The sequence below is a fragment of the Numenius arquata genome, chromosome 6 (genome assembly GCF_964106895.1).
Source record: "Numenius arquata chromosome 6, bNumArq3.hap1.1, whole genome shotgun sequence".
Taxonomy (NCBI): domain Eukaryota; kingdom Metazoa; phylum Chordata; class Aves; order Charadriiformes; family Scolopacidae; genus Numenius; species Numenius arquata.
Genome location: NC_133581.1, coordinates 42,376,686 through 42,448,547, shown reverse-complemented (window position 1 = coordinate 42,448,547; position 71,862 = coordinate 42,376,686). Strand labels below are relative to the sequence as shown.

General features: G+C 43.8%; 2 protein-coding genes across 2 annotated transcripts in view; one reads left to right on the top strand and one right to left on the bottom strand.

Annotated features, from left to right (window-relative positions):
* LTK (leukocyte receptor tyrosine kinase) overlaps positions 1-19,179 on the top strand; it is a 61,779-nt gene extending 42,600 nt beyond the window's left edge. Inside the window, 13 exon segments of the mRNA XM_074148833.1 lie at positions 396-494; positions 988-1,140; positions 1,887-1,997; positions 2,659-2,845; positions 3,721-3,811; positions 6,294-6,358; positions 8,722-8,851; positions 12,088-12,185; positions 14,860-14,952; positions 15,568-15,669; positions 17,073-17,207; positions 17,563-17,653; positions 18,403-19,179. Coding sequence (XP_074004934.1) covers positions 396-494; positions 988-1,140; positions 1,887-1,997; positions 2,659-2,845; positions 3,721-3,811; positions 6,294-6,358; positions 8,722-8,851; positions 12,088-12,185; positions 14,860-14,952; positions 15,568-15,669; positions 17,073-17,207; positions 17,563-17,653; positions 18,403-19,179 — 2,132 coding nt within the window.
* A 6,839-nt stretch (positions 19,180-26,018) lies between these two features.
* ITPKA (inositol-trisphosphate 3-kinase A) lies at positions 26,019-65,528 on the bottom strand. Its single transcript, XM_074149547.1, has 8 exons — positions 64,857-65,528; positions 38,671-38,767; positions 36,339-36,552; positions 34,450-34,654; positions 30,244-30,345; positions 29,287-29,358; positions 27,867-28,393; positions 26,019-26,084 (listed from the first exon to the last, which is right to left on the bottom strand). Exons 1-7 carry the CDS (start codon positions 65,358-65,360, stop codon positions 28,190-28,192), a joined length of 1,398 nt encoding a protein of 465 aa, XP_074005648.1. The 5' UTR covers positions 65,361-65,528; the 3' UTR covers positions 26,019-26,084; positions 27,867-28,189.
* Between the last annotated feature and the right edge of the window lie 6,334 nt (positions 65,529-71,862).

The window sequence follows — 71,862 nt, the reverse complement described above, 5'->3', positions numbered from 1 at the left end:
CCTGCCCCACTCTCCACCATCTCTCTTTACTTGGGAAATCAAGGTTTTAGAAGTGTTCCTACATGATTTAATATTTGGAAGGTGTGCTGAATCACCCCTTCATTTGCCCCCAGGTTCCATTTCTTTTTCCTGTTTAAAGCAAATACGTTTTTAGCTTGCTGAACTGAGAACCTACATTGGAGTAAGAAGTCACTTCACTAGCCTTGTTACTGGCTTGGCTTGGCTGGGTGAAGTGAGTGCTTATCCATCAAGGAGACTATACATATTAATGTATCCCTGGAAGATTGCAGAGTGACCCCAAGTGATAAGAGCCAGGAACGAATGCAGCCTTTCAAAGGCGTCACATTTTTGCAGCACGCAGCACTGATTGGCTAGCCATACTCTTCCTTCCCCAGGGGGACATGCCTCTGATAATGATGATATCACAGCTGGTGGGCAGGATGGCATCTCTTTTGTGAACCCCATTGGAGAGATCTTCTTGCATCCCCTGGCAGGTACAATATACTACTTCTTATTCCACTTTCTTTTCTTCCTCCTTTTTCCTTCTTCCTCTCTATTTCCTCTTTTCTGCTCTCTCTCCTCCTGTCTTTGCTTTTTGTGGATTTCGTTCAGGCACATTTTAGTCTGCAGGCCAGATCTTTAGCTGTGGTCATTTCTTTAAATACATCCATAGTGCTCTGGGACCCTTTTCCTCTCAATCTCTAAGCCAGGAGAGACACCAGTCATCAAGTTCAACTGCACAACCTTAGTCCCACACATTTCCAGGTCAATTCGCTTCAAGACCTCTCTGTTTGCTTGAGGGACCCAGTCTCTTCTTCCCTCCTGGCCCCTCTAACATATTTCTGACATGTGTCCGCACTGTGTTGGACTATCTGCTCTGTTGGAGAGAAGAGAGAAGTTGTAGGTACCTGCTCTATTTTTTCCTTAGTGGAACAAGATGGAAAAAGCTAAACTAAACCCACCTGTTGTGTCTGGTTCCTTATTCAGCCATGGAGAGTCATGGTGAGGTGGAGGTTCAGATCTATCTTAACTGCAGCCACTGCCACTCAGACAACTGTAAGCGGGACCCTGACACCAACATGCCGGTCTGCCAATGTGAGATGGGGGCTGTGCTAGCCAACGACAATGTCACCTGCACTGGTAAGATGTGGAGTTTTATCCTCACTGGATAACGTGAGGATTCTTTGTATCGTCTCTCCTCCTGGCCTTTTTGAGGGTCAAATCCCCAAGTTACAGCTGGTGGCTCTGGTGTACATAGCGTTATGAGAAATGTCAGTCAAACATATGACTGAAAATTACTGATGTCCTTTCCTTACACACTGAGCTGCATCTCTATCAACATCTCAAAAATTCAGATTTAGATTAGGTAGAAGGTAAAATATCTGTAAAGAGACACAGTGTAAATTTCCTGAATGGGCACAGTGTGTCAGGTATTTAAGCGTAAACACCTCTCCAGTATAACATACCACCTACTGCTGAGTTATTTAAGCCACAAATTACTTCCTTCCACAGCAGTTTCCCACTGTGCCTGTTCAGCCGATGCCTGGTATTCACCGTTATTTCCTGACACAGTCTCTTGCAACTCCAGAGCCTCAAGACTGTAGAGTTTCAACTTGGGAGCAGTGGTGTTACCCATTAATAAAAAGCTGAAGAATGGATAAGCAGTCTGTGTTTTATCAGTTACTTTTCTATCTTCACAATGTTTTAAAAATTATTTCGGTATCTTTTCAACCTCCAGGGCTGTAGAGGGACTTTATATTATTTATAAGATGGTCTGATCACGATCTCTGTATTGTTTTCTGAAATAGGAGCAACCTTGAGAGGGATGCTGTACAGCAGCTTTGATTGTTTTCTGATTAATGCACCTCTATTTTATCTTTTTCCAGTACCCCAGAGTCCTATCCCAGAGGGACACCTTCCTCTCCCACTCCTCCTTGCTGTGGTGGCTGTGATTGTGGTCCTTGGAATGATCCTCACTTGTGGCAGCCTATCTATCAGTAAGAAACACTTACCCTTATCAGCCTTTGGCTTGGCTTTTCCCAGTTAGATTAGACAAAATCCAACCACATGCTTCAACTTTTCATACTTGGAGCCAGAGTGTTGTGGTCTCCCAAATGGATGAGAGGGACAGGGAGAAAGAAGTCATAGGAAGCATCACCACCCCAAACATAATCCCACAAGCATATGTAGAAGCAAAATCCCAAAGGCCAAGAACTGTTCTGTTCTGGTGTTTGCTACTGAGAAGAGAGCTTGGAAAGCTCTCTTAGCAGGCATTTCTTTAGCAGCCACTGCTATATAGGCTGAAGTCACAGTCTGTTAATAGACATATAGTTAATTCAGGGAGATGGTGTCCTTTTCGGGACTCGGTGCAGCAAGGTGTCTTGTGGAGCAGCATTCCCTCAGCCAATGTACAAAGAGCCAGATGAAACCCAAGTTGCTCTCAGGTGATTAGGGCTCTGCAGGAATAAGACTGTTTGTATATCCAGTATTAAATCACTACAGAGCATGGAGAAGAGTGGGATACTGGTAAGCTAAAGATACTTCTACAGCATTTATAATTATGGAGTTGGTTTCTTTCTGTTCTGTGTGGCCAGCATTATGTTTTCTCTGCAAGCATTGATCTTATTTGCGCATTTTTATTTGTCTCCCCACCTCCAGTTTATCACCTTAAGAAGCAGCAGCTGGAAGGAGCCAGAGCGCGACTGCAGAGCCCAGAATATAAACTGAGCAAAATCCGCACATCAGCCATCATGACAGATTACAACCCCAACTACTGCTTTGCAGGGAAGGCCGCCACTCTGAGCGAGCTGAAGGAGATCCCACGGAAGAACATCTCTCTGCTTCGGTAAGGCTTGCAGCAGGGGTTGCTCTCTAGCACAGGACAGGAAAGGCAGCCTGAAGCAAAGGCAGAGGTAGGGTTCACATGCTTGTTTTACTCATCATCAGGTATCCAGGACAAGAAAACGAGGGCCACCTGTCTGACTAACTGGAAAACACCAAGTCCAAGCCACACAGATACATCAGATGTGACAGTTACTATGGTCTCAAAGATATTTTGATTCCATAAAGCTCTCAAGCGGAAGTACAATTTTATGAGTGTCCTGTTCCATGTTCCCACACAAAGCATAGGGTATTTCACCTCGTTGTTTTCATATTACGCTTGCCACCTGGCAGTAACTCCCTTCCAAATCTGTAGCAGTATTTCTTTTTCAGCATTTCTTTTCACAAGGAAATTTCCTGTCATGAGGAAATACAAGCCACGTTGCTCTTTGGCTCCACACCATCCCCAGATGATATTGATCAAAGTTATGTAAACTTTAAAAGGAAAAACTTGCTCATTCTTATGTGCTGTCTTACACCACTTCATGAAGACATTGCTTGCAGCTACCTTACTCTGTTGTTCTCCAGTTCTTTCTTGCCTTGCTATTGCCATTCTTGGTGATAGGGCCCTAGGATTGAGCAGGCTGCTTTATTTGTTCAGAACCATTAAAAATCCAACCTCCTTGTTTTAGTCACAGTGACAGAAAATACTGAGAAGTTATTTTCAGGGGCTCTGAGATGAAAACAAAAATCTGTTGTTGATTCTATCTCTTAGAGCAGGTTCTATTCCTATTCTTGTCCTATTCTAGTCCTATTCTTGGACTGGATGAAGAGAAGAGCTTGACCAGTGCTGGATCCAGGGGTGTAGTAACATCTGTTCTCTCTCTTTTTGCCTTCCAGGGCATTAGGACATGGTGCATTTGGTGAGGTTTACGAGGGAACCGTGGTAGGCATTGCAGGGGATCCCAACCCTCTTCAAGTGGCTATCAAGGTCAGAACCTACAAATTATACAACAATAATTACCCGTCAGAGCCATATTATCTTATTTCTATTCTAGTTGGACATTCACGTTCACCACATGCATAATGACATATGCATGTGTGTGATGCAGGTTTCCACACATTGCTGCATCTGGGAATTATAAAATTTTATTTTTAAGCTGTATGGCACTAGCAGCAGGTTGAATGTAAAGCATCTGTCTTGTTTGCTGCATGCTTAATGGCTGTGAGTTGTGATCTGACTAGGAGGAGAATCTAAAAAGGCTAATCTCATTTGTAAGCCCCGTTCCCGTTGCTCAGGAGAGATAGAATCAGTGCCCTCAGATGGGAAGTTGTGTGAATTAGTCATCTGGAGACTGCATAATATGATTAGCTAAAATAAAAGAACAAATTGTCTTTCAACTTAAATAAATATAGCTCCCTTGAAATCAATACAGAACCATCAGTTCACCCCAGCAGAGAATCTGCCTCAATGGCCTTTCTGCCACAATGATTTTACTAGATGATACTAGATGATCATTAAGGCCCCTTCCAACTCTAACCATTCTATGATTCTATGATTTTTATATATCTGAGTAGCCAAGAAAAAAAGAAACTTAAGGGGAAAAAAAAAAAGCAACAAACAGACATTTTGGGAGCACTGTGGACTAGAAGGGGATTTCTAAATCTTGTATAAAGAAAAGAAAGCCCTGGCAAATATTAGTATGAAGCATTTATGTTGCAGTGAATAGTAAACATTTATAGTAATGCTTCTGTATCGTTACTTCGGCGTTTCAGTGGTTTTGAGTGCTTTCTCCTAAGTTTTTCATATGACATTACCATATTTAAAAAATTGTATTGTTTCTAATTACATTTCCTTTATACTGAGCGTAGTGCTTGTCTACCGTATGTGAAACTTTCAGGTAGTCTCTTTGTATTGCAGCATTAAATATGCTGCTGTGAATATGTATTGTGTTATCATGCTAATTTCCATGTCATCAATGGCAAGAGATAACAGGCTGGTTTTCTATGAAATTACTGCTGTTGTCTCAGGATTTGTCAGTTACTCAGCCCTGAAGTTAGGGGTGCTCATAGCCTGCTTTTGTTCTTTTATAAGCTTGTGACTAAGAGAACCAAATCTACCTCTATGACTTCACCCCAAAACGTAGATTTCATTAATAGAAAGAAGTTCTATTGTTACTCATCCTGTATTTCAAAACCCTTATGAGGAAAAAAAGTGAAAGGATCATGCATTTCGTTATGAACTTCCCTGTGCCACTGAACGAATGTGCACGAAGACCCAGAGCAGACAGCTGCAAGCAGTTGTTATGGCCCAGCCCAGTTTCACAGTCCAAACTGGAGGAAGCACCACAGCACAGAGGCAAACAGAAGTAGATCAGCAACTTGTTCAGTTGTGGTAATCCAGTGAGGATGTCACCAGTTTTGCAAGTCTCAGCAGTGATGGCTACTTGTCAGGCTCCTGTCTGCCCACTGGTTCACCCAGTTGCCTGTAAAGTGGACACCCTGAACATCATCAAAAGGCTGCTTTTCTCACTGGCTAAAAACTGGTAGAGTGTCCACGGGGCCCCAGCTGTGGCCGTGCTCACATTGCTCTATGGTGGAGCATACTGGTCCTGATCTGACTTTGCAGAAGAAGCGGGTGCGGACTGGGGATGAATTAAAAAATATATTTGCAACATACTCCGCAAATTGCTTGTGGGTATTCCACCAATTTAATAGATCATCCGCACTGCCCAGTGTGAAGCAATCACTTATTTGAGATGGCAAAATGCAACCCTGTCTTCTGTAGCCCACACTGCTGATGACAGGAACTGTTTCTGTGCCAGCCTCACCACGCTGAGCAGTGAATGTCCCACCTCTCTGTGTGCAGTTTGGCAGCAGGTACTGCACACAGCTGTGGCCAAACCATCCCGGAATGTTAAAACAGTGGGCACAGTAGCTCCTTCTACTGCTGCCGGCGCTCTCAGTTCATGTTTATCAGTGGCAGATGCTGTCCAAGTCTGCTGCAGGAGAGAAAGCTATACAGCTAGGTGACACATTTAAATCACGTGACTGTATGTGTTACGTGACATGGAAGCATGTGTTGCAATGTGGACACATAGAAAACAGAGAATAAATTAACCCCTGTTGTTTTAAAGTGCTTACCAGATCTGTAATTTCCCAACTAATGCCTTTTTTGATGTGTACCTGAAGCTATTTTGCTCCAGAATGCTGCATATAGTTAAATGCACATAAAAAATTTCCAAGTAGGTCACCAGTTTCGTGTTCTAACTTTAACTACCAAATAGGTCACGTACAGTCCAATAAATTGACCACTGAGAAGATGAGCCCCTCCTCATAGGTTCCTGAAGTGATTGAACGTTACATGCTTGTTCTTTTTTTTTTTTTTTTTCTCCCCCTTTTTCCTTTGGTGGTCACCTAAATGTTCTCAGTTCTTTGGTAGGATGGTCCTCTCTGTCTTTATCTCTCAACAGACCCTGCCAGAAGTCTGCTCTGAGCAGGATGAGATGGATTTCCTGATGGAAGCATTGATTATCAGGTATAGTTTAAGGTTTTTACACTGATGGTGGGCAGGGGGAAAAGGAGTAACGCAGGTAATAAGAATTGTTAATTCACTTGCTTGGGTTCAGAAAAGAAATCCAGCCTTATTTTTCACCAGCTGGTGTTTTAGTAGCATATGAGTTACTGGCTTCAGGTACTTATTCATCTCAAACAAAGTAACTGAGGATCTTCTGTTGCACATCTGTTGTGGTTTAATGCCAGTAGGCAGCTGAGCCCCGCACAGCAGTGGGATGGGGAAGAGAACTGGAAGGGCAAGATTAAGAGAACTCGTGGGTTAAAACAAAGACAGTGTAATCAGCTCAAGCAAAGCACTGTAAAGAATTCGTTCACTGCTTCCCATCAGCAGGAAGGTGCTTAGCCGTTTCCAGGAAAGCAGGGTTCCATCATATGTAATAGTTACTTAGGAAGACAAATACCAAACTCCAATTACTTCCCCCTTCCTCCTCCTTCCCTCAGATTTTATTGCTGAGCACGATGTCATAGTAAGGGACATCCCAGCCGTGTCCCCTCCTAATTTCTTGTGCACCCCCAGCCTACTCCCTGGCAAGGTGCTAAAATATCAATGTGTTATCAACACTGTTTTGATCGCACATCCAAAACGTAGCACCATATGAACTACTGTGAAGAAAATTAACTCTGTCCCACCCAAAACCAGTACAACATCTCAACAAAAAATTCTGCTGGTTGGTGCTGCTGGTCACGTTCAGAGGACTAAAAAGGTGCAACATTTTTGTATCTGCATTTGAAATGTTTTCCTTTTCAAAGAATCCCATTGGCCTTTTACTAAGTATAAATCATGTTCCGAAGCCCTTGCTAAAACAAATTTTCAGTGATGAAATGGAAAGCAATAGGAAAGCTGAAGATTAGAGCCACCTCTAGAGGCAGAAGGTCAGCCTCTTCAAGACCAGCACCAAGGTGGTACAACACAAGCTTTGTGCCAGGGAGGTAAGTTTTTAGGCTTGGATGCAAGGGCTTAAATGTATTATCTCTTGCAAATAAAAGTAAGAGTTTTTATAAGAGCGGGTTTGGTAGCTGAAGAAGGAGAAAGTGTGAAAAGCTTTTCCCGTGGCAGTTTCGGGCAGTAGCTACACGCACATGCAGCGTTTTTGCTTTTACCCTCTGCAGAACTGTTTGCCATAAGTAAGTGCTTTTTGCAGTGAAGGTCCTGGGCTTTTACCCTTTCTTTGCACAAAAACAGCTATGAGACACTCTGAAAGCTCTGCAGGGATAAGAGAGTGAATATGACTCTGCATGTGTAGCTTGCACAGGTGGAACACAGCCCTTCTCCCAGTGTGGACTCTTCTCTTAGATGTGTTCTGGCTTTTGATGTCTTTGCAAACTTGACAGAACCTTTATAAGGTCTCATCGGCATGACCTTCTGACATTGAACTACAAGCTATATAAAACCTGCCTGGAAAAGATAAGAGAGTCATTCTTCTTACCACCTGTACTTTAAGTATTCCAGTCTTGGAATTTACTTCCTTAACCCAAATCCTTAAGCTTAAAACAACAGTATAGTCAAGGGGGACTTTAAAATAATAGTATAGTCAGGATTGATTGTAAGTGATCAGAATTTGTGCATTTTTAATTTTGTGCAACATAAAGTTCCTCTTCTAATTGTCTGGCCCAGCTCATACCTAGAGGCTGGTTTTCTCTTAAAGCATGAATCTTGTGACATAGTGCCACTTCCTAAAGCCTGCAAGAACTTTGGCAGCTGAACAGGAGGTAACGCTGATGTATGTTTTTTTAAAGAGCAGTTTCAATTGATTACAGAGTGATTTGATTCATTTAGTAGCACATGACTCCTCCTCTTCCCCAAATTCCTCTCCATTTTTAGTTTCTGTGTTATCCCAGTAATCACTATCCAAGGGAACATGCTGCTTTCTAATGACTGGGTCCTACTGAGCTTCTTGACAGTCTCGGCTTTCTTTTCTAAGAGGCATCGCATAAGCAGCTGCTGCAGTAGGTATTAGCCGAGCCTCTCTTTGGCAGACTAGATGTTGAATGGAGTCCACCAGACCACAGTATATTTAAAATAACCAATGCTGGCTTAAAATCCCCACCGGTCAGGATTTTTTTTTCACAACTGCCAATAATATTTGCATATTTGAAGTGCTTATCTTTTCACGGTAATGCAAGGCATAACCCTGATCTCGGGGCTGTCGTAATCAGAAAGGCATTTTGATATGGCTGAAGTAGCAATTCGTTTGGTACCTTGCACTGCACCAGGATTTGCTTCAATCCAGGTTGTCAAAGCTCGAGGCACAGTGAGTGTGATGGACGTTGGCCAGGTACTAATGCTGCCTTTCTCTTCCATGTTGCTGTGATCTTGGCTTTCAGCAAGTTCAATCACCAAAACATCGTGCAGTGCGTCGGTGTCAGCCTACAGACGCTGCCTCGCTTCATTCTGCTTGAGCTCATGGCTGGAGGAGATATGAAGAGCTTTCTTCGGCAGAATCGACCCAGGGTGGTGAGAAAACTTCCTGATTGATTTTAGTGTGACTGGTTTTACTATTTTTTGTGAACTGGGTAAAGGCACTGAAGCCAAGCAGGGCTGGGTAGGTGTCCCAGCTCCTACAAACTTCTGGATACATACGTCTGTTTGCCTGACATACGCAGATGTCAGTGAGAGGAAATGAAAGCAATGACAGAACTCCCACCTATTGGTAACTGAGGAGAAAGGAGTAAAATTCTGTCCTACTATTCCAGAGTTCACTGTCAACTGGACTACAAATTAAGGGGCTTGCTTTCCTCAATGTCTGGCTTGTTTTCGTGCACTGCGATGGTGTGTGAGGAAGTTATAACACTGATACGCAGTAATGGGAATTTGTAGCACTAGTTCCTCGGCAGGTGCATCAGCCTCATATGGAGATATTTTTCACAATTATTATTGTGATATTTTTTATCACAATTTGCATGAAGTTCAACCAAGCCAAGTGCAGGGTCCTGCACCTGGGACGTGGCAACCCCAGGCACAAATACAAGTTGGGTGGAGAATGGCTGGAGAGCAGCCCCGAGGAGAAGGACTTGGGAGTGCTTATGGATGAGAAGCTCAACATGAGCAGGCAGTGTGCACTGGCAGCCCAGAGAGCCAACCGTGTCCTGGGCTGCATCAGTGTGGCCAGCAGGTCTCGCGAGGTGATTCTGCCCCTCTACTCTGCGCTCGTGAGACCCCTCCTGGAGTACTGTGTCCAGCTTTGGAGTCCTCAACACAGGAAGGACATGGACCTGTTGGAACGGGTCCAGCGGAGGGCCACGAGGATGATCAGAGGGATGGAGCACCTCTCCTATGAAGACAGACTGAGAGAGCTGGGGTTGTTCAGCCTGGAGAAGAGAAGGCTCCGGGGAGACCTTATAACAGCCTATCAATACCTGAAGGGAGCCTACAGAAGAGCTGAAGAGGGACTCTTTGTCAGGAAGAGTGGTGACAGGACAAGGGGCAATGGTTTTAAAGTGGAAGAGAAGAGATTTAGATTAGATATAAGGAAGAAATTCTTTACAGTGAGGGTGGTGAGGCACTGGAACAGGTTGCCCAGGGAAGTTGTGGATGCCCCATCCCTGGAAGTGTTCAAGGCCAGGCTGGATGGGGCTTTAAGCAACCTGCTCTAGTGAGAGGTGTCCCTGCCCATGGCAGGGGGGTTGGAACTAGATGATCTTTAAGGTCCTTTCCAACTCTAGCCATTCTATGATTCTATGATTCTATATACAGATTTATCCTAGTTGAAGAGCTGATCCTGCATGTAGCACTGTGACAGGGTTTTAAACCAATGCAAATGAAATTATCAAGTCAAATTCTGTTGGTTTACAACAACCCACCTTTATAAAAAGCTGTCATCAGGGGTTTTTGCAAATTGTCTCCGATTCTGATTGATGCCAACCAAGTACAGGGAATATTTGGAATTAATTAGTTTCAGTGTTCTTATAATGAATAGCCCATTCCAGATACTTGTTCTTGCTTCTTAACAGTGTCATCCTTGGCACCTCTGTTAAAAAAAGTGTATATATATATCTGCTTGAGTGGAGAGTTAAAAAAAAAAAAAAAAGAAAAGAAGAGTTAGGCCTGATTCTACATTATTGGTTGTTGTATTGAGGTGCTGCTGGCTGCTTACAGGGGCAGGAAGAGGCTGACTGGTGCCTCATGTACTCCTACACCACATGGTGTGGTTGCACAGCTTCTCCTCCACACAGACATATACCCCAAATAGTTATGATAATATAGCTTTGTGTGTGTATACTCCTATGGTATTAACATGTTGCTAAAAGATCCAACTTTAATCTCTTCCTTGTACAGTAGTAAATATACTAATTAAATGCACTTAAAGTGGTATAACAGCACCCAGATGGAGGAGTTGGTATATTTTTGGCATTTATAGTGAAAGTGGTACAATTTCTGTGAGTAGATAAAGTCTGTGGGCAGCAGAGAATAATAAGTACTCCTATTTGAATATTATGTATAGCTGTAATGAACAATTATTTTTCAAATCTCATGTGAAAACAAACCTGCTGCTATGTTAGCTGGATGCTAGCAGATAGCAAATACAATAGTTGAAGTCCCCTTAGTACTCAAAAAAATGTCCCCATCCAGCTTTTCTGAACACAGAACTAGCCCCATCATTAATGTATTTCATGACAAGGAACATGCGTGCCCATCACAGTCTTCTGACAGGGGGACCCCAGAGCAAGGGTAAGGTCTGGAAATCTGTGGTTCTGTTTCTCCTCCTTGCTCTTCGTTTCCTCTCCAGAAATGCCTATTTTATAACTGTAATAATTCTCCCTGTCAGATGTCCAAGAGCTCTGTACAACAATTTGCCTAGCCAATAAAAATAGTGCTCAATGGCTTGTAGTGTATGTTATGTGGTTTGAGCATGAGAAATTACAGTGATAACAGCATCCAGAAATAAAAGCAGCCTTAAAAAGAACAATTTATTTGATATCTCTTGGGCTTTTGATCAGCTGTGGTGTAGTAATTTCTCCCCACCCTTTCTGAGAGCACTACAGAAGCTCCTGGAGAAACACCAAGGAAATTTTCCTATGGGGAAATAAATTATGGGATGAGTATAAGCAGGGCTCCTGGAGAAAGATTTCTTTATTGTTCTTAGTTAGGGAAGTGCAGATGGTGAAGGGCTAGTACCAGTCCCGGAGTCCTGTGGTAAAGCCATCCCTTTTTTGCATACTGCTCCTGAGGGTAATCTCTGTCCTTCCACAAGAACGGATAAATTGATGAATGCTGACTGCTGGTGCAGAAATGTGCACTCGTGCATCTTTGCTCTCTCTCTGAGTTCATATGCTAATTTCTGTTGATAATTTATTAACTCACTCTTTAAAAAGTGGGTGGGTTTTTTTCTCTCCCATCTCACCTTTTAGACCTGCTTGCATTTTGATTTCACAAAGACCAACACCAGCAGGGAACAGTTCTCTCCCACCCCCTTTACTAGGCTTTCCAGGCCAGGCCATAAATCTCTCGCCAACTTACACTCGTGCACCGTGCTCAGAACTGAAATCTTCTGAAAGTTTTTTGGCTTAAATAAGAGTTTACTAATTTTTTAACTCTTTACTTTGATCTGCTTATGTTCCTCTCTGCTCCTGACTGAATTAACCCTTCCCCCAACCTGTATGTATGTCTCTCTCTTTCCCAATCCCCTGCCTGAACTCTACTCTTCTGCTCCGCTACTCCCCCCTTACCATTTTCTTTGTCTCCTTTGCCAGAATCAGCCATCCACGCTAACAATGCAGGACCTGCTGAACATAGCTAGGGATATTGCCTGCGGCTGTAAATATCTGGAAGAGAATCATTTCATCCACAGGTGAGGAGAAACTGTCCCTTCTGATGTATCTCAAGGTGCGTGAAGCTCACACAGTTTCTAATTGCAGAGCATTAGACAGAACTAATCTCCAAGAAAGAGATAGAGATTTCCTCTAGCAATACAGGCCTGTGCTTAGATGGCTGGGCTGGTCTCACTGGTTTTTAGTAGGAGTTAGGCTCCGGACCGCTCTTTGCACTGCTGGGGAGAAAGGACTTTTCTGTTCCCAGTGAATACTTTCAAGTGTTAATTTCCAGGTGCCTAGAATGTAGGCAGATTTGAAATTAGCCCTGTAGTCCACTAGATGGTAGTGTCACTCTGTATCAGCTTGTAAGACAATAAGGTCTCTTGTCTCTCTTTTCTGATCTCCTTATCTTGACTTAATGTTTTCCCTGTCCCGCCAGCACAGGACAGCCCATCATTTTTGAGTCATTGACTGCAGAAGCGTAGAACAGGGATAACAGGAGGTAAAAACAGGATACTAGGAGATAAAAACACAGCTCTAAGGCTTCCTTCCCAGCTCAGCGGCTGACCTGCTGTGCGGTCTTGGGGAGCCCGTATTTGTCTGTTCAAACCTCTGTTTCCTCTTTTGTAGAGCGAAAAAAATGTTGATATGGCAGCCTTCAAATAAGAATAAAATATTATAGAAGAGGTAAAGGTTATTATAGGTAGCCTTTTAAAATTCCCAGTTGGATATTGGACTCCTTTGCTTCTGATTAAGAGTTGTTCCAGCTCATAATGTTCTCAGGCATAGTGTGCAACTGAATTCCTTCCCAAGTATGAACTCCATGCTGGGTTCAGCCCTTTTGCGTAAAGCAAAGGAGAGGCCTGCACACAAGGAGGGTCACACAGGCTCTGACTACACTGATGAGCAGCCTGGAGTTAGGCAAGCAGACAACTGAGTCACCCACATGCAGAAGCATGTGTGTGTTCACATGATATTGCACAGAGCAAAGAGGCAGAGCTAGGCAAGAGTGGGTAGAGACTGGAAAAACTGAGGGAAAGAGGTGGCAAGCAGCAAATGGGGCAAAAAGCCACGAGACTGAGATATGGGATGTGTTACAGCTTTATGATTAGAGCATCTGAGATAGTTTTCAGTCTCCTTTAAACTGAAACAATAAATAAGTTCCTTTGAAAAAAGGATTAGAGATTTCTGTCATTAAAAAAGAGCACTAAGGGCATGCAACAAGTTTTGGCTCTTGTATCTCTTAATAAGAACATGAAAGGATCAGTATTCTAATTGGAAAGTTCAGAGTTAATTGCTACAGCATTATTTTTTAAAAAATCCTTACTGAAATAGTAATATCCTTCATCAACCTCCACCTACCCTGATCTATTGAATTTACAGTAAGAGACAATTTTTGCTTGTGCTGCAAGAAGTCCGATAGGAACTCAAGAGAAACACACAAGTGTTTTATAAAACCAATTTTCATTTCTCCTGTCAGGTAGATGTTCCCTGGTTTTCTTATCACGTGTCACTGAGCCCAGCACTCATCACATAAAACTTCTAGCAGTTATGCCAACAAAAGCACAGGTCAGCTGGTATTGCTTAAGACCAATCTCCATTTCAGGAGAGAAATGGAAGAAACTAGTGCTCGAGTCTTGACAGCAGCACATCAGTTTTAAAAAAAACCTCTCACGGTCAGTTTTTGCACCGTTGTATCTCTAACATAAGCAACCTGGGAAGGGACTCGTTTTGTTTTAGCCAACAATTCAGGAAATCAGAAGGAATTTTGTTCAGGTTCTGTATTAGTATTTGTTAGTGATGTCAGCATTACTTAGAGCGGGTCAGGAAGGGAAGAAGGTTATCACTACAGATAACAGGTATGCTAAGGGGGAAAGGTAGTGTAGCGGGGTTGTGGGGGTGTCACTAAGGGCAGATCTTGTCGTCTAGGAGTCACAGCTGATGATGGAAGAGAAAGCTGAGCTTGACTTCCAAATCCTGAAGGTTTTTTTGAAGGCTGGCAGTGGGAAGAAACATATGAGTTGTTCAAGGAGCTCATTTTTCTTGGCAGTCAACAGGACCCCCACAGTGCTATGATTTTTAATGAGTTCCTTTTCAGAATGCGTATTTAAAACGAACACAAATGCTTCAGTCTCGGCCACGCAGTCGTCACTGCCATTTGTCACAAGCTAAACCTGCACCCAGCAAATGGCTGCTCCCATATGTAGCTTTGCTTAGTTCCACGGGAGATACCCAGAAGCAACAGAGCAACAGTTTACCAAATCTGGTCCAACATTGACTTTGCATGCAGTTCACTAAGACTACCCGATAGCATCACATCTCTAACTGCTGGAGACACTGCTGAGATGCTACTCTTTAAAAAAAAAAATGAGCAAGAAAGAAATCTGTCATAACGTGGCTGAAGAAAAAAGAGGTTGGTTCTGTCCCTGGTCTGATACTGACCCTGTTTCCTGCCTTAGTGAAAGGAGATGGGAGTGGGGAATGCTTGGAAAGCACTGGGTGGAAAATGTAATGTACAAGCAATTTAAGAATAGTGGTTAATAAAAAATGATAATGTAGCTGGTATTATTTCTTATTTATAATAACGCTTTCCTCATTTGTGTAAAGATGACTCAACTAAGACTTGCAGGTCTGATTCTAATATTCTTTCTCTATTCCTTTAGCTACTTAAGAGTTTAGAACTAGATCAAATAATTTATTTATATTTTAAAGAGATATAGCTGCAAGGAATTGCCTTTTGACCTGCACCGGAGCAGGACGAATAGCCAAGATCGGTGACTTTGGGATGGCCAGGGATATTTACAGGTAAGTGAAAGGCCACTTCAGTCCTGTGAATAACTCGGTAATCTGTATCATTTTGACCGGTTTGAACCGTCTCATGGAATCTGAAGCAGCGTCTGAATTTGATTACCAGTTAACTAACTGGAGTTAACAGACTGTAAATTAACACATCAATGGCTACTAGCCAGTACACTTCAACTGTGTTTATTCCAGACTGGGCTCCAGGGAACACTGCAAACACATGTGGACACTAAACCAAGCATTGGCAAATTTATTAGCTAGTTAATCATAAATAATCTTAAATTTAAAAAGACAAAACACCGCACGACCAAAAAATAACCATAATTCTTAGTTTATGATGCCAAGAAGACTTGCTGCATCAGCACCCTGTGCAAAGCATTGGCAAACTTGATGTCTTCGGCTGTGACCTACAACACCCTCAGTTTCCATCCCAGTTGCAAAAAAGGTATAAAATACTGCTTCAGTGCACTATTTGAGTTGATGACTTTTCTTTTTTTCTCACTTGTCCCCCATTGCCGCACGCAATCCCCAGCTGCTGTTGCTGTGGTGATAAGATCTTTTATATATCTGAGTCCTTTCAGACTGTGTGACATTTTCCATGCATTTTATCTTTCCCAGAGCAAGTTACTACCGCAAGGGAGGAAGAGCCATGCTTCCTGTCAAGTGGATGCCACCAGAAGCTTTTCTAGAGGGCATTTTCACCTCCAAGACTGATACCTGGTAACAAATGTATTATAATCACTTCTGCTACTCAGTGATAAGGGTCAAGAAATGTACTGCTCAAGAAAAAAAGTCTGCTCAGCAGGAACCATATAAAACGTCAGAATTTCCCACAAAAGTATTAGAAGTCTTCCCTCTGCATTCAATAGAAGCACGACTAAGGAATTCTGAATAAGACTTTAAAAATCTAATGTAAATGGAGGTACTAAAAATTTGCTATACATAGAGTATCGTATAAAGGCAAGTGAAAAGAGAAAGCGGTCTGGATTCCTAAGAAGTTTCAGTTAAAAATCCAGACAAATACCATCAGGCACTTCCCGCACCCCTCAGTACCTGCCACTTAGTTTGTGTCAGTGACAAGGCCTGCTTATATATCTTGTAAATTACTCTCTCTGTACCACCCAGGATTATTCTTTTGTACAATTTTTTTTTTCTGTTGTATATAAAATGACAGCAAATTTAATCAGATGTCCTTGCTGGTTGCTGAGGAAAACATATTTATATATTGATTCCTCATGCAACTTGATCTTTGTTTAAAATAAGCACCCCCTCAACAGTAGCACATTCATGCACAGGTGCTGGGCAACGGAAGTTTTCCAGTCGCTTAAGAACGCCGCTCTCCCTGTGCAGTAGATGCTTCACTATATTGTACCGAGACATTCCCTTAAATGCCACACTGACCCAGTTTCCTGAAGTTGTTAGTGATGCCGGAAGACAAGGGATTGCTTATCAGCGCCTAACTGTGAGCAGCCGGTTCCTGTAATGGGCTATTATAAGTAACATGCATGTGCTGGAAATTTCTTCCACCTTTGCAGCAAATAGTGGCTCTTAAAGTTCTGACCCTGCTGAAGTCCTGGTAGAACCCTCTTGACTCCCCTGGGTCTAAGCCATACATTATTTTCAGTGGCACCGCCTGACTGGCCCATGGATGTAAAAAAGGGGAACAACCATAACATGACAAAAAATACATGCTGCTGCCTTTCAGTCTGACTGGATGTCTCTTGATTTTATTCTTGAGCATTCTGTTCCCAAACATCTTGAGCGTTCCCAAGTAAGGTAGGAATCTCCATGCCAGGTCTAACAGTTCTTTTCAGTTAAACCAGTTAGCAACGGGTGCTCTGGCGTTTCCTGCTCTAGAAGTAACGAATGCAGCAGGAAGAACAACTTCAGAGTTAGTCAAATATTTTGAACCTCTGCAAAGCTACTTTCAGAGCTTGAGCAAAGGTCTTAATAGATTGGGGTTTTATATCAAAGTTGACTCATAATCACACTAATCGCCCATTAGTGTGGTTGGCCTACAGCTTCGAAAGGGTGCTGCTGTGGTGTTACCTGCACAGCTTTGTGCCAGGTTTGTGGAGAACAAATGAAACCTAATTGGTATTGTTGGCTGGTTTCTGACACAGGTCCTTTGGTGTGCTGCTTTGGGAGATTTTCTCTCTAGGCTACATGCCCTACCCTTGCAAAACCAATCAAGAAGTGCTGGAATTCGTCACCAGTGGAGGAAGAATGGATCCACCAAAAAACTGTCCAGGGCCAGTGTAAGTATTTCCTTACTCCCACAAGCCAGGAGATAGTGGCTATCAAACAAGTTAGACGTAGTCAGGGAATGGTGATTGCCTTCAGTGTCAGGCGGGTGTTAGTGGATGTCTCTTGAGCCACTGCCTCTTGAATGCAGCTTCGACCACTATGGGCTTTGCTTTAAGTAGTGATTCCCTAATGGCTCAGGATCCAAGGACACAGAAATGACATATCCACTTTTGTTCTCCTCCTTTGGTCCAGCTACTGAGTCTAGTTCCTATGGACCCATGATCACTTAGTACTGGAACACATTTTACATCATTGTCTTTCTTGATCGATACTTTTTTTTGTATTTTTTTTTTTACTTATTTTAAGGTACCGGATCATGACACAGTGCTGGCAGCACAGCCCAGAGTATCGGCCAAACTTCTCTACCATCCTGGAAAGAATCAAATATTGCACACAGGTATTGGTTGTTGGTATCCAGGTGGATGATAATCCATGGAATGCCATCTGCCAAAAGGCACTAAGCCTTAGTGCCCAAAACAAGTGAAGAGTCCTGACAGACCGATCTAATTACTTTCCCGATGGCAGTAGTGCTGTTGGCTCAACCGCTCTTTTCATTTGGGTTTTCTGCTATCTGTCCTCGCTCTCCCATCTTCAGCACAACCAAAATGAGACTATGCTGTTCCTGTGCAGGTGGATGCTTTCAGCTCTCATCCGGTTCAGTAGCAAAATGTCTCTCACACCTTCATTTTGTGATGGAAAGGTATTTAGAAGCTCTTTCTAAGTCCATCTTCTGACCTTGCCTAATGTTGCTCGCAAGCCACAGCTGAGTAAGAATGGAGTGGGGAGGGTATGAGATGGCACAGTGAGTTCACCATCTGGTCACATTTTACAGCTACAGGCCTGGATCCAGCCTCCCGAGGGAGATATTTCTTACTAGTGACCCCCAGCTTAGCCACTGCTTTCAATAAAGCACAGCCTCTGCTCAAAGGAAGCACATAAATGAGAGAGCGTTTTTGCAAGTCCTAACAGTATGCGACATCCAGGTGGCACATAGCACCTTGCACAACGTGCAGGAATGTTTCCAAAACCTGATGTCAGACTCTGCCAAAAGCTTTTTCACTTTCACAGCTATTTCTTTTAAAATGCAGGTGTGACAGTAACCCTGGAAGTGCTCAGGGTGTGACAGATTCTTGTCTCCCTTTTCAGGACCCTGATGTGATCAACACGGAGCTGCCCATGGAGTGTGGCCCCACACCAGAGGATGAAGGGAGTACCGTCATGCGCCCAAACCTTTCCAGTGGGGTAGTGCCCCTGTTGGTAAGCCCTTCTCTCACACCTCAGACGACACCTAAAACACTGGACTCGCACCATGCCAGGCACAAACTTGTACAATGTCCGCAAGAGCTACTGGTGGAGAACCTGAGCAACCGGACTGCTCGAGGGCCCAGCCTGCCGTGCCTCAGCGACTTCAGCAGCGGGTCCTGGTTCCAGCAGAGCTCAAACCAGAAGCTGGAGCTCAGCAATCCACCAACCCACAGACTTAAAAACAAAACGAAAAATCTTTGGAACCCAACCTATGGATCGTGGGTGCTAGAGAACATCTGTCACTTCAGCCCCAGCTCCAAGCTCAAAGCAACTCCAGAGCGAGAAGATTCGGGCTTTGATGGGAATTGCAGTTCTTCTCCTAGCTCTCGGGCATCTCCAGCGTCTCCAAGTCGAAGCAACTGCCCTCACCTGGATATCGGTGGGATTGAACTGGTGAAACTCCAGACTTTCCCCTGCGGCAATGTAAATTATGCTTATGATGACCTCTGCTATAGCACTGACCACCAGCCATCAGCTTTGGCCGAGGTCAGAGCAGCTGTGCTAAGGAGCTCCAGTCTGCATAAAGATGAAAAGCCATTTCATAAAACAGAGAAAACATCAAGAGAGAGAGACTCTGGTCTGTCTTTGTCAGATGACCTAAGTGTTACTCCAGTATAACAGAAAAGGCTCTTCCAAAGATCAGGGAATGTGTGTGTCTAGAAGGACTGCTTCGTATTTCACTTATTTCCTTCATTTAAGTTCCTCCAGATGGGTGATATTTCAACATCAGCAATGTTCCGTTTCCTCCTTCTACCTGCCGGATCCCCACATCATTAAAGACAGTTGCGTTTCTATCTTTGTCCATCAAGTGTGTTCCACTGAACCAGCTCAGCGGTGGAGAAGAAATGGCATTGCTGCTCTGATTCAGAATACAATCCTACTTAGTGAAAGGACTCCTCCTCAATCTGCTCAGGTGAAAAGAAATGGACCTGCCATCCAACCGCAGCATTTGGGTGGAAATAATGACCAACACAGGTTGCGCTTCTTTCTGACCGAAGAAACCAAAAATGCGTGCTGTGGCAGCAGCAACCAACTTGCAAAGGCTGCTATATTCCAGAGAGCTTTTTACAGTCCTGCTGACTTACTAATGATACTCGATGGCTGTAAGGGCAGTAAATAAATAGCAGCCACATTTGCATCTGTTTTATTAGCAGACCCTGTGGAAAAACATGAAAACGAAGCTACTGCTCAAATTGGAAGCAGTAGGGATGTAAAAAGAAATAAAAAAAAAAAAATCCAGGCTCCTCTGAGCATGTGTTTTGAAAACAAGCAATGAAGAGGAAAACAAATTTACTATTAAAAAAAAAAATAGTTGGTGGAGCTGATAGTATCCCTTCATGTGCTGCTTGCCTCATGGCGTCACTTTCCTCACAGCTCCTGGCGTGGAAAGGGCAGGTGGTTTTCCAAGAAAGGGTGAGCTGCATGAGGTGATGAGAAATGGACTGTCTTTATCTTTTAATGGACTTTACTTGGGATGAACTTCATTTTTGTAAGTACTTTGATATTCAACAGTGATTTCCTGTGCTATGTTGGTAAGCATTAAGCTGAGGTTCTCGGGTAACTGTCTAGCGTTTGGTGCACTAGAGTTGTTCTTGGTTTTAATGCCTACTCTTCCGAGGTAGAAACAAAGGAATGCAAGGGAGGGGCAGAGTGAAGGCAAAGGTAATACAAACACTGCCTTTACACAGGAAGGTAGAATAGATCAGCTCTTTGAGAACACTAAAATCACGACTTGGCTTCACACACCTGAGTAGGTCATCATTTCTTCTCACCTTCCAAGCACACAGACTTGCTGGTGAAGGTAGGTGGTGTTTGTTTTGAAGACAGCTTGTTTCTAAGGCTTTCTTCTGTTGCTTAGGGTCTAAACTGATGTTTGCTGGTTAAAGCCTGCAAAACGAGGGCACTGAAAAAAGTAAACAATTTGGATTAAGCTTGAACAGTCTCAGAAGTGTTTTGTCCTTGTCCCATGCCCCGATGTTGCACTGCCAACCTACGGTGACAACTTACATGCTGCCTTCAAGTCTAATTGAGTTGTACGGTGAGCTGTCAGTGGTAGACTCTGCCCAGTTCCTTTCTGAGGGAAGAGGTGCTCTGGCATGAGCTTCATGCTTAGTGATCAGCTGTATGTACAGTCTGAAGATGCGGGCTGGCAGGAGAGGGTTTGTTTTGACCACACAGATTTCCTGTCCTCTGCGTCATTCAGGGATGGACACTACTGTGATGTGGTACAGAAACGCACAGAGTGAAGAGTCTGAATCCGTCTTGAGTGAAATCCATCTTCAGCTCAGCATTATGCTCTGTTGGTCTGACTTTGTAGCTGTTCCAAGCTCCCTATAGTTTTAGGCCTCTGGCTTTAGAATGAATAGTTTTATATACTGTCATTTCCAGAGCGGTGATAATGGCTACCTCACAGCAATGACCACATATGGTATGGAAATAATTCCAAATCCAGCTGGTCAGAACAGAGGGGTCCCTCTGTGCATGGGCAAATTCCAGGAGTGGTGTGGGGAATGGTGGGCTTAGTGACTGAGGGAGACGGTTGCCCCTGCCTTGTGCCCTTCTTTCCATTTCCCCTTTGCTTTAGCTCTCTGGCTTCTCTGCTGTTTAGCCCATTGCCTGTCCCGTCTTATGTCCAGGAGCTGCTACAGCCCAGTTAGATGAGGCAGGAAAGCCCACTCAGCAGGAAGTTTTCTCATTCTTTCCCCTTGCAAAGGCTAACATTTTTTGGTCATGTTTCAGGCTGGCCACCTCTGGAACATGCTAGTCAAGAATAAACACATCTAGTCTTAGCTAGTTGGAGTAACACCAGCTCATCTTCAACAGCCTTACCTTTTGGATGATATTAGTCCTATGCATTAGTAGTTTTTCCCCAAAGGTGAGCTGCCAAACTCTCCAAGAGTTGTGACAGGGTGTCAGCGACTCAGCCCCTTCCTTCCTGCGTACGTGGCGAGGCCACAGCTCATTGTAGTGATCCTAGCTCAGCTGCAGGGGATGTGACTCCAGATCGCTTCCCAACCCTTGTTTGTAACAGGCTCTATCCTGAGCAGCACAGTGGTGGCTTTTGCAGGCCCATTATGACTCCGCTTTCCGTTCTCCTTAGCCATCAGCCTGGGTGGGAAATGGGTGGCGAGGAGTGAAATACTGACTTGTTCAGAAACATGGGCAGTTACTGTACCACCTTCTCTTCCTGCACTTTTTATAAAGTAGCGGGCACAAGACAGTTCCTCGCATGGAAATGACTATAAAACACCTTAAGATTCCAGTGAGAAGGAGCAGGATCCCTGCTGTCCATATGGTTACCCAGCTTGAGCTATGATTGTTTTCCCCATAAGCAGCACTTGCCTCAAGTTAATTCATTAATTTAGAAAGGCTAATAGCGATAAAACTAGATAAACCATTGAAAAGTGAAGCGAGAGAAGAATACAGTTCTATTACCAATGCCACACAGAGTCTTGGGTACAGCTATGCCTTCATTTTATAAAAAGAATGTAAGTTCTTCAGTCCAGCACTTTGGGAAAATACCTGTTTTTACTGAATAGCTGCATCAATGTCCTTATTTACAGGAAGAGCATAGACAAAGCTGCACTGAGCCAGAACGAAACTCCAGTGTAATGAGACATAAGATGGAGCTGCACATACCAAATGGGCACTAAAAGAGCGAGCCAGGAATTTTAAAAGACTCTGCATTAGCAACCTAAGTTTTATACAAGCTGTTAACTCCCTTAAAGGTAAATGAAATTCTGTCCGCAGTTGCCATGACTCTTTGACCTGTAACAGTTTTTCTGTGCATATCTGACCTCTTAGTTGCTTTTAAAAACCCTTACAGATAATGAATTTTTAATTAATATCCTGGAGGAAATAATGCTAATATTGCTCCTGTTGTGATGCTGAAATGCTCAATGCTGTCCAAACCATATTATCTAAACAGAAAAATAAGTCACAATGACATACAAAACAATTTTCCGTCCCACAGTTCCGAGACTGAAACTTACTGTTCATACAATCACAGATTTCCTACTGCTCAATTGCTACTATTTCAAAATATAACTTGCTTAAAACTGTTTTTAAGGAGACATTTTTAGTGCATAATCAATGAGTTGAACCCATAGTGTCAAAATTAGATTACTTTGGCAACTGAAAGCCGAAACCCAATTTTGTTTCCTAGAGGAATGACATGAGCTGGAGATCTGGGATTGATTCAGTCCTGTGACCCATGTGAAAAGTCTTCCAGCGCTTCCCCACTGGAGAATCAGCCATTTATAGGATTATTATAAATCACTCTTCCTGATGTGTGTGTCTTTTAACGTTACCAACTTTTTTTTTGATGTGTGTGTATATTGTTGGGGTTTTTTTCTTCTGGGCTCAAGCATTAGTACTTTATGTTGCTTCATACAACCTCATACCTACATTTTTAAGGAAGGAACTGAATAACAAAAGATGAAATAATAACGCAAAATTAAATTAGTCTTTCTCTGCTTTCTCTTCACATTTTTGATACTCTTGCTTCTGATTTCATTACCTTTTCTCTCCTCAAGTGTTTCGTATCTTAATTTTCCTTTTAAAGAAACAGAAATTCTAACTGCACAGGTTTAAGGTGTTCCCTCATATCAGCCCTTTTTCTGAGGTAAGTTCTCCACTGATTTGCCAACAGGCAGGTGTGCACTAAGAAAGCTTCACAAGTCTAATTAAGTAGTTATGGACTTTTGCAAGCATAACTTATTCCCCCTCCAATACCCTTCTCCTACTTACCTGAAAGAGAAGAAAATGCTACTCCTAGGAGCAGGATTTTCCCCAGTGAATTTGCAACTCCACCACTGGGTCAGCCAGGGACCATGCTTCCTCAGGCCCTCAGGTCAGAGCTCTGCAAGACAGTTTCTCATGTAGATATGGCCATGTCGTCCCGTCTGTCCCACCCTTTTCAATCTGATGCAGAGACCTTAGGCATGACATCACTGACATCACTAACATCTTCCCCTTTCATCACATGACTTCTTCATTTAGTTGAATTGGTTTTCATTTGTCATTCCTCCCCACCACAGCAGCAATTCTTGCCAACTTACCTTTCTGGTGACCACTGTACATAAGTAGATGACGCACCTGCTTCTATGCAATTTGAGGCTGGACAAGTGTATACTTCTATATTTGCAACACAAAATAAAGAGACATTCATGGTGGCTATTTGTTTCCCTCTCTGCTAAGTACTCTTTGCGCACAGGTAAGAGGACATTCTCTCTTGCTGAGAAGTGTTGCCAGTCCCAGAGGGGTGACTGCTTGTTCCTTGTTACCACACAAAACTGCCCCATGAACAGTTAACTGCTCTGAGTCTGCCCAGTGCCTTTTGACGCACAATTTTTTGATATACTGTAGGCCATGAACTGAGATTTTTGAGACAGGGCTTACCTCGAAGGAAGCTGTCGAGCTTTGTGTGGATCAGCTTCTAAAGCAAACATAATAGGTTCTGGAACCAAGCTCCAACGTCAGCTTCTAGATGTCTTAGAACCAGTTTTGTTTTAGGAAATATCAGACGCTAAAGACTAAAAGCACAAGAAACACTGAAATAAACAGTTTTTGTCCCTTCCCTAAGGCAATTCTTGAAGAAAAGATATTACTGTCCTGTGACTGAATCACAGTGGATGTCTTTTTTCCTCCAGTCTCGTTTATTTAGTAGCATACACACTTCAGAGTAACAAACACTCAATCAATACAGTCAATGTCAAAAGTGACCATGGTCAGCATTGCATTGTAGTGTTCAGAACGGATGCACTGTGGATGATACAGGCCATTTGATCTCAGTACCGTAACAAATAATAACAACAGCAATACAAAAAAAAATAAAATAGCAAGAGTGCTCTGAGATACTTAAGGGTTTGGTCCAACTCCCATTGAAATATTTCCCTATAATAGGAACTGGATCAGATGTTAAGTGAATTTCCCTCTGCTTTAAAGAAAAAAGAAAAAAAAAAAAAAAAAGAGGGGTTTAAATTTTACCACTTTGGTTACATTTCATCCAAATTTATATCCTTGTGGGGCCCTAGCACCCATCATTTTTAAACCTAGCTGATATATCTTTTTGTGCATTTCTTTCTATATTGCACCTTCCTCCAAAGAATCTCACAGCATCTTGCAAGCAATAACAAAGGACAGCCTCACACCATTCCTGTGAGGTAAGGAGGTACTATTACCATCTGTAAAATGGGAACAAAACTGAGGCCTCGGATACTTGTCCAAGGCCAAAAAAACCCAAGTCACTGATAAAGCTGAGGGACAGAATTCCTACTGCTAGATTCATACAGGAATGCAGCAGCTACAGCAGTAAGTATTGCTGCATCTAACTAGTGAGTTTGAAGACCTCGGTGCCTAAGTCAGAGGTGAGCTGTTCAGCACCAACGTGCCTCTGGGCCAGCACATCTTCCCGTGCTGTGGAAACACATGCTCTCGGTGTCTCCAGAGTGAGGCAATATCTCAGCAGAGGCATTAAAGAACTACACTCTGGGCTTGTATGTGAACAAGTACCTTGGTTATGCCGCATCAGCTCTTCTACGTTACATGCCTGTGCACAGGCACCACGCTGGCCCTCTGGTAAATAGAAGCTTATTCAAGGCAGCTGACCCCTAGTGAAAGAAGGCTACGCTGCTCCCTCACACTAGCATGTAAGTGTACACAGACAGTCACTCTGGGCTATCCCATGCAAATCACGGTACCAAACATACCCTGTGGTAGGTTGCTCATGAGCTCTTTGAGCTCCAGTGCTCAGCTGCAGTCCTCTACTCGCAGTTTGCTAATGAAAAGCTGCCTCCTTTTCTCCTTTCCCATAACAGCAGCAGAAATTGTGGCTTCTTCCCTTCTAATCCCTTCACAAGCCAAAGGGCCATTTAAAAACTAACTTCCTAGAACTATTCATCGTCTAGAATGAGTTTCCAAACAAAGTCTGCTTTAGCAGAGGTTTGCTTTTTTCCCCCTGAACCTTTTCAACAACTGCAGAGGAATGGATCATTCTCCATGTTTTCCCCCACAACCACATACTGCACCCCATCCAGGTGGTAGCAGCGTGTGGGTTTTTTTGAAGCTACTGATACCACATTGCTTCTAGTTCTCCTTTAGAACTGGGCATCACTCTAAAAGTTTGTCTCAAATTCTCAGCTGACATTTGAGCATCAACTTTTACCCTCTAAATCTCCCCTCTAGAAAATAAGAAGTTACACCGGTGCAAAAGATTTACACATGGTAACAGAAGAAAGAAATTTAACTCTGAAGATTACTTAGGCAAACCACTAATGAATTCTATCACCTTAACAGTCTAATTTCTGACTTTTCTAATGTTTTTAATTATTATTATGGTAGGACTGCTTGCAATTGCAGTCTCATAGGAAAGGTAATTCTCCTTAAGCGCTGCTAACCGATGGCTTACCTGTTGGCTGCAGGAAAGGAGGAAGACTTCTTTTTTTTTTTTTCCTTTTAAAATTGTATGAAATTCCCCACAGATTAATTTGTCATCTCATAGCAGTTCAAAAGTTAGAAGGCATCTGGAATGATAATATCTGTGCTCACTGTCACTTAAAAAAGTGTAAACCCTCTGAAAGATCTAAGCAGAAAAATCATTAGCATGCTATCATGAAAATAAAACTGGGAGGCCACAGAAGAAGTCTGAACTTGCAGTGAACTGCAAACATAATTACAAATTCAAACAACTTCTGGTTTAGGATGAAATGTTTCCACATGTCATTACTTCCCACAGAATACCCACTCTATGGCATCTAACTTTTAGGTCACAACTGAGCTTGAATTTTTAATACTGATGCTTTGTTTAGAGGTCATGAAAAAGTTATTAAATCTGACCGATCTCTTTACTACAGTAGCATGTTATCTATAGGAACCCCTTTTAGAAGTTATTTAGGCTCAATTCTAATTACAAATGTTATAGATACATTTCATTCCAGTTCTGTACTCTACAGTCTTTTTTTGCTCATGATCACAATTATTATTCAAATAGCACTGTCCCAAAGCATGGAGTCACCTTGATACATGCTAAAATTCTCAGAATCTCTTCTGAAGACAGGACACGGGCAAAAGACAGCAATTTCGATGTGCGTTACCAGCTTTAGGTGTTGAAAGGGGATTAACAATCAAATAGCAATATAAGCCTTGCCCTCAGTTTGAAAACTGCATCATCATGTTATTTATGTTAAAACCTGGAATGTGAGTGAACATGTGAATACTGATAGTATTTATACTGATAGAATTTAAAGAACTGTTCAAGTGAGTGGAAGCAACCAATAGAGAAGGTATGTGAAGCCATTACAAGAAACCACTTCAGTCTTTCTTGATTTTAACCTAAACACTGTGAACTTTCTGTGGCTGTGCCTGGGCCACAGCAAAAGAAGAATGACTCACAGATACCCCTGCAATTCCCAACGGGGACTAGGGGACGGGATATATTGACATTCCTTCCCCCAAACTGCCCTGAGTTAACAGCTGATACCTTGGAGGAAGGACACCTGGGAATTCTCTCATCATTAGTGTAATGCTGTGAATGCAGAAACATTACCTTCCCGATCGCTGCGCCAGTCTATACGCTGAAGTGGCAGCATCGGATTGGGAAGAGGAATATGGCCAAGGAGAAATGCGCATTAGGAGTCAGTCAAACCATGATCTTAAGAGATCACATTGGTTGCTGGCTACTAGTGCGAGCGTGTGTGTGCACGTGTATAGGGGCTTTGTCTTTAAAAATAAACAAGCCTTGAAAAAAAACCAAAACAACCCTTAGTTCCCTGGTCTGTGTGCGAAAGAGTCATTGCTGATTTTCAGAACTGCAGTTCAGCTGCAAGAGGCCAAACTTGCCAAGGCAGGCACTTCTCCAACAGCCCACCCAGTCTGAAAGTCAGATGTTGTTGGAGACAATAGACTGCTATTCTCTCCCTAGAGTATTTGTAATCTCCTGAGAGGCTACGTAAAAGCAAAGGCTGTTCTTGGATAGAAGAGAATCCGGGCTGGGGTAGGGAAGAAGAAGAACGGTCAACAGCAGTTAGCACATCCAGCCACTACAAACTGCTGTCTCCCTTTACTCCAGATTCTTGTGATTATCACCTGTTTCCACCTTGTGCACACTGTAACACGATGCAGCAGAAGCTGGTGCTCTAACCTATAGTGTACACAGGAGCAAGGAGACTTGGAATTAGGGGGAGAAAAAAAAAAACCACAACACTCTTGCTGGTTTCAAAACTATGCAGTTCCCTGAAAATTGTTATTCCTACCCTGAATCCCCAACCACTTGCTCTGGTTCACTAAGAAGTAATCTGGAGTCCCACCTGTTTGCCAGAAATCAGAATCTTTCTGGTTTACCATACAGATCTCTTGACTCGCGCTGGTGTGTTTCCTGAGTAGGGAGATCTTCATTCTCTGAGGACCAGTCTGAAGTTAGGCTGGTGCAATACAGACCAATCTGGAGTTACTTAGGTTCATAGAGGGCCGATGTAAAGTCGTTTTGATGACTAACTGCTGGGTTCTGGATGCAGCTCCCTCTGCACTGGTGACCTCAGGAGTTTAGAGGGAGTTAAAGGTTTCCTTCTGAGTGATCCCAGTAGAGCAGAAAGTTACAGAGCAGCCCTGCAAGTTTTGTGCCATTCTCAACTCATCTTTCAGTGATGCTTTCCAAGATGCCAATCAAATTGTCCAATCCCAACAAGTACCCATCCTCCCTGTTGCCTTCTTGCCAAGGAATCCTGTGATCCAGTGTCTGCCCATCAGGGAGAAGCGTGGTCTTTCCAAAATCGATCAGCCACACGTTGGCATTCCCAGTGCTATCATGTACAAAAAGTAGTGAACTTCCAACGACCTGGAAGACAGATTGAGATGATGTGGTTAAAAACACATCTTTAGCTCTCCCCCATCACTTAATGCTTCCCACTAAGAAGATGACCTCCTCAGATGACCTTCTCACCTGTGACCCAACAGACCATTGGGCTGCACTCACACATTGACAATTTACGTGCCCGATTTGCATAACCATATCAATTAGTAAGGTATTAATGGGCCTGTAGGTGGCAAAAGGGACCCAGCAGACAAAACGAAGAAAAGCAATTCTCCAGCTCACTTGGCAGCAGGTCTCAATTTGAGCAATTCAGCAAAAGCCAGTGACTACTTTCAAAGAAAGACCATGACCCATGATTAATAAAAATACCTCTACTGAGAGGAGGAAATCAACAACGTAAAACAGAATGTCTGACCTCACAATCTTGAGCTGTAACGAGCAGAACTTACAATGCTAATGATGCCTTCTCCACAGCAAAACAGACAAGGAGAACACACAGAGTGGAATTATACGGTCTTTCAACGTAAATCCAGTACACCAAAGTCATTGTCAAACTACAACCGAATACTACTGTAGCAAACACAAGCTTCCACATTACCATCACACCACAAAGATTCCCACTGGAACACACCAAGATAAGAGAAACCACAGGAAGCTGGTAGTAATAAGCCATTCCCTGCAGTGGCCCAGAGCTGTAAGTGCTGGGATGTTATAAAGATGGGAGGATTTATTATTCCTCAGGTGGTTTAATCTTCTGTATCATTGTGATGGAGGCTTTGAGGTATCTATGTTGTTAACATATATTAGTTTTTTTTCTACTACAAACTCCTTACTAGTACAGCAGGCTATTCTGAAGTACATCTGAAGGACCAAGCAAAGCAGCAACGCACCCACACAGCATTACACTCACTGCTCACCTCGTGTCGCTTGAAGAAGTCTGAGGATTCAAGAATTATATGAATTTCCTGCAGACGCTTGAGGTATTTTTTCTGGAGGAAGAGGAGGAAAAAAACAAACCGTAAACACTGAAGTAAAGAATGAATGAAGATACTCTGTTTACAAGAGTCAATATAACGAAGAGATCATGTTACTTTTAGGCTAGAGGCCCTTCAAAGCAACAGGTTCATCATTTGAAAATCAAACTGAAAACACACTTTAACAGGCTTTCATAGTGAATGAACAGACTGGAGTGTCTCTGCTGCGTGTGTCACACTGAGCTTACTTACCTGGCTTGCTTTGGATGCAGTGAGATAGCATCTGGCTGCACACCTTCTGCATCCCCCCCCCCTTTTTTTTTTCTTTTTAATAAAGATGAAAAAGTTTCAAGCAATTAAAAATCTTTCAGTTCTCCGCAGTGAAAAGGGAATTAAATTGTGTTAGACAAGGAGCTTCAACCATGCTGAAGCAGCACACAGGAATTGCTCTTGAGGCTAATCTCACACACAGGAGCACAGCCAGCCACCAGTCTCACTTCCTGCCCCCATCCTCTGGTTTTATCCTCTCCAGACTGAATTCCCAAATCACAAGTTTTCCTGCCAACACAATCCTTGCTTAGACACCATCTATGCATCTCTGATGCATCTAACGCTCATGGTCAAAGCTGACTGCAAGCCATAAGTTACCTCGAGTGACATTTTGCTAGCGTGAGGAACTTGAGCTGAACTCCTGGCAAGAGCTGCCAGAACTGGTCTCAGCCAAATACTTCTCACAGCCCACCAAGTCCCCACGCCCACTCCACCTGCTGAGAGGGACTGGGAGTCCAAACCATTTTCTTCCTTGACAGTTTCATTGATCTTTCTTGTACCAGAGGACACGTGGCGCTGAAGCATGTTCATTGGGTCAAAGATCAGTGAACCCGAAGAGTTCAGACTCACCAGAATAGTTGTGTTGCCCTCAATGAATTCCACAAAAACCTGTAGAACTTGCTCCTGTGTCTTCGTAGTTTTGAAGTTTGTGTTACATGTTCCATCCGCCTTCTGCGCAAAAACACACAAAGACATGAGATGATTTTAATACACACGTATCATTCCCTTCATCAGTCAATCCTCTTGAACCACGAGCAGCTCAGCTCTCGCTAACCAGATGAAAGCCAGTAGTTGAACAGGAAGAGAGCAGATAAGCCAAGCAAGAAGTGGAGAAAAGACAGAAAAGCTGATTGGATAACTTTAAATGGCACTGCATTTCCTGTTGAGTGCAGTTGAAAAAAACCCCAAACTCATGGTATTGCCAGCTTGCAGGAGGGTTTTCTCATGTCAGTAGTAATAGTAGTACAAAGTTCAATGGGGCAAACCACAGTGACCTCTTTGGTTGTCCTCTCACCTAGCTTGGCGCAGTCAAACCCTGGCTGCGGGTGTAAGGGGACATTTTCAAACCCAGTACTAGTCACTTTTGTTTGGTTTTATTATTATTTTTGTTTTTCAATAGGGAAATCAAAGCATTGTGATTAAGACTCAGTTCCCAATATAACTTTGCACATTAATGTGACCCAGAAGTCACTAGTTGCAGCCAAGAACAACTCGGGATTTGCCATGCTAGGAATGACAATTGCTAGCAGTGGCAAAACAGGTGTGTGAATTTTGGCAAGGGAGAGTGCATGCTTGTATCCGACTGGGTCCTGGAGAAATTCAGAGTATTTTTGTGCTAGCGGTACGACTCACCATCCATTCAGCAGCATCCTGCTACTGAAAAACCAATTCATTTCATGTGCTGGTAGTGACCGGTTCATGTTTGTGGGGCTACAAGTAAGAGCAGTGCACGAATCAGAGATATCTGTTCAACACAGACTATATGAATATGCATTTCTCCAAGAACATCCCTGTTGCTTCAAGAGAAACAGCTACGAGCTTTTAGGACTCACATGTAAAATAGTCGGTAGCCTGTATACGCTAAAAGCCTGCAAGATTATCAAACGGTATTCCTCTCCATCGTATCAGTCCAACAAAGTACCTCATCTCCATTGTAAGACTAAATCAACAAGTCATCAAAATGTGTTCCCTCCCACATGTTAAAAGTCACTGCACCAAAACTGGGTAAATTCGGTCCCAGCCTCAGTAGGTGAAACACTATTTACTCCACAGCAGAACTCAGCCCCTAGTATATACATAAAAAAACCTGATAACGCTAAATTTCCAGATTTATCATGCAAGAGACTGAACTGACTGAATGGCAAAGCCATGCAGAACAGCCTCCCACCTACCAGACTTTCTAGCAGCAGAATAAACAGAATCTTATTCCAAGGCCGTGGGCCAGATACAAGTGTGGCATGTCAGCCTGATGAGATGTGTAAGTTATGCAAGTGAAGTTCAGCAGGTAGGCAGTGAAAGTTAGGAGCCATCTGATCTGATGTATGATAATATTCAGCAGCACGTAGAAATTTGGAATGCTGTCTGATGCTTCGTACCTCTTCACTGGAGTAAGGTTGTTTTAAAAATAATTTCTCCCGGTGCCCCAAATCCCCGAGCAAAGTCTGGAATAGCTGCTGTGTGTTCCCTTTTCGTCCTTTTTTTTTTTTTTTGTCTGGACAGACTAATTGCTTGCCTCCCTGTTGTTTAGAAACACTTTTACGATTTTGCTCCTTTGCAGTGGCTGGCAGGAAACCTAACTGCTGCCTGACTTCACTTACTGTAAACAACATCCAGATTTTGAAGGGCACCATCCCTCATATTCCATACCAGGTCCTTGCACCAACTCTGGATGTACCTGATCCCCAGGAGGCACTTGCTTGACTCTCTCCTTGAAGTCATACCCATGTCAGGGCCTCCACACACATTCCTGCACAGCAGAGCAGTTCATCACACAGTGCAGCTAGTGGGTCACGTGCAGCACTTCTCATTAGTGACACGGCTAGCAGGAGGGCAGGTGTGGCTACTCCATAAAATAGTGCTACCTATATTAACCTGTGTGGTCTTGCTCAGATTCCTCTGCAGACTTCCCTTAACAGGCTCTGGGTTAAAGTCGTGACCTAAATGGATTCACAAAGATTTATGAATCCAATCTGGTGTCCTCCTGGAAAAATGGCTGATCTACAGCTCCCTGATCTACAGCTAAAGGAATGGTTGACAAAGGATGAAGTAACTTCCCAAACTGCACAGAGAGTCAGTGACAGAATGGGAAGCCAGAACTCCTGATTCTCAGCCCCATGCATTTCTGCTCTGCAAAACTATTAATGTTGCAGAGACGCTGTTTGTGATGTCTGGCCTTCAGACAGCCCCTTCCAGAGAGGAAAACTGCATCCTGAATCTGGCAGGCACAAGTCAGGTGCCAGATGTAAGGAAACCCAATGGCTCCAACTATTTTTGATAAGAGGAAGAGGAACAAATGCCATAATTGAACCTGGCCTGGTTTCAGAAATAGGGAAGCGAGGCAAGGAAAAGAGATGGATCAACCTAAAGAAAAAAAGGCACCCACTAATGAAGGAGGACTGCGTATGGTGAATCAGATCTCACTTACTGGAAGCCACTTCACAGAAGGGTTTCTATGATTTCAGTTTCTTTGCTCCTGCCTGTTATTCCAGCAGCCACAGGGCAGGAACAACCAAACCCAACCTAGCTAACTCCAAGAGTTATCAGTGCACTCAGGGAGAACAACCCCTTTTTCCCCATCAACCACTAGCTGGCACCACAGATCCTTACAGGCTCTCCTCTCAAAATGGGAATCTATGCAGCAAGGCTTTGCTTTTCTGCAAATATACAGACTGGATGTACAGTTCAGCTACAGTGAAACAGTGTAGGGAGTGCTGATTAGCTGTATTGCTCGAACAACACACTTTGTCACCATTTCTTCATGTAAAAAAATACGGGAACACCTACATCCCTCATAACAGCACAGGGAGACAGAGGAAAAGGTAACTCCAAAGTACCTGCAGTACTCCAAAGCATTTCTGCCCTTAATAAAAGATTAAGTATTTGTGTCCTGTTTTGCACAGTTAGAGCATTGTCTCAACAGAGGGAATTATCATGCAGTTGGTGTGCCCTACTGCTCCTACCCACCTCTGATAACCAGCCAAACCACAATGAACAAGCCAGGGGGTTTTACTGGAGCTCCTCTGTGCTCCCTTAGCTCAGCCGCTCTCCAGGACTCAACATAGATCCGTAAGTCTTCTAAGAACATATAGAAAAGGTCTCAAGATCATCTAGGTTTCTGATTCCATTACACAGAGCAGCCAAAGACCTAAGTGGTATAGGAATAAAATGGGTATCTTTGATAACACAATTAGATGGCTAAAGGGTAAGACAGGAAGCGTCTTGACTGGAGTGGAACCAGATCATCTACCACCCAGACAGCTCCTGTGTGAGGATGCCTGTGTGTAACAGCCAGGAGTGGGTGGCACAGCATAAAGGAGCCAGCACAGCATGAGCTGGAAGCCCTAGTTCCTGTATCACAGCAGGAAAACCCGTGAATGAGGAAGGGAGAAGACAACACAGGGAAGCAGAGAAGAAAGGGGTGTTTAAAGAGCCTCTGCTCATCAGCATCACCCTCTTTCATCCTTTTCTTCTTCCTACGGGCTTGAACTATGAAACAGAAGCAAAACTCATCCAGATTATTTTATTTTTGGTTGTTTTGGCTTTATTCCAGCTCCATCTATACCAGATATTGTAATATACTTAGAAGGAAAAGGGATTTCCTCAATCCCAAGAATATCTAAGCTAAAGCTTTTAGCATGCCTTGCACATAGGCATAACTGGAACAAAAAAACCACTTTACTGTGATTCACTTGAAATAAATATGAATCATTTCTGGAAAAAAAAAGTAATGTCATGGGGAGAGGCAGTTATTTCTTCAGTTCGGAATTCCTCGTTTTCATTGTATCTACTCTGTGTACCTGCTTGGGTTCTTCCTGCAATGTCTCTGTGGCTGAGCCAAGTATGGCTGACATTCATTTGATGTTTAACTCCATTGACAATACTCTGTTAAAACTACTATGAATGTTTTAAAACCACAATACACCAAAATCCGTGGTTTTAATTAGTGCATTTTCACATAATCCTTCGGAAAACCTGGCTACTGATGTGCATTAACTTTTTGATTAATCAGCAAATCAAAGTTCTGTCTCCATGAACAGGCAGAAGTGAAACTATTACCTTAATCCCTTCAATCCTGAAGCCCAGGTTGGCACTGGAGCTGATGGTTTCCCTCCACTGCATGTATCGGGGTTTGGTGACAGCATGCTGGGCATTCTCTTCAGCTGTGGGAGCAAGAGGATCCACTTCAATCATTTTCTTGTACATGTCCTTACGCAGCTTTGGTTTCTCACGGGCCTTAGTCAACTCTTCCTCCAAGTACGTCCTGCAAAAACATCACATCCCAACAAAACCGTAAGGACTCCCCAGACATTTCTTTTTTACAATTTATAACCTGCCCTCAAGAAGTGTCAACCAGGAAAATTGTTATCACCACCCCAGCTTTGCACATGGGGAAACTAAAGAACATAGACTAATGATTGCACAGGCACATTTAGCGAAACAGTTGCAGGAATCGGGAGTTGTGTCATTCACTGCTTGTTCTAACTATACCTTTACTTACTGTTACACGTCATCGTCATGGCCTGCTTACAGAATGGGAGAAAGCCGAATTCCTACTCTGCCATGAAACAACTGTATTTTCAGAGGACAGTCGGGAGAGATCACTTACAGCAATTAAGACTGCTGAAGTCTTACTGTCTTCTCTCTCCTCATGTGTGATTATTTATTTTTTTTAGGCCTCAGAAAGCAATTAAGGTTTTACTTAATGCATCAGACAGCGAAAGACAGAATCCCACTTCATATAGTAAAAATGAAAGAGTAAAGCAGATTATCTGAGCAGCTCCAAACCAGGAAAGGTAACTAAGAACAGGAAGGTCAAAGGTGACAAACCTTCCACATGTTGCTGTTATCACTCAACCTGTTAATCTGGTAGCCATTAGAAAAGCACTATCCATGTTTTAAACATTCCACCGGACTTCCCTCTCTCCACAAAGCTTGCATTTTGTCAGGCACCTGGAGCGTACTTTCTTCATCACAGTGCATTAAATCAGGCTGGTGTTCAGGAGATGCTGTCACTCATTACCAGAATGTCACCTATTCTGAATAAAATATATACTGCTGCAAATATTTCTCCTCTTTCTTCTGGGCATACCAGTGCTACACATTTCTACTCTGATTTAGCTGACAATTCACTTAAGCTTCTGCACCTATTTGAAAAGGCTTGTCTGCACTCCTGTAAGTTGAGTAACTCATTTATGACAGTAATTCTTGAGCATCTGAGCTGGCAGCCAGAAGATTACTATGACAGTTCATACCTTTCTGTACTGTTACTCCAGGCTCTCAACAGATTCCTGATCTATTTGTTACGCTTAGATAACATTTTTGAAGTTTTCCTTTCAATCACAGACAAGAAAAGAAAGTGAGGATCTGGAGAACAAGGCAATAGCATCATGGAAATCTCAGAGTAGGGAAAAACAAAGGTCAGTCCTGGGCAGATGGTCAAGTCTTTCTTTACAAAAAAAGATCAATACCAGCGAAGACTCATTCAAGCGTTGGAAATGGGCTTTCACACTGTTATTCAGTCACTCACATTTGGAGATGGGAATTTCACTCTTTGTGGGGTTTTTTGAATCACTGCATATGCAAAGATTAAATGAACTGGCAGTGAATGAATAATTTAATTTTTTCCCCCCCATGTATTATCAGGCCACTGCAGAGAAACTTTGTCTTAACTCACCCCTGAAAATATCTTGATATGGATAGTTTTTGAGGCTATAGATCAGTCAGTTTACAGAATCCATGTACAGTCAGGCAACAATGGGACGTACTCTCCTCAGCTTGTCCAAGGCGACTGCCAAGCCAACAACAGGTTGCCTGGTCTCAATCCCAATGCTCCAAAAACGTTACCAAACTTGTCCAGACAAAGCATGCCACATCCCCCCGCCCCTTCCCCCACTTCCTTCAAATACATTTGGGTTAGAAAGCACTTTTTCTTTCAGGTACCCCACCTGATCCCCATCTTGCAGTCCATCACGCAAGGCCCTTCAAAATCAGTAAGCAAGTCATCCAGCTGAATGTAGCTCTCGCCATCTCTCTCCACCACACCATGGAAGCAAGGGACACAGGAGCGTAGCGGGTCTTTCATCAATCGCTCAAAACACTCCTTTTCATTCTCTGAGAAGCGTTTGAGAATCTTCCCACTATCAGCTGCCTTGAAACTCCCTAAAAAAAGAAAATCAAACACATGCTGACAAGACTGATCTGCAAAAAGAAAAACACCTTCCCCCACCACTCCAGCTTCATCTACCTCAGCCTCATGGCACCAGTTAAAGATTTCCCCTGAACAGAAAAGATAACATGCTTTTCATAAAAAATAAAACACCCAGGACAAACAGAGCCATTGGCAGCGAAAGTCCATTTGGATACATTCCCATGTCAGAATTTATAGCTTTAAGGAACGTAGCTGCTCAAGGCAATCATGTTTTTTTCTCTGTGCTAAACTCTTTGTTAGGATATCAAACACTACTATGCTTATTAAAATGCACAGGAAGAAGCCTCGAGCCAGAACTGATTAATCCTCTGACAGGCTATTTTAAAGCTGCAGTGTTGGCTTTGTCCTTAATCCTCACACAGGGTACACCTGCCGAGTGCGTACGCACCGCAGCAGTATGGTCAATCAGTGATCGTTAAACAGCCACAAACAGGCCAGAAGCCAAGCACTGCCCTTTCTGCGCGCACACACACACATGCACGCTGTGACCGCGCATGCCTGTACCTCCAGGTACTGCCTCTCCTCCAGTGCCCTGCTAGTCTGCAGGGACAGCCTGTAGTGCAATTGCTTTTTTTACAACCCTGTGTCTGAACGGTACCCAGTACAAATGACAGTCTGCGTAAGCCGAGATTGGCAGTAATTAGACTCCAGCTGCGGAAGTCGCTCTCCTGTCCCGCAACCTGCCAATAACGTCTGAGGAAAGTACAGGTTTCATTCAGAAGTACCTTTTAATCTACATGACATAAAATAAACACTAAAGTAGGAGCTCAACTTTTATCACAGCAGGATCCTTCAGCCATTGCAAACTGGTTCTTCTCTGACAAATCCTATACTGCCTTAGCACAAGGGCAAGGGTGGTGATGGCCCAGGTTTTAGTTTAGAAAAAACTTGTCATATCAGAGAAGAACAGCTGCAAAAATGATAGACTAAATGCAAACACAGCACACTATCTAAAGCAAAGCGGAGCAGTATCTCTCCTCACCTTCTAGAAAACTCTTAACCCTACTCCTCCACCCTACTACACAAGGCTCCAAAAGGCTTGCGATTACACGACCAGTGAGTGCACCACTCCACACAGATCAAGCCAACACCACACACACTGTGATAAAACCTGCAATTAGACTGGGTCATCTTGGCACTCTACGTGATACAAGCCAGCCCCAGCAACACCACTAAGCAAAATGCAGCTACTCAATTTCTAGGGCTAAATAAATTTCTCTGCACAGCTTTGGAGTGCATCATATTAGTGGATTAGCATATAAAGAGGTGGTTCAGGTACTGCATTAAAGCACGATGCAGCGTAGGTGCCTGCCCACATGTGTACTAATAAACCCTGCACAAGAACTTTAGGAACAAGGGCTGCATAGGAATTAAACGAAGCACGAGAGAAGCAAACCTGGTAACTTCTCTTTGATGTTTTTTTTTTTGTCTTACCAATGAAACAAAGCCTACATAGGAGCACACTTACCAACTTCCACAGACATAAAACTCGAACCAGCCAGCTGAGCTTTTCCCTGCACTCATACAGTGACCAATGACAGACTCGTGATGCAAACACCTGCTCAGCATGTCAATTTTCACCAGAACACACTTACTTTCAGATGAGGGGTTTGGGGTCGGTATTAGAAACACTGTCCTTGCCAGAGCTGAGGCATATACAGGCATGGACAGTAATCCTTCCCACTAGGGAAGTAACGTATTGGCTACTCAGTCAGGAAAGATGATACCATACCACAACCAACAGCAACAGATGGGCTAGGGCTTCAACTCCACAGACCCTCTTGTTTCTCTCCAACACGTATTTTACATATACCACCTTACAAGGATGCATTGGGACCCTGGCTCTTCCCCAGAGTCTAACCATTCCTTCCTTGCTCATCTCATCGTTCAGGTATATCACTCCCCCTTCCCTATCTCCACCACAACTGAAGAAAACATGTTCTAGTTGACAGATTCACATGATATTGCCCGCTTCCTTTTACCTGAAGAAAGGAAACAGAGAAACACTGTTTTCCTTGCTGCTGCCACCCCCGCTCCAGAGACAAACACATTGAAGAGATCCATCTCACCTGTATGCCCAGCCAGCTGCACCCATGAGTAGCGTTTCTTGAAGGGGCTGATGACTGGTAAGTTAACCATGGTTTTAATTGTATGCCATGCCTTTTTCTGGAATACAAAGAAAAGAAATATTGAGCTGGGCAAAAGCTGAAATCCTGACATGTCATAAACCTACCACATAGCTTCATGCACATTGAATTGTTCCTCACTAATTTGTAAGTGCTGAAAGGTGGAACCACAAAACAGACACAACGATCATCATTGGAAAAACACACACATAAAACCAAGAATGAATAAATCCTTAAATATAACGCCCTATCATCCACAAGAAAGCTGCCTGCAAGAAATTTAAAAAAAAAAAAGTGTCACTGCACGTCACAGGCCTGTTCTTAGCCACACCTGACCCTCCCGTGTCTGAGTCATGCAGTATGCGGAAAGCAGATGCTGAACACACACTTATGCACATTTAAGTTTCCATGAGACACGAACATAAGCTGTTTGCCACTGTCAGCAACACTTCCTTTCCCAGAGAACTTCAGCATCACCTCATGATTAACGGCTCTCTCGGAGTCAGCGGGTGAGTCTTACTGTGCCAGACGCATAGAAACTGCATCTATAGTTGGACACAGAGGTCTCTCACCACCCACTGACAATGTGCTGTAGAAACTATCCCCAGGTCACGGATTTTCCTGCTCCCTCCCCTCTTTCCCAATCTCGTTACTTTTTAACGAAGCCGGGCATTCCTCTGGCTACCTTTGGCTGCCACACAGTGCAGCTGTCTGGATACCCCTGCAGGCAGACAGGGAAACAGAGCAGCTGCTCCCCAAGAGCAGCCGAGTGCTCTGTCCCAAAGGCAGAAAGAAAAAAAAATTTAAAAAAGTAAAAAAAAAAAAAAAAAAAAAAAGTAGAACGTGAAAAAGTCTTGTGCTCTGGAACTGAAACCCGGCTGAGAGAGAACCACAGCCCACCAGCATTCACATTACACTCTGAGGGATCCCAAAGTGCCTTACAAACAAGGACCGCAGGCTCTTTTCTTCTGTCACTAGGACATGATACCCTACTGGAGAAAAAAAATGGAGCTGCACAGGACTTGTGGACAACCATTTAGCGCTGAGGGTGTTTTGCTGAGATCAAGTGTAGTTGGAGATTAGGCTGCATTTACAGAAGTACTTATCAACAGCCTAACTGGGATTCACCAAAATCAATAGGAGGCATTGATTTCACTGAAAGTGGGTTTAGATCATTGCTCAACACCTGAAAAATCCACCTTCAAAACAACCAGGTCTTCTCTAGCAGGGATAGTGATCTGACAGTTTAGGTGCTTAGGATACCTGGGTTTTATTGTCTTCTACACTATACTTCTACAGAAGTGAAAAATACAAAAAATGAAATTGCAGGCAACGATACACAGGCAAAACATAGCTCTCCAGACCACACTCTGACTCGCCAATCCTTCCCAAAACTTGTTCACTTATACCACGTTTCTTATAAGGTATCCTCGAGCAACGATGGTCACCATGTGAGGTCAAAACCCAGTGGCTATCTCAGAATGTATTAAGAGGATATGTGAACTCACAGATGCAAGTGATCTTTCTTTTAAGGATTTGTCTTCACAAGAAAGTTCTAAGTTATCCTGAAAATTAAAGGGACATAACAAAATAATCACCATATGAACATACTTATTCTGAAATAAGATTGCTTCTTCCTATTTAGCCTCGCTAAACAGCGACTTGGCTCTATCACAGAGGTAGCTGCTGTTTAATAAGGATGAGAGCGACTCTTGTACACCACGTATAAACATCCATAGCCTCCTTCTGGAGCAAAGTGCAATGCAAATATTGTTATTCAATTAGCAAAGACAAATTATTTTTGTATAGTCTATTTGCCAGATTTAACTGATGGCAAAAGCCCTCCAGTCTACTTTGCTGTTTCTACTCCAGAGGGACACGGCCCTAAATTATTTAAACAGTTGAAAGTAAACATGGTTCTGAATTAAAACGAACCCTTCGAACGTAACTCCTGCCAAAGATTTTGTTTTTGAAGATTCCAGCCCAGTTTTCAGGGTAACACTGCTTTTTCTCCATCCCTTAATCCCAAGTCAGCATTGCTCCATAGGTCTCCCAGAAAGATCCTATACTCATCATAATGCCCCACTCCTAACGAATTGCATCCTGTCTCCCAATGACTTGTCATACTGCGACATCCAGAAGTGATGAGAAGCTCAGGTTTTCAAGGAATGCACATCAACTGTCAATGTAACGCCACACTCCTGTGGCTTTCCCACCCCCTCCCTCCCACCAAGCCCTAAGAAGCTGCAGCTTTCATTTGTACTGTGGGTGTGAAGGAGACAAGGGGCCAAATTCGGCCCCAGCTCAAGTGGACTTTAGCTGCTTAGGTTACAGCTGCCTTGGATGAGTATGTTTAAGCTACTCATCCAGTAAGCAGACACTGACAATTGTTTCTGTGGGTTTTTTTAATTTTAAATAATCTCTTCACAAACCTTTTTCCCCCTTGAGGCAGGGAAAGCATGAGGCTCAAGCTAGGAGGGAAAGGAGTGCTTCCAGACCCATTTCACAGGGTGTCCTGCCATCAGCAGGTGTTTGGCAGTTGCACTTTCTCCTGCAACTTCCAGTCTCCCAACTCACCCAACCCAGGATGCAAATTGCCAGGATGCAAACAGGGCTGCATGCTGTTGGAGCAGTGGTGTGAGTGGGAAGATGAAAACTTTGTGTGCCTGCTGTGGGAGGAATCTTTCTCACTTCTATTTCTAAAGCAAGATATCTTCCTCTTTGTTAGCAATGGTAGTATGTGCTTCTCAAATCACTGCTTTATGCTGCAATGGCAAGGAGGACTGCTACCAGTGCCCATCTGTATTTGCAGCCTATATCTCCCTGATTCTTCTTGATTCCTGCTCAGTCTTCCTTCGTCTTTTGCTCTGACTGGGTTTCTCCAAGCCCTCATTTATTCTAGATTCCCAGCCAGTGTATGCTATTCACATATATTCAGGGAACACTCAGCTATCTCTGTATCAGGATTGCCTGAATCAGATGCCCTTGATGTGACCGATGCTGTTTTATACGCCTCTTGAGCTCAGTATACTGAAGAGTTTTCCAAAAGGAAAAAGGAAACCATTCCAAGAGGGCCAAGAAGTAAAAAGTGAGACTAACATTCTCAGATTCAGCATGTAAGTTACTCAATGTTAACTGTAACTGACACACTAAATATATATGTCTCCCTAAGCAATAAAAGGTGTGAGATGCTGATGAGGGGAAAAGCTAGTTTCCTGCCAGCAGGTCAGGCTGTGGCTGTGCCACTGGAACTGTGTCCCTGGTAGCAAAAGAACAAAAATTTAGGAGAAGAGAATAGCAGAACTGATTCCCACAATGCAGCCACAATGCATGCAAAGGACGGTGGCTTGGTATCTGACATTGATCTGTGTTATCTGCATTACACTTCTGAATCTGAAGCACAGCACTGAAGGGAAGCACACACCCATGCAGCAGACGTGGCAGACTCGCTCTGTGTTAGCACTAGCGCATGCAGACAAGGTGTTGGCCAGATGAGGTATTCCCAACCATTCAACCCTGGATGCAGGTGGCTGTTGCCATCATGCCTATCCATTAACAGCAAAGATGAGCAGCAACTGAGAGCCACTGGTTTCGGCAAGCACAGCCTTCTCCGGGCCTTTTCTCATGACTGAGAGCACAACCTCATATGTTCCTAGTATGCAGAAGCACAGCCATGATGAGCCTGCCCAAACACACCACTAAGACTTAGCTGAGGAAAACCCACTAAACTCACTGAGAGGCGTTTCATCCATTTCAAGGAGTTTTGGCTCAGGCCCCACTGTCCCCAAGAATTAACCCACAGGAACTACCCAGCTTTCCTGAAACCCTCCTACCATTTCAGGACAAGGGTTATAACATCCTAATAACCAAGCTCACTGAACAGATTAGTCCCTGAACTGGGTGGGGGTTTTTTGATCACTGCTACTGGTGTTTTACAGGCAGCATAGAACAACTGAAATCTCCCTCCTAGTGTATGCTGAATCCCTCAGGGACAGATGAGCCACTCTGACTCCTAAGGACAACAGGGGATAGGGACTTGAACCTTCCTCTGCCATTCTGTGGAAAAATAAATAAAATGTCTCCCTTATTTAAGGGTAAAATGAAAACAAAGATCTCTGTTTTGTAAACACCTTAAACACATGTAACTACCCTCAGATAAGCACTGACCAACAGGCAACATACACAGGAATTTGCAGAATTGAGTCCTCAGTAAAGAACTTACAATAATTAAAAACACCAATCACATCTAAACTAGTAAGTATCAGGGGAGGGAATAAGAAAACCCTTTTTTTCAGAGAAAAAAAACCCTAAAACCTATCAGTTTTAATAATCCTAGCATGTTATGTGAAACTATAGTGAGTTAAAGAACAAAAGTACATAGAAATATAACATAAATCAAGAGAATCCCTAAAAATGTTCAGTTTTCCATCATCAGCAAAGTGGAGGAGTAGTTTCTTGCCTGAGCTGGTAAACTTTCATGGAAATTCTGCTAGACTATAGTAAACAATGTCCCTTGAATCTCTTTTCCAGGAAAATTTCAGCAGTTTTTTTATCCAAGATCCTGTTGTCTTTTTTTTTGTGCACTAGTACAGAGCCTACGCAAGCCTACAGAGAGCTATTATGACAGCAAGAAACAAAAGGATAGTGAGAAATCTCTTTGTAATCTCCCCCTTACCCCCACCCCCCGGTAAAAGGCTTTAAGAAAGAGTACTTAATTGTCAGTCATCATAATCTACTGTTCTTTTAAAGTCTTTACATCACTTAGGCTAAATTCTGCCACTCTGGGACATGGGGGCTGAAATGTGATCTGTATTGCTGGTTGCCACTGCCTACTCGGTGAAGGAACAGGTATCCTCCACAGGGACTTGTAAGGAGTACAGAAAACTATAATTATCAAAAAGTTACTACATGTGTTTCAAAATAATTCTGCAAGAGCTATGTGCCCAAAAGGCAAAAGCACTGAGCATTACCCAGCCTGGCAATCAGCCAATGCAGTGCCAATGAGCAAGCATGCGAGAAGCTGCTGGGTGTTGGCGTCTTTCCGGACACAGTGACCGTAACGATAGTCACTGGAAAAGTAACACCTGGGAACCCATCAGACCATTAGCTGGAACTGCCTTCTACGAGCGGGCCCTAAGCTAATACTAAGCATTACTAAACTGGGTATCAGTTATGACTTACCCGTGCACTGTATTACTCATTCTCCAGTGGCTCACCTTTCTGCTGTGATTACTTTTTTTCCTCTTCTCTTCCTTCCTGGCTCACACACTAGCACCCTTATTACTCTCTTTGAGCACTACAACAAATACTCATAAAGTCCACAAGATTATTCACGGGGCTTTCGTAAGGATCAGTGTGAGCAGATGGTAGGGTCTAGTCCTGCAAATAGCTCTCTGTTAATATTTGTTCCTTCTAAACTCTGTGTATGTTTTAAAGTTTTATTATTGTTTCAGCTTTACTTTTTATAGTATATACATTTACTTAACTCAATAAATGTTTTTAAAGCCTTGTGAGTTAATTTAATCTACAAAATCCTTGACTGTTTTATTTACTTTAGTTTATTAAAACTGAAATAAATCAGCTTGAAAGCTAGTTTTTCTTTATGCCATTTTACTACAGTACTTAATTCAATTTGGAAAATGAAATTAACGTCTTCAGATTTGTTCTCCATTTTCAGCATTGTTTGTCACTTTTTTTGACTTGGTTTTGACCTGACACATCAGGCCTGCACATACAAAGAACTTAAATGTAGGTCCAAAGCTTCTAACCGTATTATTTTAATGAACTAAGCCTAGCTGGAACAAAACTTTGCTTTAATCTGTCTCAACGCAGCCATTACCTACTTTTACCATAAAAAGCTTCCATAAGAAGTCATTTTGAGCGGACCACAACCAAGACAATTATTAGCCTAATTTAATTACCCTGTAACTGGATATGCTTCTCTCTCTGAATGTAATCAATATCTACAGTACTATAATTATAACCTATTAAAAAGAAAGTCACAAACATTTTAACAACGAATCTACTGCTTTGTCAAAATCACAACACTGTACCAAGACAAGCTGCTATCAACATAATTTCCCCCAAACCAATGAGTTTTCCGTAGGTGCAGCTTTACAGCAGCCAGCTTCAAAAGTTATCAGGAATTTCATTTTTTCAAGGAAGTGCAGCTCTGGGACAGCCAATCGTATGGTTTCATCTCTTGGAGAGATCTGGGGATTTGAGTGATCTTATATATAAAAAAAATAAATTTAAAAGATAGTGAGAGTTGCTGAGCAACATGGTATCTTCTCGGTTACAGTCACAGAATTTGCCTAGTGAGCAATTCTGGTTTTGAGTTCTTTCAGTTTGAGGCTTAGTGCAGTTGTCTTTGCAGATCTGAAAGAGGCAGGCAGTTGACTTGGTCAGAACCAGATCCTGGTACAGCACTTTTATGGCCAATATAAGCAAATTAGAATCACAGAATCATAGAATTGTCTAGGTTGGAAGGGACCTTTAAGATCATCTAGTCCAACCATCAACCTAACTCTGATAAAAACCATCACTACACCATGTCTCTGAGCACTATGTCTACTCGTCTTTTAAATACCTCCAGGGATGGTGCCTCAACCACTTCCCTGGGCAGCCCATTCCAATGCTTAATAAGCCTTTCAGTGTAAAAATTTTTCCTAATATCCAATCTGAACCTCCCCTGGCGCTACTTGAGGCCATTTCCTCTTGTCCTATCACCTGTGACTTGGGAGAAGACTGACCCCCGCCTCTCTACACCATCCTTTCAGGTAGTTGTAGAGAGCGAGAAGGTCTCCCCTCAGCCTCCTCTACTCTAGGCTGAACCACCACAGCTCCCTCAGCAGCATTAATCAAGGATTATAATCATCCTTGTTTTTTCTTCTAATAATACATACATATACATAGACGCACACTTTTAAAATACCTAAAGCGGCAAGGAAAAGCCTTCTATTGCCATTGATCAAAATTCTGTGACTTTCTTTTCTTTTTTCAATTGTCCAGACTATAACAACGCCACGGCTTGGGATCATTTGGTACGTCAAGAAACTTAGAAGACTTAAGACATCATACTGCAATGGGGAAAGTGAGGCACACATATCATTTTTCCCTTATTTGTTGGGAGAAATATAACTTAAATATCCACAAAAGCTCTGCACAGGAAAGCAAAGCCCATAGCTAAAACAAAAATACCCAAATAACAAAGAAAATCCCTGAATTAAGGCACTTACTTTATACTTTCAGCAGCCAGTTGCTGTGGTTTTGCCCCTCATTAAAGGTTTCTGGAATCCTCAAACTAAGGACATTCTTCCTGCCAAGTCTACTACCCACTTGGCTGAATCAGACATGAATCACAAATCGAGACAAAGATCTCATTGGGTGGGAGGTGAAAGAGCAAGTCAACGAGAGGAATGCTCCCCAAGCAAGCTCCGACAGGAGTATGTGGGCAAACACACAAACCTTTATAACTAAGTTTCTGAGTGCAACGCTTGATTCAGCTCCCGAGACAGGGTGAGGCTCTTATAGCAACTGACTTAGGCCCATTACTACCACATTTGAGCTTCTCCTGTCACTGGGCAGTGAACAGGTTCCTGAGGCACACAAACACTAGCCTGATGCACAGTAGTGATTGTTGATCACTAGACAAAAAGGTATTTAGGAACAGAATCGAAATATTGCTCTATGATAACTGACATCAACGGACAGCCCAGAGTCTGGAGATCTGAGCACCGGCTTGAAGAAGTCTGTGCCCTAACCTGATACGCACCAGCATCACCCTTCAGACTGTCAGAGGTGCTATACCAACCAACATCAACTGATAATTTGTCCAAATCACTACAACTGGCCTTCTGCCAGGGCAGCTGCGTAACTTCAAACCCTGTCAGCTGTCACTCAAGGAATATAAACAGCGTAACCATGACCTTGATCAAGAAAATCACTGAGCAACCTCCACGTGCCAGATGCCTTGGGAGCCTTGACCATCCTTGTATCTGCTTCAGTCCCCAAGGGAACTAACACTCACTGCTTTGTCACACAGTTCCTTTGTCACACATCTTCCTCTAGTATGTAAGTGCCAGCTGGAGACGCAAGACTGATGATCAACAGCAAGGGAGGACACACACTCCTGAAGAACAGCAGTTTGCATGCTACATGAGCAACTTCCTGATCAGCACCTCTCATCAGACTGCCAGGCAAACTGTGACTACACCTTCATCTCTCCCTCCCTCTCTTTCACCATGCAGCCTCCAAAGCTTTGAGAAGAAACAGTGCTCAGCCTGTACTTAGCCCTTGATGCTTCCGGTTTTGCATTCGACCACGGGTGAGGGCCACAGCTGCTCAACCAGCGTTTGGCAGGTGTATCCTCTGACTGCAGGGTTTTTGTTTCCTGTTTGTACCACACTCAAGATGGGCTGGGCTAAACCTTTAGAGTCATGAGAAACAGTTAATGCAATAAACAGAAATAAAGCTGCAAGGCAGAAGCCTCAGGTTTCTGTGTTTTCTCCTCACCATGCAGTGAGACGCATACATTCTTTGGCTCACTGCTCTTTAAGATATTTCATAAGCTTGCTGGATATTCACTATGCCTGGACTAAAGGAAGAAGTGAAGAAAAGAGAAATGGATGGTCGGTATCAGACTAAATTACTAGGAGCACAAAATCCCACATCCCACTCCACAGTTGGATTCTACTTGTAATTCCAGGAGCAGTGTCTCTCCAAATCAGAGCAAAATGATGTGTGAAGAAGTGAAAGCATCACTTGCCTTTCTGCGAACAGCATCAAGAGCCACAGTCTGCTGACTATTCTGCAGGAATAAACGTTGTCATTCTGCTTCTGATCATTATCAAGTGAAACATCTACTACCTCTATGTTATTCCCAGGCCAAAAGCCAAGATAGTCAAGGAATTAGATAGCTTTAAAGCTGCACTGTCACAAGGGCTTCCTTCACTTTTCTCACTGAGATGTTGTAAAAGCCAATACTGTTGACTCAAAGATTTTATTTTAATAAGAATCTACATTTTCCAATCTAAGGGATACTGAAATGCCTACCTTTGATAGCAGCCATTAGACACGGCCGTTATCTCTACCATCGCAGCTTGTGCTCTGCTCCGAAAGATACTGGTTCTCTAGCAGGATGGAGCTCTGCCACCTGTCCCTACTGAACTCAGGAAAACTGAACCAAAGAGGTTCTGCCCTTCCTAGGGTTCTGCCAGAACATCAGTCTTGCTGGAAACTGAAATGTTATTATCCAAGAAGTAAATGGAAAGTTCTTCATTATAGGAAAGTTCACTCACTTTCAGAGCCCAGACATTCAAAATTTATCCAGGCTGTCCATCACTCAGAACAATTTTGTGGTAAATCAAACATCACTTTAGCAGATGGCGTTGCAGAAGGAAAGAAATCTTTCTTAAACTGCAGTTGTTTTGGAGGTTAAGTTTTCAGAAACTTCCTATGCCACAGTTAGGCAATTTGAGAATTTTCTGTCCATTTTCTATCTATCCTCCACTTGCCATGGGTCACTGATTGACAGCACCAGTCATGAGAAAGGGACATCCAGAAAGACAACGCTCTTTAGATGCAAAAATGAACCTAACAGACTATTAGGCAGGACACAAGATTACCAGTTCCAAACAGGATGAGCATTTGGGAATACTGAAAACTCAAATACATCCACACTTCCCTATACATAGACCAATAAATAGGTTCAGCCTAAAACATAAGCACAGTTTGTTAAGGCACAAACATGTCATTTGTGAACTGTGTATGACCTCAAATCCAAATGTACTACAAGAAGAAAGGCCAATCCATTTAAATCAGGTGTGGTTTCTGCATAACATCAGGAGAGACTGCGTTCTGGCAACAAGCCAGGAAGCTAATTTCCCCTGGGTGAACTCCAGGCACTTGGGAAGGAAGCTGAGCATGCGCTTCATCTTATTTGCTAAGGTGGTGCAGACTGTTACCTAGACACACAGCTCTGCCCTGCCTGCCCAGCAGCTCAGGGCTGGGCTCGCCACTAGTTTAACACCCCAGTAATTCAGTGCCCACAGGAGAATCTCCAGTCAGAACAGAAAAAGAGACATTAAGGAAATTTTAATGCTTATCCTTTATTACACTTCCCCATTCACCACAAACCACTACCATCAGACAGAAATTGCAAAATTTCTACTAACTGGTCAAAGACTCCTCTTTCCCTACCACTAGCAGCTTGGGTTAGTGAATACGTGTTGAATGCGCTTTCAACATACCCTCATGTAAGGGCCCCAGACGCCATATCCCATATAACTTTGAGATTCTGCCTAAAAGGAATTTAATAGTGTAACAGTGGAAGACTATCGTGCTATAATTTTTTTTCCTGTAGGAAAGGATAGGAAGCACAAGGATAGAGTTAAGGTTACTGTAAGAACCTACTGGTTACCTGTGGTGATTGTGCTTCATTTTGGTCACCATTCCATGAAAGTTTTGACAAGATGGAGGAAAGTTCAGGGACAATGACAAACTCAGATCTCTGAGGCTGAAAGAATTGTTTGTTTAGCCTGACAGGACCAAGTATGGCAATTGTCTTCTAGTACACAACAAGTTCTCATAACTATTAGAGCAGTCAATTGTTCTCCATGTCCACTGGGAAGGACAAGAACAAATGACTTTAATTTGCAGAAAACCAAAACATCCAGGTGAGATGTCAGAAAAGGGGCTTTCCAGGCGTATCAAAAGTTTTCAAACAGGCTTGACAAATGCCTGTCAAATTATGGTCTAGCTCAGCCACAGGGGACACCTGCCACCAACGTAAAACTGGGCTGATCCCAGCGTCAATAAGCTGCAATACTTCTAAAGGAGTTCTAGTCACAGGCACCGAGATGGTTCCTCCTCGATCATCTAAAGATACTTATGTCCTGCACGATAGTGAGGAAAGTTGTATGATCTCTTTCTGTGCTTTATTTCCATTTCCTAAAAAGTATTAAAATACATTTATAAAATTAAGTCCCTCACACCAACACTTGTCTGCAAATCAGGATTTCTGAAATTATTGTACCCATGCATGTACACATGCACACACATATATAGAGGTTACTGACAGGTATTTATTTTTAAAATGTACTTACATATAACTTTTTTCTTTCCTACCATGATAATTCAGCTTCTAACATCCTAAAACATCAGACGCTCATTTGCAAAAGATCTAAGTGAACTCCACTGCCTCAGTATGGGATCTAAGTCCAGACACATGCCCTTTCTCTGCTCCAGTTCCCACAACTGCAGGCTATAATAGCTCCACTTCAGAACACTGTTGAACAATTAAGTAATTAATGCTTGTAAACTAAATTAGAGGCACTCAAATAAGCAGCAATATAGTGTTAAGTGAAAAGGATTATTAGAGTCTTAAAATATGTCATGTAAAAAACAGATCAGACATCCACTGGTATCAGATTGCCATTTGCTCTTCTGATCTGTCACAAGACAAAGTCCAGTACTGCATCTCTCCCTCTCCTCCTTTGTCTCCTCCAAACTCACACCTCCATTTTTCTCCTAAAGACGCATAAGCAGTTACTGCTTCACCTATCACATACACCGCTGTTCAAATACGGCCCACCCTTGGCAATGGAATGCAAGCGTCAACATGCGATAGGCACTGTTATTCAGAGTGGTGTGGTATTTACCTACGGGAAAGCCACATCCTTCAGCAACCACTTTAATAACTCCAAGCTTTAACATAGTAACTGTGAGATTTTTCCAAACCACAGTGTTGAAAGGATTTAAAAGAAAAAAGAAGAAAAAAATAAAAAAACCCCACCCAACCAAAAACCAAACAAGGAAAAACCACACTCCTACTTGGGTTAGCATCAAAACAGAACAAGTGAGACCAGTGTCCCAGACAGGACAGCCCATAAACAGAACACGGCAATGATGGAGAAACCCAGAATTAAATGGAAACAGGGACCCTTCGACTTCCCCCATAGGAGTGAGATGGCCTTCTGGGTCACAAGGTAGTTGTTTATTTTTGTAGCAAGGCTAAGATTAGAGAAGCTCTTCCTGCCCCAAGTCAGCTCTAGGAACTATGTAAGGAATGCAGAGAAAAGATGACTTCTCCCTTGAGCAAACTACAGGATCAAGAGAAGATATCTGTTAACAGAACAACACAAGAAAGGCGAGTTGAATTCCTCCTCCGTAACAGAAGCAGGTAGTCCCAGCAGACAAGGGATTATTTAATATTTTAATTTCCATAATGTAGCCTTAAGAAAGAGAGTCAAATTCAGACCTTACATAAGCAGGAGTGACTCAACGAAAGACTGAAACTGAAACAAGGCATCTGCCTTCCTGAAGAGTTGTGGGCGTTTGAACAATAATGAATGTGTTGTACAGAGTATGTTTCCTCTGCCCTGAAGGTAAACAAACGTGTTTACAACCAAGACCCTGGAGATCCCACCTTTTTAGAAGCACAAAAATCAATTGCCAATTATTAAGACGTGAACCCACCTAAAAATAAACTAAAATAAACAGGGTGTAGTTTATACTTAGACCATTTATCTACCAAAACTTTTATCTCATAGTAAGACACCAAAAAACCCCATAAAAACTTAAAAAGAAGCATTTCATACTGTTGGTTCCTAGCAACAGAACTGCAAGGCACACTCCTGTATCTTGCACAACCACCTACACCAGCCTCCTGAAACATGGAGCAAGCAGCAACTTCTGTGTCAGATTGGACATAGGTAACAGACCCATGAGTGACCAACATCAATACACCAGGATTCAGCAAAGAAAAGACAGACATCTGAAATATCATTTGCAGGTGGTTTATGGCTTACGCTGCACACAGGGGAACAAGCCATGCAGAGTAGTTACTTCACAAGCCAAGACTGATGTTGGTGCCCTATCTGCTTTTTTTCTTGAAGAACACAGTGTAAAAAGAAACTTGGATACATTCATCCCATCCCCTGTCCCAGCCAGGACGGCTGCCTATACAGTCAGAGGACTGAAAAGGCAGAGTGGGATCAAGACACCCAGCTATGGCAATGGGAGAGGACATATTTCTAGAAATATCGTAGAAAATCCCAATGGATGAACAGGGATGGAAAAAAGATTAGTTTTCACACCAGTTTTAGTGCTGGAATGTGAAACCTCACTCAGAACATCACCCAGTCCTACTGCTGGGAGAAGACTTGAAGACCGTGGGCATAGGGATTAACAAACAGGGAAATTACCACAGGACTTCCTCCCTCCCTGGTCTCATTGCTGAAGGCAGTCAGTCACATATCCTCTTTGGTCTTGCTATAAATTTGGGGAAAACAGGTCACGAAACTGTTACAGGGGCCTGATTAGTGCCCAAATCCATGCAGATCATTAGGCCAGAGAGAACTCCAGAGACTCATTTCTTCCTAACATATTTAAAATGTGGCTTCATTATTTTTTTTCTACTGAATGCCTTTGGTAGCCATGGCGGTGTCACAAGCAAGTGACAGGCAAAAGCACCTGGAAGTCAGGAATCTCCACTTTAAAATACTCTCACAGGATTTTCAGCAGAATGGCAGGATCTGTCCCAAAATTAGTATCTTGGGATTAAATTGCTCACTCCTTCTGGGTTAGTACTAAGAAGGCAAAAAAGTTCCTTATCTAAATTCCTCACAGCAAGACAATACAAACTGTATCCAATTATCTGTTCCCAAAATTCTGATACTCAGCATTTTACACTAAGAAAAGTGAAAGCTGGAGCGTAGGAAGGTTTCAGAGTTTCTTCACATTACATTCTCCTCCGAACAAAGCTGACCCTTTGCGGAACCGGCGCCGCTGTTCCTACAGAATGCGCATGGGTGGGAACGGCTGAGGAAGGAGCCCACAGCAAGCAGAGCTTATCATGATTAGAACATTCAGGTCAAGTGCACTTAGCCAACAACCCACTCAAACCCCACAAAAGATAACAAACAGCCAATCTGCACGCACCAACACTGTTCGCACAGATTTTTATCCTTTCTATCACTGCATCGCATAAACATACAGTGATGGAGAAAAATACAGAGGCCACCTTTTAAGACTTGCTCTAACTCTGCTTCTTTCAGAAGATCAGGGTCTCAAGCCCCAGATCTCCTGCAGAGCTACCAAAGCACAAGAAGTCTTTCTGCTTCTGTGCGTCTCACTCTCCTGAGAAGCGCTCTAAGTTGCTCACCTAAAAGAAGCGCAATAACGGCCTACTTCAGACTGAACAATTCCAACAAAGCTTAAACTGTTTACAAGGCTAGAAAAAGCTACATCTTGATCCCATCACAGAACTTCTGATGAATCCTCTGGAAAGCTTTTTAACTCTGAATTTTGAGGAAGGAGCTTGAAATTGGGGAAGAGGAGAGTTTTCAAAGCAGGAGCAAGCCACGGGAAGAGAAGTCAACCTGACCAAATTTGGCAAATTTAGTTAGTCTTTAGAAGTTACCTTCTGTGGAGATTGCTGGTCACAGCACACACAGGGGATTGATGGAGCTCAGCTGTGAAGGGTGTGGTTGGCCATCCCACCCTTCAGACACAGGCCAGCTTGAGGAGGCTCAGCTGTGACCGAGGTCACCTGGATGCAAGAAAGCTATCTCCCACAGGGTTTCAGGAGCCTCTCCAAGTACAGCACTCCTTGGAGGGCCCTCTTCAGCACGGGTATCTTACATGGACCAGCAAGCTCTAACTCACACTGCAGCACATGCTTTGGAAAGGAAGGGAGGATAAAACATTGTTGTCATGTGTCAGCGCTCTCCACTACTGGAATGTGTTCAGATGGAGAATTATGTTGGCACTGGAACTTCAAAAAGTCTTAAATGCAAAATTGAGCACTCAAAGTTAGAAATTTTCAGAATTGAAGTTTTCTGTGCAATCTTAAGTTATGCCAATGCTTAGTCTTTTCTGCAGCTTATGATACAGACTTTAATTATATAACATATTGTAGTTTCTATTCATTCAGTGTAAACAAACAATTCCCAACTCTATAAGAAGCAGCTTTTTTTTTTTAATTCTGTCCTCACTGGCTTTGCCATTTCAACTTCACTGACTGGAAATCTACTGTAAACATAGTTACTGAGTTTTGTGTAGTAGTTTTAAGACAGCCATCACTGCAGCAGTAGAGTGCTTTCCAAATTCTAATGAATTTGTTTTCACAGTCTCTGTTACACAAACTTTTGTATTCCTATCTTATAGGGAAAATACCGAAAGATAGGTTAATATGAAAAGTACCCACTAATTTTGAAAGCCCAAACTGAGATGCCAACTTGTGCTTTTCCTAATACCTAGTGTTATACAATAAACAGTTCCCATTAACTTCAGTTGCAGGTACAAACATTCAGCATTTCTGCTAATAAGACCTATACTCTCAGTCAATAGGAGAATGAGAAAAACACAATTAGAAGCCATGGTGAAAGTCTGCATAAATAGCTGGCCTAGTCTTTCCTAGGGACACTGTGAAAGATGAGCAGTTCTCCAGATCAGCATTCAGCAGCATTAAATCGGGAAGTCAGTCTTTCTCTTCCTGTGATCTGCTGATTTTTGCATACCTATCTATGAAGAAACAGAGGTCCTGCAACACATAGCATCAGTCACTATGTAATTGTAACTTGTCCTTTGAGTTGATCTGAAATGTAAGCCAGCTGCTTATTAGTTGAGTTCTACATTAAAGACTGTAGAGTATTAATATGCCCACACTACGCTTTAGTTATTTTATTTCATATATTTTCAATGTTTGACTGAATGATGACTTCTTAATATAATTGTCTCACATTCTCCTGATGTGGTTGGGGGTGTTTTTCAGAATGTATTTTCCATGTTTTTTAAAGCAATAGTCTGCTTGCCCATTAAGTTTTGATCTTCTATCTAGTCTTTCCCCTCATTCCCAACCAGTCCCAGTCATTCCTCTCCCATTAGCCTGCATGTATCCTGTATTTATCACAACTCTCTTACCTCCCTTATCTCCAAAGTTTTGCTCTTGACTAACCTGCATCAGAATCACACAGCTTCCTGTTGCAGTGTGTCTGCCCATGAGACCAGTCATTTCAAAGCACAAGAGAAGACCACTACCTGTGCCACACGCTATGGGGATCTTCAAAGATCTTCAGCAGAGGTGGTGATCCCAGAGCATCTGAACACATTCCAGTAGTGGAGGGTACTGACATGTATTTCATCCTCCCTTCCTTTCCAAAGCGTGTGCTGCAGCATGAGCTACAGCTGGCTGGTCCACCTAAGATGCCTGTGCTAAAGAGGGCTCTCAAAGGAGTGCTGTACTTGGAGAGGCTCCTGAGACCATGTGGGAGACGGGTCTCTTGCATCCAGGTGACCTCGGTCACAGCTGGGCCTCCTCAAGCTGGCCTGTGTCTGAAGGGTGGGATGGCCAATCACATCCTTCACAGCTGAGCTCCATCAATCCTGTGTGCACTACAGACAGACTTCAAGGAGCACCAAGCACCTCAAGATAAGAAGTAAAAACCTACGTTTGATTCGGCACTCTACCACAGGAAGCAAAAAATGTGGAGCATGGAAGTGACATGCTGTCCACAGTGAACATCACTGAGAAGAACCACTGCAGTGTTCTCAGCTATACAGAGCTGCTTGAAAAAAGCTAAGACACAAAGAAAGCAGTGTTCTCTGTAGCAGCCCAGAGTAGTGAAGGCAGCTATAGCTAAGATTGGATCATTTCATGTCAGGATGTTGTAGAGACCAGGGGACAGAATCACTTACATTGACAATGAACTATAATTTCCTACCATCACTGGAAAACAAAGGCATTCTCTTTCTATACAGTGTTCAAAGTGATTTACCAAGAAATATTACCCTTATCATATGAAAGTTATATGAAGACTACAGCAGTTTGCACTCTCCTGTGATACAAACGTGAACTGTGCTTTTGTCACTAGCTTTCCTACTCACACAGTTCTGCGACATCCCAGCTTCCTGTTAAACAGGTCATCATTTGTTGGACTGATGAATCACACACATTTCAGTGCCAATTACATGCAGACATAACATGTATCTATACCTGTACTTTATCACCTGCAACCACACCTCTGTTATCAACGTGGCTCAAGTATGGATGAGGTCAGAAGGCTGATGAGGAACAGCGGATTGAAGTTGAATGTGAGTAAAATAAAGGTGGTATCGGTGGTCTGGGATAAACAGTTTAAAGAGTTTGCGCCACTTTACTTGGATATTTCATCCTGCAGATAAGGAGTGTTCCTGGATTCTGGGTTAATGCCAAGCTCCCACAAAGCAGTGTCTGTGTCATGCTTGCTACAGTCACCAACTGGCTTGGAGATTCTGTCCCAAGCTCTAAATCTGGATCGTGCCAGGTCTATGATACTGCTTCAAATGAGCTGCCAATTGGTCTTTGGCTAACTTCTCCCTGAGCTTGCCAAGGAATAGAAGGTTTGTTAACAGGCAATAGTAGCCACACCTGATGGCTTCAGGGTAGGTTTCTATAGCATCAGTCTCACTCTTCCATGTTTTGGAATGGAAAGGTAAATTTCAGGCCCTGTGAGAAGCTCAATGTTTATTGATACAAAACTCCACCCAAATGCAGTGGCTATGTGTTATCCCAGAAAGCATTCTCCATTACTGACAGGAATGGATCAGTTAAACACTGGAAACAATATACCAATGCGTTTGCTAGTCTGACACTGGATGAACAGGTAGCCTCTACCCTTCCCTATGCTTTCACTCAGAATAAGCTGATGGAGACTAACATCTGCTTCTCTCCCCCCCCACCTCCCCAGTTGTTTTTTTTTTTTTTAATGATATTTTTCCCCAGGTAATGCTATGCTATGGACAGGCAATGCCATCTTGCCCAACTTGTGAGCTTTTTAGAGAAAGCTCTGTTGGTAGAGAAAGTTGAGAAGAGCACTTAAAAATGCAATCTAAACCTACGCTACGCAAGATCCAAATTAGCATGAACTGACAAGCCAATTCTTTCTGCCTCAGCCCCCTTTCTCTGCAAAAACTACACTGACAGATAAGGCAGAAGAGAGACAGCGAATCTACTGGTGCTGTATGTAAGATAAGATCACTTTTTCTTTCCAAGATGCACAAGGATAATATTACTTTTCTGACATCACATTTTATAGATAATCACCACAAAATGCTGTGTGATGATCCTTAGTTCTTCTTTCAGTGCATTCTCAGCTTCCAGATATATTAGCTGTATTAAATTGCATCACATTGTGAGCATTTAATCAAACTGATTCACTTTTACACATTCCATTTATAATAAACCTTATATGTGAGTCGAGAGGTTATTTTTGGCTATGTTCAATTAAAAAAAAAATACCCTCATCAAACCAGCCTAATAGAGTAAGATTGTCAGAACCCAAAAATACACACAGGCATGCAAAATTCCAGAATATTGCTCCAGCCACTACCCTTATTCCTTTAACACTGGCATGGGTTTTCACAAATAAATCTTCAACTCTGTTGAATCAATGATAGCCTGAGAAAAATCTGCTTAGGTATGTTTTCCTTAAATATGAATGCATCACCCAATGATGAGGAGTCACTGTTACTTTCTTTCCCTCTTTCCAGATGCAATTAACATTACAAGGAGGTTTGAACTGTAGAAATACACATATAGAGAAACTTCTATAATATACCTAATCCAACAGGTCCATAAGGAAAAAAAAAATATAATAGAGCTCTTCCAATTTAAACTGTACACCCTAGCAACAACATGTTCTTTAACATATAAAAAGTGAAAACTATCAGAGGGAAATTCATTCAAAAGAGAAGAATCTTGTAATCTGTAAGTCACCATTTCAGATATATCCAGAATCTCAAAATCTTAACTGATAGGATGTTTAATTGCCTCTCTCTCAACTGATTTGGCACGAGCTAACTCATTTCCTACCAGACAAGAATCTACATTACTTATAAATAGTGACCATTAGAACTGATACTGCTGATGTTTCTATATACTCCACTATTTGAGTGCACAGTGGAGAAGAAACCACCCTCAAACTCAAAGAAGTTTCTGTTCAGTATACAGTGTATATGTATGTTCAGAAAGATTTCAGTATACAGGACTGTCATTAGAAATCAGCATTTGTTATTATTTTTTTTTTTTTAGAACTATGAAATGTATTCCATTAAAAGTAGTTGTTCCACAAGCAGCAAAGTAATGAAGCCTGGTTTCTACTTGACTGGTATCTACTGTCCTGCACCCTTATCAGAGTAACTACAGCTTGGTACTGTCCTCTCTAAGCTTGTGCCAAAACCACCTCCAATTTCCACATCTCCCCCCAATTTCCTCACCTTCTTCCCCTGCCCATCAACTAGTGCCTTCCACCTTCCCTAACCTTACCAGCCCATAGCACTGTATTCTCCCTCCCATCCTTTCTTCTAATTACCCTCAGGATAAGAAGCACTACCTGCTGTGGCTGGCACAAGCACAGAAGCACTGATCAACTAGCCAGTATGCACATGCCAAGTTGCTAGTTAACAAGCAAAGCAGAAAACAACCCTTTAACTCATCCTGCACCTTCTCCCCCTGAGAAGAAAAGGTATGTACGTATTTTGGTTTCCTCTTCTCCACCCAGAGGCTGATCTTTGTGGAACTTTAAAGAGCTCTTTCTTGAAGAAACTTTGAGATGTCTATTCTACTGCCAAATTTGGCTGAAAACTACTAAAGTTGCTAAAATGGAATTGATAGAGTGATTACACAAGCTTTCTTTCCTTTGGAAAGTAGGCTAAAAACCCATTAACAGTCTTACTTATGTCATCCCTTCATTCCCATTCTTCATTTAAAAATAACAATTCTATTCTACTGCATTAGCTTATGTAACCCACCCCTGAGCTGAAGTAATTGAAACTTTGGATCCGTATTTTTTCAGTGTGCACGCCTCTATATGTTTGTCCATTTTAAGGTGCTCGGTATTATAAAAAATAATGGTGAGAAGATCAGTGAAACCAAATAAGCTACACTAACGGCTATCCCCCAAAGTTTCTGGACTGGTACCACTGCAAGCAAGAACTGAACTGCTTTTTCTCTAGCAAGCTGTCAGCTGTTCTCATGGTTACAGATCTAGGAATTTGGAATGACAGGTCACAGTTATGAGAACAAGTAGATTTATTTGGCATGTTTCCATCCAGTAAATAATCTTCTCCTATAAAGAGGACAAGACGTGCTGTACATTATCATGGTGTTTATTCTCTGTGAAAACCACTTTTTAAAATCTCTGTCCCAACAAAAGGTGCTAACCAGATTTAGGTATTTCTTAATATTGCTCACTCACGGAATGAAGACCAAAATATGTAACTCTTGCACTCTATTACTATAAATGGACCACTAGTGCTTTCACTGCAAGATTCAACTGTGTATATACACTTTCCAGATGGCGTGAAGCAAGGGTAGAAAAGCATGCTTCCCATTTAAATGCAAGGGAAGGCAGGAATGTTAACTGTTGTCATGGGATAAAATCTATTCTGTCAATTGGCTATTTAAAAAATAACCATTAATTTTTGATTAAATTACCTGCCAAGATTTGTGAAGCTCCAGCTACAGTATTATGCAAACTACATTAACACAGCTATGTGCAATTGGTTTTCACAGAACACAAGTTCAGTTAACAGGACAGCAGCAGAACAGGCTTCTCTCACGCTTACAGCTCTTCATTGCTGGAGGGGTCTTCCTCCAGGAAAGGCAGGGCAGTCCAGTTTCCAAAGCCTCTGTTAATTACTGCAAAATGAAATTGGAACTTGTGCCGAGGAGCTGGAACACCTACCCACTGAGCTTCTCTCAAAGGTGGGCCTGCCTAAATGCAAACAGCATTTTGTCCCCACAGAGCAAGCTGAAACTATACTGCAATCACCAGCCACCAGTCCCAAGGTATTCACTCCCCCAATCTGTGGCCCTAAGGCTCCAGGGACATGCCTACATACTGTGCTCAACAAGAAATTAAAATTTAACGCTGTCGTGATGTGCCAATTCACCCAACCCAGAATGCTCTGTGAAACATTTAACTGAATCACTCATCCTCTTGGAGAGCTTTCTGTTCGCCTCATGAGCTGCCAGGGACAACCATCCTCCAAGGCACTCATGTTTATCATCCCAGTATTTAAGGCCTGGTAACTCCAGGGCTGCAAGCCCTGTAGACAGAGGAAAGGCTCCAGAGTTTGCAGAGGTAGCACAGGTAGCTTGGGAGCCCACATGACTTCAAAGACCCAACTGAGTCTTGATTTCCAGGTCAACAGTAGAGGCCTCCAGCTGAGAGGCCTGGGAGGGCCTTCTTCAGCTTAGGTCTCAAGTTCCTGTGTCTGCAGATGGAAGCCTTGAAGCCCTGATAACAGGAACATTATCAGAACTTCTGCTCCCGCAGTTGAAGACCTGGGCAAGTTTCCAAGGTCCCTGCTAGGCACTAGGGAGTTTGGTAGGCTTGACAGCCCAGCAGTCCTCTGAGTGCTGGTCTGAGCTTAGTCAAAAGGTGCCGGGCTCCAAATTAATTTCTAACATTTCCAAAGAAAAGTCGAAGGAAATTCCAGTACAAGGGGGATTTCAAAGTGTCACAATTTCCCATGAATTAGGGAACACCAAGTTTGGCCCACCTCTGATTTGTTTCCCTCAGAAAAGTCTCTATCCTTTGTGTTCCACCCTGAGAATGAGCCTTCATCTATTAAAATACATACACTAAAATCAATAAATACGGAAAAAATGTGCCAATTTGCCTCTAAATAGAATCTTCAAAATATAAAACCATTCATCGGATTATCTTAAAATTTCTAGTTATTTTCACACATATGTGCCTGCCTTGAACCTAAAGCCTGCCCCAAGGTTAATTAGTAGAAAGGACACATCCTTTAAAGTTGAACCCACAGCAGTTCAAAGCAAAGAATTCTACTTTGGTGTGCTACGTACTCACTGCTTCACTGAAGAAACAGTATCTGTAAAGACTGGACAGCTGAGCACAGGGATCCCTAGTATCACAGCATTGTCTGGTACTGAAAGACATCAAACACAAGGACAAGCCTGTCCTGGTCACCTCCTACCACCTCCTACCAGCAAGGACACAGCACAGCCAACTGAGATGAAGGGCAGCATGCCTGACCATAGGGAAAAAGCAGATTCCCGGGATTCAAGCTCTTGCTGGGTAATGCAGCAAGGAAAGCAGGGATGAACTACATGAGCGTGCACTAAGCAAATAAAAGACTTGGTCCATTTAATTTATTAGGCAGTGTCATAAAGCTGGTGACACTTAGTTCTGCTGTTTTGGAGTCCTAGGTACCAGTCCCAGCTCTGGTTTGCCAACTTGCCACAGAAGTAATAACAAGGTAGAGAGTTTCAGTTAGAACACAGGCTCTTAATGGGCAGTGTGCCCCATCTTCCCCTACACCACAGGTATGGAAGAGTAACTCGGCCATTAAAAACATGAAGTATTTTACTAGTTTAGTCAATACTTAACTTTACCAATGAAACATTAAAAAATCCTGCAGCTGCCCTAAACTTGGGAAACCTGCATAAACTTTTTTCAAAAACTGAACTCTCATAATACTGTTGAACTTCTCAACTTCCCACACACCTAAATGGATAGGACATTCTCTCAGACTTTAAAATACTTATAATACAGCTATTTTTAGTTTGTCTATTAAACATATTAAAGACCTTCTTTAGTTTTAAATTTTTCTTCTCATCATTAAAAGGTGATTAAAGCCTTTTCCACTTTTACAATGCCTAGAAACTTCATATAATTTAAAAGAAAGTAATACCACTCACATCCACTTAGGCTGTACATTTTAGACACATGTATGTCATAATGCACATCATCTAAAGCATACAGTTCTAATGAATGATTTAAGACTCAATATTGCATACAATACCAATGACTTCAGAAGTACAGAAGGAAAACCTTAAAGGCAGCATGGCTTCTCATAGGTAAGCTTGGGAAGTGTGGGTTAGGTGAGAGGACAGTGAGGTGGATGGAGAACTGGCTGAGTGGCAGAGCTCAGAGGGTTGTGATCAGTGGTGCCGAGTCCAGCTGGAGACCTGTGACTAGTGGTGTTCCCCAAGGGTCAGTACTGGGTCCGGTCTTGTTCAATATATTCATCAACGACCTGGATGAGGGGACAGAGTGTACCCTCAGCAAGCTGGCTGATGACACCAAACTGGGAGGAATGGCTGACACACTAGAAGGCTTGTGCCGCCATACAGCGAGACCTGGACAGGCTGGAGAGTTGGGCAGAGAGGAACCTGATGAAATTCAACAAGGGCAAGTGTAGGGTCCTGCACCTAGGGAGGAATAACGCCATGCACCAGTACAGGTTAGGGGCTGACCTGCTGGAAAGCAGCTCTGCAGAGAGAGACATGGCAGTCCTGGTGGACAACAAGTTGACTGTGAGGCAGCAATGTGCCCTTGTGGCCAAGAAGGCCAATGGTCTCCTGGGGTGCATTGAAAAGAGCATGGCCAGCAGGTCAAGGGAGGTCATCCTCCCCCTTTATTCTGCCCTGTGGAGGCCACATCTGGAGTACTGTGTCCAGTTCTGAGCTCCCCAGTTCAAGGACAGGGAACTGCTGGAGAGAGTCCAGCAGAGGGCTATGAAGATTCATAGATTCATAGATTCATAGATTGGTCCAGGCCGGAAGGGACCTCCAAAGGTCATCTAGTCCGACCTCCCCGCAGTCAGCAGGGACACCTCCTACTAGACCAGGTTGCCCAGGGCCTCGTCGAGCTTCACCTTGAATATCTCAAGGGAAGGGGCCTCAACCACCTCCCTGGGCAACCTGTTCCAGTGTTCCACCACCCTCACGGTAAAGAATTTTTTCCTAATATCCAATCTAAATCTCCCCTTCTCCAGCTTAAAACCATTGCCCCTCGTCCTGTCGCTGCAGGCCTTTGTAAACAGACCCTCCCCAGCCTTCCTGTAGGCCCCCCTCAGGTACTGGAAGGCCGCTATGAGGTCTCCCCGGAGCCTCCTTTTCTCCAAGCTAAACAACCCCAGCTCCCTCAGCCTGTCCTCATAGGAGAGGTGCTCCAGCCCCCTGATCATTTTGGTGGCCCTCCTCTGGACCCGCTCCATCAGGTCCATGTCCTTTCTATATTGAGGGCTCCAGACCTGCACACAGTACTCCAGGTGAGGTCTCACCAGAGCAGAGTGATGATCAAGGGAATGGAGCACCTCTCTTATAAGGGAAGGCTGAGATACCTGGGGCTGTCCAACCTGGAGAAGACTGAGAGGGGATCTTATGAATGCTTATAAATATATAAAGGACAGGTGTCATGAGGACGGGGTCAGCCTCTTCTCAGTGGTGCCTGGTGACAGGACAAGGAGCAATGGAACAAGCTGGAACACAGGAAGTTCCATCTCAACATGAGAACAAACTTCTTTACTGTGAGGGTGCCAGAGCCCTGGAACAGGCTGCCCAGAGAGGGTGTGGAGTCTCCGTCTCTGGAGATATTCAAAACTCACCTGGATGCATTCCTGTCCAGCCTGCTCTAGGTGACCCTGCTTTGGCAGGGGGTTTGGACTAGATGATCATAGAATTGTCTAGGTTGGAAGGGACCTTTAAGATCATCTAGTCCAACCATCAATCTAACTGATAAAAAAACATCATTAAACTACGTCACTAAGCACTATGTCAACCCGTCTTTTAAATACCTCCAAGGATAGTGCCTCAACCACTTCCCTGGGCAGCCCATTCCAATGCGTAAGAACCCTTTCAGTGTAAAGACTTTTCCTAATATCCATCCTAAACCTTCCCTGGCATAACGTGAGGCCATGATCTCTGAAGGTCCCTTCCAAACCCTACAGTTCTGTGATTCATGCCTGAAGAATAGTTTTTGCTTCAGCCTATGTTCACAGCCAAGTTAACCAGATGTCACGATGCCATCCCTGAGTTCTCTTTATTGCTAAAGTGTTGCCACTAAATTCTTGTTCCCTATTAAACATGCACACAGCCCGCTGCAATAGCAGGGATATTGAGTCAAATGAGCCAATAGCCCTTTTCCACCTTTAATTTCTATTCTTCTGCTACTTCCACAAAATCCCCACTAGCATATCATGTATTTTAGAAAAGAAAGCCAAACAGCAATACACTAGTAATTATTTCCCACACACATCAGATGCTCTCTCAGGATCAAAAGTATGAATTCAGTAGTATTATTATTGGTTTCTTGATACGCAATATGATAAAGTACAAACCTTTTTCTTTTCCAAAACCAGGCCACAAGTTGATGCAAACAAAGCCAATATTGCACACAGCATTTTAGCTCCTGTACTATGTGTCCTCTAAAGTAGTAAACCCACAATTACCATGAGAAAAGTCCAGCTGGAGGTATCACCTACAAGTTGCATTACTTCTTGCTTATACATTTTTTCAGAACATATGTTCTGCTAGAAAACAATTCAGTACCAATGAGCTGGCAGTAGAACAACAATTTAAATCGTGGTCTCAATAAAGGTAGGAGGGTGAATTCACTAAAGCAACACATTTCAGTTACAAAACCCCAAGAAGCATATTATAAGGAGCCAGGCAAATATATATCAAAGGAAAAAGCAACTAACTATATGCCTTTAAAAGTGCACTTCATGGATGAAAGCTGCCAAATTACAGAGGGGATTTACTGAGAAGAATGTGTTACTGCCAGAATGGACAAAAGCATGCATTCTACCCATTCCAAGCTCCTCCCCATCTCCTGTCATGCTCACAGCAAGAAGCAGCTCAAAAATTGACAACCACAGACTCCAGGATTGAAAGAGACAAAAAATACCTGCTGGTAAATGCCTGGAAAAAATTTATTTTGAAGATCTGATAAAGGAGACTGGAAAAAAAAAAAAAAACACAACAAAAAAACAACCTACTTATGATCAAGCAACGTCCCCCCATATTCTTGGGACATCAAGCAGAGTTTCACAGCTGAAAGGAAACAGTGCACACCTGGTCGGGTTTTAGAAGAGCCGACGTGCAGCTGCGTTTTCCAAACAGGCACAGCAACCCGTATCCCGCTGCTGCTGGCCCACAAGCAGGAGTTTGCCGGAGTTTGCATGGAGTTGGGTCACGGAAACCTCACTCCAAAGGGGAGCTCCTGGCGACCCCGAAGCACCCGGGAGGCACTCAGCAGGCCCGCCCGGCCACCCCCCGGGCAGCAGCGCGTCCCGGGCGAGCCGCCCCCCCTTCCCCCGCCACCTCCCCCTACCTGGTTGGTGTCCTCGCCGTGCTCCAGGTGCACGATGCCCTGGCTTCTGCCCTCCGTGTCGCTCAGCACGTCGTCCTCCGAGTCCTCCAGGAGGGACGAGGAGCCGGTGGAGGAGAGCGAGGAGGTGGAAAGCCGGCGCGACTGCAGGTGCAGCGAGCTGTCCGTCCTCAGCCAGCCGCCCTCGGGGTGCGGCGGCTGCGCCTGGGGGCTACCCTGCGCCTCCTCGCTCTCCTCGGCGGTAACGGTGAGCCGGGGGATGACGGGCGGCAGCACCCCGTTGGGGGGCCGGCAGCCCCTCTTCGCCGGGTCAGGCAGCTGCCGGGCAGCGGCAGCGGCCACGGCGGCGCAGCGAGCCTCGAAAAGGGAACGGAGCTCCCCTACGCTGAGCCGCTTGGCCCCGCTGAGGTCCGGGCTGCTGTGCAGCCCCGCGCGGGGCTCCATGGCGGGGTCAGGGCCGGGCGCCTGCCGGGCAGCGCCCCAGGGCCGGCGGCCGGGGGCGTGCATGCAGGAGCGCCGCGCCGCCGGGGAAACTTCTTTGTTGCTCAGTCTCCGGCCGCTGCTCGGAGCCCGGCGGCGAGGCTCATGTCCAGCCCGCCCTCCCTGGGCAGCTCTGACTCACCCGCGGGCGACAGCCGGAGCCGGCTACCGTGCCCGCTGACCCGGCGCCAGGGCCATGGGGGCGCGCTGAGCCCGCCTGCCGCCCCGCTCCGCCTCGGCGCTGAGGGGAGGAGCGAGCCGAGTCGAGCGGCGCCGCACTGCTGGGAGCCCCCGCCCGCCGCTTCCCTTTCCCCTTCCCGCCGCCGCTACCGCCGCCCTTTTGGTTTCGCTTTCCCTGAGGTGGCCCCCGGGGAGCGGCGGGAGCCCTCAAGATGTCCCCGGCGGGGCCGCCTCTCGCCTTACCTCAGCGCGCGCCCTCCAACGGCCGCTGCCTCGCGCCCCTCCGCCCGGTAACGGCTCCCCGGGCACGGCGGCTGCGCAGCCGCGGGGGCGCCTCCCGGCCGCCCTGGGGCTTCGGCGGGCCCAGCCCGAGGGGAGGTCGCTTTCGACGCCCGACCGGGGTTTCGACCCCCTCAGGCCTCCCCGCGGCGGTCTGGGGTCTGTGTGGGACCTCCTGCCCCGCGGGACGTCCTAGCCCCGGCCCCGGTGGCGCCGCCTGGCTCCGATGCCCGGCCTGCCATGGCGGGACCTCGGCATCCCCTGGGGCGGGGAGGCCGACTGAATTGTCACCGTCCCGCGGGGCCCGGGTGGCCGTGCGTGAGTGACCCACGCCGTGAGTTGGCCCCGCTGACTGGCCACGCTTCGTGTGCCGTGCTCGGGGCCTCTGGCAGCACAGGGGGTTCCGGCCCCAGTTGGGCCCCCACGTCTTGTGTGTAAGGTTGTGGGCTGCGTGTGGCAGAGGCTGACGGGCAGAGTCAGCCTCCAGTAAAGCCAGAATTCTGTCGGTCAGCGCTTTACCGACTTACCCAGGCGGCCTTAAGCCCCAGGTTGCCGAGATAACCCCAGCCCTCTTTACTGAATGAATGTCAGCAAATAACACCCCCCACCCCGGGTACTTCTTCCCTGCTCAACTCCCACTCTTTACCTTAAATGCAACCCATGCTGGGCTGCAGCATGTGTTGTAATTGTAGCTATGAAAACCTTTGGAACAGGAAAGGCGTCCTACCGCAGGGTTACATCAGCTGAGATGATTAGTAGAATTAATAATTTTGGAACCAAATGCTAAAGTCTTCAACTTAGTTTTTTGCTCATTTATCTCATTGTTTCCTTGTACTCTCCCATCTGTCTCTCGCCATCTGTTGCCTCTTGCCTGGTGCTTGGGCTGCGAGCTCCTTGCAAGAGGGGCTGTGCTCCCTCAACGCGTTAACGCAACGCAGCGCAGCCCAGGCCGCGGCTGGGACTTCTTGGTCCTGCGATACTATAAATAATTTGCCAACCTGTCTTGTTCCATTTGGATTATTCGGTTGCAGTTGACTATTTTACAGCCCGATCTTGCAGGTCGTCTTTGGGAAAAGTCTGTTTCAACGGGCGCCACACGACGTGCCTTCTCCTGAGGCAACTGCTGTGCCCCTCACAAAGCTCGCAGCTTGCGAATGCCCGGGAGCAGACAGGAAGGCGGCTGGGGAACTTCCTAAGGAAAAATTCAGGCGTCTTCAGATGCTTTTCTAGAATTAGGTGGTGCCTAGCCAGGAATTTGGACAATCTGAATTTCCAGCTTGAACGGCCAAGTCTTGTGGTGGATTTAAGTTCTTTGTGTAGAAGCAGCTGTGGGAGCTGCCAAGGTGTATGTGGTGGGTGAGGCAGGGGTGACAGCTACTGCCAAATTATGGAAAAACACTAGCAGTCAAGTGCTGAAGAAAATGGTTGAAGTGCAGCTTTTCACCAACAGGCAGAAAACCGAAGTAGGAGGGTATTTCTTCATGGTAGAACGGAACAGCTTTAAGTTCTTTCTGAAAGAAGATACAGAGTCACCGCTTTTATTATTAACTTTATAAATAGCTGCAAATTTTATAGTGCAGAAAGGCAATCTTAAAATATGAAGACTGATTTAGGCCTAATACATACCTAAAGTCATAACAGTTTAATCAAAAGCATGATTTTATAATCGATGGCTTTATAAGAAGACTCACTGTGATAAATTTACAGATCACAGGAGGAAACAGAGACCAGTTTTAAATGGGTATCGAAGATCCCACAGACACTGGTTGGACCCACTTTAACTAATTTATGCAGCTGGGGCAGCTTCCGTCTGTAGATGAGCAAGATAGAAAAAGGGTTTATTCACAGAAGGGAGCTTAAGTGCGAGCTTTCAGAGGCCAAACAGGAACCCTTCCTGCACATGGAAAGATGGTTCCGTTTCCAGCCTTTTTTAGCCGTTGCTCTGTCTGCTGATTGTGCAATTACAGGACTATGTGTGGTCTGTGATTAGGAAACCTTATTTAAAAGGTTTCCTTATTTAGGAAACCTTACCCTTAGTAACGGTTCCAAGACCATCACCTCACTCCGCATAGGGCTAAGATTAGTTAATAGCTCAGTTGTAAAATATTATTTTGAAGGATTTAATTTCGACTAATGAAGATAGAAACAAAATATGTGCAATACACCTAATTTTAATAAATTAGTACGTGTATAAAAATAGAAGAACGTCATTTTAGTAATATCAGTTAGTGGCAATTGGTTGGATAAGATTAGATAGGTTTGGCTGACTGCTTTTATAGCATTATCAGCTTTAGAGAGCTACTGATCTCTGAACTTTGTGTAAGATCTAACTCAAAGTCTTTCAACACTACCAGGAGAGTAAAGGGATTCTTCAGTCCATCGGGTGTCGCCACGACTGCTCGTAAGCGTACAACTGTTTTAACAAGAGGAGTGGTGCTCGTGTCCTGGCAAAGCGGTAATGACTTGTACTTTCCACTTGTGAAATCCTGCATTCCTGACAGCAAAAGGGCTGTCAGCATCCATTAATGACGCTTGGCAAGAGCTGGATCTGATAAGATACAGATATGTGTGTCCCTGTTTTACAGATGGGTAAACTGATGTACAGACAGTACATGAGTTGTCCACAGACATACCGTGAGTCAGGGGCAGAATCCGGTGCTGCAGATTTGCTCTCTGCTGCTGTAGCCACCGGATCACATTCCCACCTCCAGGGGTAAAAAGTTTTGCTTATCGCAGTCATTCTGATTTGTATCGGAATTGCTTCTCGCTGCCGAGGTTTCACATTTCACACGCTCCTGCTACAAAAAGAACTTTCTGCCTTTATTTATATTGGCAAAAAAAGGCTATTTCATTCCCATGAAATCCCTTTTTAAACACTGTTATCATTAACATATTGCTTATTTTTACTTCCTTTCAGTTTGCATTCCCATAGGGTGTCTGAGCCTTGACAATACAAAGGCAAAGAGGATGCAATGGACACTTCTAGCAGATATGAAAGATTTCACATAGACAACAGTTTAACTATGGTCTAGAGGGGAGGCTTGGGTTTGACTTGGCCTGCTTAGCACATACAAAATACCTCATTGCCCACATGAGACTTCTCAGAGGCCTTAGAGCGTGACAGCTGAGAAACACCATGTCCTTCAATTCCAACCTGAGCATGACCTAAGAAGACCTGAAGAAGTAATTGAGAGTTGTGATTCACATGTCTCTCTTGGATGTAACACACACAAGCAAGATAACGTTTATAAGTAGTTATAATATCTCTTTCAGGATATAATTGGGGCACAAAGAAAGATGGGTACGTTTTTATATAGGAAGGCCCTTTTTCAGGGCTTGAAGAAAGCTTCATGGGCGTGAAAGCTGGTGAATCCCACCTCGCCCGCAGGCCTTTCATGATAAAGTCTAAGGTTCCCCCCCAGTGGCTGAAATGAAGATCGCAGCTCCACCGGGAAAGTAAAAGGGAAAGCGACGGGTGGGCTGAGTTCCTGTCAGGAGCCGTGTCTGTCAGGAGCAACCCTGCGGAAGGATGGATGGTGCTTCTCTGCACAGAGAAGGTGGGAGCAGAGCAGGTCCTGGGCCGGCCCAGCTGGCAAGCCTGGTGGAGCTGGCAGGGTAGCAGTGGCAGTTCCTCGGCCAGTCACCAACTACAAACGGGCAGGGGACCCCGGTGGGGTGTTTTAGTTGCTCTGTCTTTGCTGCTCGCTAGATTAAGTGAGGAGGTTAGTGCATGTTACAGTCACATCCCCTTTTTGTCATACAAACATAAACAGATGAAATTATCCAAGTGCATAGCTATTGCACACGAGGGGAGAACGAGACTCCAAACCCTGGTTATAAGACATGAAAGTAGCTGCTGCAATAAATGGGAGCTCATTGTTTTGCAGATTAATTTTTGTAGGCTATTTGGCAAATTCCTCTGTGCAAGGCTTGGAGACTTTTGATATATAAACTCTGGGCATCTGCTCAATGAATGCCATACGAAACAGGATTTAGGAATCTGCTTTTACCTAAGAAGCACCGTAGCTGTAACTCAGGCAGCAATTTTTTAAAAATCATGCTGTGGCTGGATTATTAAGATGTGAAGTGACACAAACAATGCTTCAGTTGTCCGCTGCCTTGGATCTCTGGCCCAGGATCTGTGGATCAGCACACGCAGAAATCACTTTTTCTACTCCCCAGCCCTGCTGCCAGCTCAGCTGCTAGTACCCCAGTATTATTCCTGAGCAGCCCAGAGTCTGTAGAAAGTTGATGACCTGAAAGGGGAATCCAAAGCTGCTGGGTAAACACAGGAAAGATGCTGTGGGCTTTAAGCAGTGGAAGAAAGTTGGATGCAGATTCCAAGGATATGAGAGATGACTTTGCAGGGGATGCTGGGATTTGAGCAGATCCACAGCTAGGAGGGAGATGTAGTATATTGGTGAAAGTGAGCATGATTGTATAGATCTCGATGTACGCATTAGATGAACCTGCAGAAAAGAGACAATAAACTATGAAGGTCCCCTCGTGGCTGGAATTAAAATTACATTTCCAAGTCACGTTCCTGAACAAAAGTACCTCGAACCATTCAGCTACCTGGCATACTCAGATTGCAAGTAGGGGAGACAACATACCTCAAGCACAGCCAGATGCCACTGCCGCCTGGGAAAAGGGGTTGCAAGTGTTTGAGATCATAAGGTGACAGCCATGACAGTGAGCAAAGGCACAAGGATAAGGACAGGTGGAAGAAGGAGTCTATACAGCACCCCTGCTATCAAAATGGCTCACCATGGCTTGCTGGTATATAGAGCATAGGGTTACTCTATAGGGAAGGGTAGGGAAGTACTATGGGAAGTAAGAGATACACTGGAGGTGAAGAGAGGGAAGGTCACAAGTGATTGGAAACCACTCAGGAGGAAAAAACACTTATAGAAGGCTCCGGGGGGACCTTGTAGCAGCCTTTCAGTATCTAAAAGGGACCTACAGGAGAGATGGGGAGGGACTCTTGATCAGGGAGTGTAGCAACAGGACGAGGGGTTAACGGTTTTAAACTGAAAGAGGGGACATTTAGATTAGATATCAGGAAGAAATTCTTTACTGTGAGGCTGGTGAGACACTGGAACAGGTTGCCCAGAGAAGCCGTGGATGCCCCATCCCTGGAGGTGTTCAAGGCCAGGCTGGATGGGGCTTTGAGCAACCTGGTCTAGTGGGAAGTGTCCCTGCCCATGGCAGGGGGGTTGGAACTAGATGGTCTTTAAGGTCCCTTCCAACTCTAACCATTCTATGATTCTTTGATAAAGGGGAAGAGTAAGACATTTCCTTCCCACTTCCCTCTCAGCCTGTCACCGCTACCTTTCTCCCTTACACTCTCACTGCTGGCCTGGGGGCCAACACATCCAAACAATAGAATAAAATGGGAGAGGAGAAAAGGCCCCAGGTGTGCTGTTCCATGATGGGAAGTATGTGCTGAAAGGAGCAGCATGGTAGCAGCATCACTGGCTGCAGGTTGTCAGTTTGACATGTGAATTGTATGCTTCCTCCTCACAATGCCTGCAGCTTAGTAGAAGAGCATCTGAGATAGTCTCATTGTGTTTTGCTTGTGCTTTGCCTGTTCTCGTCTTAAATAAAAGATTCAGCTTCCACAACTGTTATTTTAGCAGAATACCCACACAAAAATGCCATAACAAAACAAGAGGAAGTTTTGTTGTCCTGTGTTTGAGATGATTACAGGTAACACTTCACCCTAACAACCACGTTCCTCATAGTTCCCTGTGAACTGCCTGTGAGATCTTCAGTACGAAGATTTGATTTAAAGATAATTACTCCAGTGAAAGCACTTGTTAGCACAGTTGTTATTTTTGGCCTGTCATTTATAACCCCCTCAGAACATCAGGAGATATTTGCCTGTGCTTACACTAATGCTCACATTAAAATCTGTAGATTTACTCCTGTTTTATAATAGTGTAAAGAAGAGCAGGGGATGTCTCACTGTGTATACAGGCAGACCGTTTCTAGAAGTTTAATTTCACCTGTTCACCCTGCAACCCATGGGTTGACTTAAAGAACAAATCATGGTTCTTTCCTATCAAAA

Excerpts from the sequence above, each read along its gene's own strand:
- ITPKA (XM_074149547.1), bottom strand. The coding sequence starts at position 65,360 with ATGCACGCCCCCGGCCGCCGGCCCTGGGGCGCTGCCCGGCAGGCGCCC. Across the intron at positions 38,768-64,856 it reads ACGGCGAGGACACCAACCAG|AAAAAGGCATGGCATACAAT; the intron begins GTAGGGGGAGGT and ends TTTGTATTCCAG. Across the intron at positions 34,655-36,338 it reads GACTGCAAGATGGGGATCAG|GACGTACTTGGAGGAAGAGT; the intron begins GTGGGGTACCTG and ends ATGTTTTTGCAG.